Raw genomic sequence first — 72,089 nt, 5'->3', positions numbered from 1 at the left:
AAAGCTCTGTCTACTTTTTAGGAAATCATTGCATGTAATATCCATATGTAACCACAAAATATATGAACACTCAAGGGGTCATGCGACAAAGAAACTTTGACCTTAGCTGATTGTAATCCTTGTGTAAGGCACATTCTTAGCTTTGCTATCATCTTCTTGATGACCTAAAAAAATCACAAATATTTCTTAAAACAAATAATTTCAACAAGCACTTAGTATAACAGCTGTAAGAGCACAAAATGTCGTACTGACAGGTGGGGGGAATAGCGGAAATGTGATGACAGACGGAAATGTCTACTGGAGAATGTCATAACATCTTCTCCTCTGATCCAGTAAGGGAAATACCCGGGATCATGACATCATTTCTTAAAGGCACTGTACTGAGCTATCACTGCCATTCAGAACATTTATGTCAGAGTCTTAATTTACAAAAGACATCTCAATAATGTCCAATTAATAATATACATCATAGACACCCAATATTTTAGAAATCATTAAAATGCATTCCTGTTAGAGGGTTTTTCCAACTTAGAAAGTTCAGAAACTAATTGTGCTACTACCCCCTCCATTCTAATGGGGCACTCTAAAGCCCCATTCTTGGGACAAGTAAGGGACCCAATGGTCGGACGTCCAGTGGTCATAAAGCTAATTAGATAGATACATAGATAGATGTTTTAATCCCTCAGTAACCTGTGATGTACCTTTTTGCCATAAGGCCATGCGGAGTGTATAGAGTGGGCTGAAGAGCTGAGTCCACTTCATATGAGGCCGATGCCGGCTGTGTTATAACTTGCCCCCTGGGCCGTGGGGCACTCGGAACCGGGCAATAGGGAGACGATGGGGGTAGTAGTGGCGACCCGGTCCGTGGCTCAGGGTGGTCAGACCAGTGGTAGTCCCTTTATAAGTTTTAAGTGATGTCCGACTACGCCACCTGTGGATTGCGGTCAGTGCGGACCGCTGCTGCCAGGTAGACCGCTGGGGCTGATGATGTATGCAGCTGGGATAGTGTGACTCCGCACGGGAAGAGTGCGGCCCCAGGGCAGTATAATGGAAGATGGGGGTGATGGTGTAGGGCGTCCCAGTACCGTTAGTGCTGGAGGAGCAAGGAGCACACAGACAACAGATTGCAGTCCAGGGTCTTTACTAGAACAGGTGAACTGACCCACAAACAGTCCCGGCTAGGAGGGGACCTGGATGTCTGAGAGCAATTGGGAAATTGGCCCTGGTCAGGGTGAGGATTAGGCCTACCGTGCTCTCTGCACTCCTTCTGGCTATCTCCTCCTGATAGGGTAACAGCCCACGGTCCCAAGCTCACCGTGTATTCTCGCCTGTATGGCCTGCAACGTGGGTCCCTTTCTACTCCCGGCCTGGTACGGCTTTGCTGGTCCCTTCTGTTGTGGCAGAGCCTCCGGGCTTCTTAGGCCAAGGAACATACAGTCCCCTGCGGACTGGTTATCTGCTACAGGACGTGGAATCCTCACAGCCTCAGACACCAAAGTCTGGTAAAATGGAGTTCTTTGTCTGCCAAGACAGGCTCATTTCGCCTCTTGTCTCTGGCTTGTGGCTCTCCTACTGCCACACTTCCTCTTAGGGTGCAATACAACTGTCCCTCTCTGCTCTAGGACACCTCTCAGTCCTGAGACAGGTCGTCCAGTTCTCCCTAACCCTGCCCCCAGTTACAGCTTTTATAGGGGCAGCCTGCTCCCCCTACTGGCCTGTGACAGGAGGTATTGCATGCTAATGTTCCCCTGACTAGAGAACCTCCCCCTTGCTCTCAGACACAGCTTTATTATATTTGTGGCATCCAGGCCAGGGTGACACATTACATAACCAACATCTGTCTCTAACAACTGTGGCCAGAGCTAGCGCCGATCATTGCTGTTAACCATTTAGATGCTGCTTTCAATCACTGACAGCGATATTTAAATGGACTGTTTGCTGGTTTTCTTGCAGACCGGCTGCCATTATTCCCCACAATGCAATCACAAGAAGACAATGAGTTACCATTGCAGTCTGTTGAAGGACCACATGACTGCCACGTAGTCCTCCTGTGAATTTGAGCCAAAGGTTGGACTTCATAGAACTGGGATTCGCTATATACCACTATACTGTATTATTGCACTGTGCACAACAAGCAATCAAATGATTGCAGGTTCAAGTCCCCTTGGAGGACTAGAAAATAAAAAACAGAAATTTGAAAAAATATGAAAATAAAAAATACATAAAAGTTTACATCACACCATTTTGCTCAATTCAAAAATAAAGAAATTAAAGAATAAAAAAATATATATATTTGGTATCATGTCCGTAAAAGTCAATCTATCAAAATGTAAAATAACGTAAATTATATGTTAAACGCCAAAGTAGAGAATACATGGAAATACTGGTATTGGCTTTTTTTGGGCATTGCACTTCTGTAAAAAATGCATTCAGAGGGGATCAGAATGTCATATGGACTCTAAAATGGTATCAATTAAATGTCCTGCTCAGTATCCAAACGCCAAGTCCTCACACAGCTCCAAGGACGGAGAAGTAAAAAAGTCATGGGTCTCAGAAACACAATTTGAAAAATAATAAAGGTTCTATAAGTTTCATATTGCCGTAATAATACTGAGCTGGATAATTATAATGCCTTCTGATTTTTACCAAACAATGCTGTAAAAGCAAAACCCAAAAAACAATGGCAGAATTACTTTTGGTTTCACCATTTCACTCCACTTGGAATTTTTTGCCTGCTTTTTTACTACATTGTATGGTAAAATGAGTGTTGTCAGTCAAAACTACAACTGGGTCTGCAAAACACAAGCCCTCATACAACTATGTAGATGGAAAAATAAAATTATGGTTCTTGGGTAGGAAAAAACGCAAGCACAAAAAAGAAAAATAGCTAAAGTGTTAATGATGTCATTTACCATCCCGCAACTTGGAAGTTCAGACCTGATTCCTGCTGAAAAGTTGAGTCCTTTAGATGCTGCTTGGAGACAGTTTGATGAGTTTTTTATTCACTCATATTTAGTCTAAAGTTTAGTATACAGCTGCATACTGTTTTCTTAAATGAGATGGGCAGATACAGGCAGGTGATAGGTAGTCTATAAAGTGTGTCTGTCCCCCCAAAAATACTCAGATTGAATTATTTAGACATTCATGCATGGGCTATAGACCCTAAAAATGATACTTATAGAGATGATTTTATTAATTTAGTTTTATAGATAGCTTTATTAGATATATAAATGAGGGGGCATCGGTGCAGCTGTAGCATTGTTAAGTGCACCGCTCTGCCCCCTCAATTACAATCCTCCCATTATGTTGATTGACAGCACTCAGGTTTGAGCACTGCCTGATTTATATCCTCATCCCTGTGTGCACTGACACTTCTGGGGTGAAGAACACTCATATTAATGTATGCAGGTGCGTTCTCATCCCTCTCCTATGTGTATCGGCTGTTGCTGCACACGGGATCACACAGTCAATGCTAACAGGAGAGGGAGATGAGACCATGCACAATGTCAGTGCGCACTCTCATTCCTTTGCTTTCCTGTCTGTAGCGGCCGCCAGCGGCAATGTGATCCTACTGTATGTGCAGTGAGTGGCCCTACACATAGGAGAGGGAAATGAAGGCATGCACTCTGACACTGCAGGGGCTGAGCACATGCATACACAGTGTTAGTGTGTGCATGTTCATATCTCACTCTCATGGCAGCATCAGCTGTGTGATCCTGTGTGCAGCAAGCGGCCGCTACACACAGGAGCTGGGTGAGAACACTTCTGCATGCAGTGACATTTTGTGTGGTCTCGGCCCCTGAAGTGTCAGTGTGTGCTGTGCAGAAGATTTAGATCAGGTAGCCCTCTAGATCAAATGCTGCCAATCACCATAAGGGGCTGTGCAAAGAATGGTAAATAAGGGTGCGGAACAGTGCACTGAGCTCTTGGCCATGCCAAGGATGCACTGAGGCCCCTCATGTACATATGTAATAAAACAAAGTTTTGTAAAATCTACACTACAAGTATGGAAAAGATGGGAAAAGTGATAGGCTGTCACTGTGAGTCACTTTAAATATATCTGTACTGTAATCACTTTCTGAACTGGAATCTACCACTACATGGTAATCGTATGGTGGTAATATCAGTTTTGGTCATTGCATAGTGATTTGTATTCAATAACAGCATTGTTGTATCCTTCATTGTAAACACACATAATCTGTTGGGGGTCCCACTCAAATGTCTTTTGCCACTGTGCTATACCCCAATGTGCTCCACTACTGCAGAGACATGGCTGCCTCACATAGCAGCATGGAGCGCACGTAGCTCAGGCCAGCAGAGTGCCGAAACTGCTGGTCTACATTGTCCATCAGGCAGGAGAACCTTCTCCAAGCAATGAGGAAGATGGGAGGCTGAGGAGCAGTGCACTCCAGAAGCAAGAAAATGCAACAAACGCTTTATCTTTCTAGACAGAAGGAAGCAAAACGCAACAAGAACTGGAAAAATATTGAGCTCAAGTCCAGAACTTTCCTGTATATAAATTCATACATGTGCGGTCAGACATTCTCAAAAAAACATTATCCTTTTCCAGAATAGTGGTCTGATTTTTTTTTTCTTTTTTTCCAACATTGCGCTTGATATCGCCAATATACAAAACAACCCTTGTTGGGCTGAGGCAAAAAGTCCTATTGTAATTGCTTGTCTGAACAATTCTGGACCAGAAATTCTCTACACCAGAGTTCTCGTTAGCATTGGGTATATAAAATTTTCGGTCACAGATTTATTGCCGGGTGTCCCAGATCTCACGGAAAAACTACTTTCCTCAGGACAGGCATAAAGCTGAAAACTGCTGTTGAGAGCATTAGCTATTGACTTGATGCCTGTCTTAAGTGGCTTACGGGATAGGATGTGTCTCCAACAAGGGCAGATGCAAGAATATCATCATGCACACCTACACTTGTAAAGACTGCTAATACTACTAGGCAGAGGAGGACCTATAGATTACAACACTGGCTCAACATAAGAATGAGTTTAGGCAAGTACTTTTTTTGAAGAGTACATAGGGACACTATTATGTTGGGGGGGCATACTGATATGCATTATGGGGTACTCTAATATGCATCCTTACAAGAGTTGGGTTCCTGGGTTCAAATCCCACCAAGGACAACATCTGCAAGGAGTTTGTATGTTCTCCCCGAGTTTGCGTGGGTGTCCTTTGGGTTCTCTGGTTTCTTCCCACACTCCAAAGACATAATGGGGAATGTAGATTGTGAGCCCTAATTGGGACAGCGATGATGTCTGAAAAGATCGGAGGAATTAAAGACGCTATTTAAGCAAATAAATCATTTATTTTGGTGGGCACTCTGCTTGGCACAGTTATTTTAGGAGACTCTGTGGCCACTCTTACTGTTGAGAGCATATTGGGGGACACTGATTGACACACTTATTTAGTGGGCATTACTAACTGGGGTTGATTTACTGTCCGGGGGCACTGTCAGATCACAATTATTTTCTAGGGCGCTATGTGTGGCACTGTCCACTAACAATTATTTTATGGGGCACTTTGTAAATTTTGATTCACTATGTAAACACTATTACTGACGGAGAGCAATATCTGCTTAGCAGTTATTTTGGGGGGGTTCTGTTTGGCACTGATTGTTAGAGGCGCTTGGCAACACAGCAGGCACAACGTGAATGGCATAAGCAGGACGACACTGTTAGACCACCACTATGGGGAGTTTGTGTTGAGAAGGTGGAGAGGGCGAGTAAAACGTAAAAAGCAAATACAGCAAACACAGGACAAATAAGAGAAAACATCCACTGTGACTTCTTGGATGTAATTGTGCATTTTGCCTGTAACTGTTATCAGTGCTGCATTCTTCTATGTGGGGTGTAGCGCTAAATTAATTTTAGAAAGTATTATCCACTAGGAACAGTGTGCGGCGGAGCCAGCTTATGTAAAATTTGGGGCTTGTGGTCATGATACTTTAAAGAGGGTCTGTCAACCCCAAAACCTATTTAAACTACTTCAGACAGTTAGCCACGGCCCCACTATCAGTATTTGGTCAGTATTCGGTCAGTATTTTTTCTCAGGAGTGGGAGCCAAAACCAGGAGTAGGTGATAAATGCAGAATTGGTGACTTGTTTCTATTATACCTTTTCTCTGATTGTTCCTCACCTGGTTTTGGCTCCCACTCCTGAGAAAAAATACTGACCAAATACTGATAGTGGGGCCGAGGCCTTATACAGATGACCTAGTCCTTAAAAAAAATAAAGTCATACCAACAGTATACATTTTAGTGTTCCAGCTGTTGACAAAAGGAAAAATGAGGGGGTTCGGTGACCCATCACATAGCCAAGGGCTCAGTGCACCATTAAGCCCCTCAATTCACATTCTGAGCTCGTCCCGATCCTGATTGGCAGCGCTCGCTTGCCCAGAGCAAGCTCTACCTAAGCTCAATCAATGGCACACTAACACTGAAGGAGCTAAGCGGAACTCACACAATGTTAGTGCGCGCAAGCTGTCATCCTTAGCTTCTGTGTTCGGACGCTGCTTGGAGCTGGACAGGAGCCAGGGATGAAAGCACGGCCACACCGGATTGTGTGTGCGCCTGCACTGACACTGGTAGCACTGCAGGACTCATTAAGTGTCAGAGTGATTCGAATTTAGTTAAGGCAGTAACACAGTGTTCACATCAGACATGTCAATGTGAGGACCCAGATTAGAGGAAGAGCTAAAAATGCAAATTAAAGGGGGCATAAAGGTGCACTGAGCCCTTGGCCAAGCCAAATGTTAAGGAAGCTCCCTACTTTGCATATGAAATAAGTCGTCCTCTCAGACCTTGGAACATATGCTGTTGGTATGATTTGGGTGTGGCAGACTTTCTTTAAGACCCTCGTGCATTTAGCGTTAACCATACGTTTACATGACACAGTACATGCTTTACACTGTAGCACTTGTTTGAAGACTGCAGCAGTCTTTCTGTATAGGATCTCGCCATACTACAGATAAGAAGAATAAGGCAAGGTCCATTAAATGTGTATGTCAAAAGAGTAAACTAAACTGATGCAAATGAAGGAATGACCTTAGAACAAACAGAATTATAGTGGCACAAAGTATGCATTCAACTACCATAGCAGGTAAAAAGGGAAACATATATGGAATTGCTTTGCATAGTTAGCAGTTTATATGGATAAGGAATCTGGCTTTTTTTTCTAGTTATAATTTTATAAAAGTTGAAGCACGTTCTATAACCAGAGCACAATGATTTTCGCAAATTGGAAATTAAGTCAGATTGCTGCACTGTGTGAATACACCCTAAATGCTTAGCTGAGCTCTTGTAATGCAATGCTTTGTGGTAGGGAAGTATATCCCTGGCTGATTCCTTTTCCTGCGACGTCCCACCCTGCAGTGTAATATAAATCTGCAGTGAATAAACATAATTGTGTCATTGTTTTTTAGATTTTGCGTTTACGATATTCACTCTATGGTAAAAATAACGTGAACATGATTCCCCAGATCAATATGATTATGGTGATAACACACCTTCACACCTTCATAGATTTTTTAATACTGTGTTATTGTATATATAGGTTAAATCACAGTGCTCTGGTATGAACTTCACAGGAAAACCAAAATGACAGTGACGGAGGACTTGGAATATATATATTTTCTGCTCCTAACATAAATACAAATATAGCAATCCTTAACTTGTCAGATGGCACAGTACTATTTAATATATCCTTGTAGCATGTCATATGACAAGTTATGGATCCCTACATGTGTACAAGATCAAAACTATTAACAGTGCAAGAATACAGAACTAAAACCAACATGAATACAGGACATTAATATAGCACTACAACAACCATCAGTACAGGAATACATCACAAGAACCATCATAAGTACACGAACGAAACACCAAAACCGCCATCAGCAGGTCTCCCTTCTTCCGAATGTATGTGATTTATCTAAAGGCGGGGAGAGTGAATCGGCCATAGATTGGCCACAAGAAACATGTGGCATAACAATGTCATGCGATTGTTGGGATAACCAGTGCCGACACCACTGGAATGGTGCTGGCACCGGAGGTGAGTATATGTGTTATTATTTTACAGGGGGCAAACATACATGAACTATAACAACCACACTGTCCTCTCTTATCAACTATATCCCACCCCACTGTCCTCTCACATGTTTCTCTCTATGCTGCCCCCTCTTCACATCACCTTCATGCTGTACCCCCCCCTTGCTGCTCCTTTTTCTAATATCTCCCCCTCACATTGTCACCTTTACATACTGTCCTCCCAACACTACCCCCTCTCCATACTGTGCCCCTCTTCACACTGTCCCCCAGAATTGTCCTTATTTCAACATTATTCTCTCTTATAGTTTCCCCTGTCCATACTGGCCCTTCACACTGGACCCCAACCAGGCTGCCGCCACTTCACGCTGTACCCTCACACAGTCCCCTCAGGCTGCCCTCTCTGCTTACTGTACTTCCTCCTCATACTGCCCCCTCACATTGTGCTACCATCTTTATACTCCCTCTCTATTCTGTGCCTCGTTTTCCCTTTCCTACATACTGATCCCTCATACTATCTTCAACTCCTTCCCCTATAGTCTACAACAAAAGTCCTCTGTATCTTTGCCTCCATAGAGCACTTCTCTACCAGTCGTCATCACCTACTCTGCAGCACAGCAGTGACGTGCAGCAGCATGAGGAGGTGACGTCACCATGTCACTGCACATCCCCTCTGCCCCAGCAGTGCCGGTGCTCATTACCTCAATTGTATTTGCATCTATAATATGCAAATACAATTGAATGCAGACATCAGGGAACCAGGCTTCTACTCGGTTCGAAAAATTGTCCAAAGCCCACTCCCAGGGGCGGTACTGCAGCCATGGAGGACACCTCAGACCACCACCTCAAGTGAGATGCTTACCGATATTTTGAAAGCGCACGTATATGTTATAAATGTACGATAGGCGCATGTCACACCTCCTGCGGTTGAAATGGCCTAGTGTGATTCTTTTACAAAAGTACAAAAAAGTTCAGAAGACACTATTTTTGGTAGAAACCATATTCATGTAATCCTGTCAAACTCAGGATTAAGACTTTAATAATTAGGTCAGACCTTAGTGATGATAACAGTACCCAGTAGTCATTTCTCCATTGTATATAAGTGACAGGCGCGCTGTAAGACTTTTGCATCATAAGAAACTTTTCATCTGTTCTGAACTTTGACATAATTCAGCTTGTAGAGTCAGCTGTGTTCCAGATCACTTACTCACCGCATTTATTAATATCTGAAGGATTTTTCTAATGTCTGGAAAAAAAAATCGGGTTTGCAGACATTTAACATTATTTTCATAAAAAAATTACATTATTGTCATATAAATGATGGTTTCTATGAAAATAACACATATTCGAAGTGTTAAAAAATATGTTACAGACAGTGACCTGTAAATGATGTCATCTGTACAACCACATCAGACCTTTACTACTGCCAAAGCAGCACATGTTCAAAGGTCAAGTAACATCTCTTCATCCGTGCAAGTCAAAAGGAAAATAGTGAAAATCTTTGGCCGATAACTTAAAGGTGTATTCTCAACTATTATCCCCTATCACCTAGATAAGAGATAACTTACCGATGACAGAGGGTCCAACTGCTAGGACCCCCACCAATCCTGAGAATCGGGGCTCCATCTAACTCTTGTCACATGCACCAATTAGGATCAATAACTTGTTTTGTTCACGCATTCATAAAGGCAAAGCCCATCTCTGCATTTATGAGGGACACTTCAGTCTTCCAGCCATCCGAGCACTCTGTACAGGCATACTGACCCGGGCTACATTAACCAGACAGCACCTTTACCATTCTCCCACCTTTACTTGTCATAATATGCATAATAGTAACATAAGAGCCAGAGACTGCTCATCTGTCTCGTATACTATTATCTGTACTGTAGATGCGCAGTACCAGTCTGTGGCTCATATACAGAGGCTTGCAAAAGTATTCACCCCCTTGGCTTTTTACAGATTTTGTTACATTACAACCTGTGTTTAAATATTTTTGTAATCTGACGTGTGTGTGATGTATCAGCACTAAATAGTCTAAGTTGGTGAAGTGAGAAAAATATAGGCATAAACTAAATTTATGGAATCAAATGACTAAAAATTGTCATGTGCATTTGTATTCACTCCTTTTGCGATGAAGCCCCTAAAAATTTCTGGTGCAATAATTCCCTTTATAAGTCTCATGCTTAGTGACAGCTGTGTGCAATCTGTCACATGTCTGTTAGTATATACACTTTACCTTTTCTGAAAGGTCACAGAGGCTGCAACACCATTAACAAGAGGCACCACCAACAAAACACCATGAAGACCAAAGAGATCTCCAAACAAGTCAGGGGCAAAGTTGTTGAGAAGTACAAGTCAGGGTTGGGTTATGAAAAAATATCCCAATCTCTGATGATTTCTCGGAGCACCATCAAATCCATTATCATCAAATGGAAAGAACATGGTACCACAACAAACCTGTCAAGAGAGGGCGCCACCAAAACTCTCAGCCTGGGCAAGGAGGACATTAATCAGAGAGGCAGCACAGAGACCAAAGGTAACCCTGAAGGAGCTGCAGAGTTCCCAAGCAAAGACAGGGGTATCCGTCCATATGACCTCTATAAGCCATACACTCCATAGAGGTGGCCTTTATGGAAGAATGGGCAGAAAAAAAAAAACTTTACTTACACACAAAAATTGTAAGGCTCATATTGAGTTTGCCAAGACATGTGGGAGACTCCCCAAATGTATGGAAGAAGGTGCTGTGGTCAAATGAGACCAAAGTTGAACTTTTTGGCCACCAAGGTAGACGATATGTCTGACCCCAAACCAACACAGCTCATCATCCCAAAACACCATCCCCACAGTGAAACATGGTGGTGGTGGAATCATGTTGTGGGGATATTTTTCAGCAGCAGGGACAGGGAAAATGGTCCAAGTTGAGGGGGAAGATGGATGATGTGAAATACAGGGATATTCTTGAGCAAAACCTGATTCAGTCTGTCAGTGATTTGAGACTGGGACGGAGGTTCACCTTCCAACAAGACAATGACCCAAAGCATAACGCTAAAGCAACACTCAAGTGGTTTAAGAGGAAATATGTAAATGTTTTGGAGTGGCCTGGTCAGAGCACAGACCTTAATCCAGTTGAGAATCTGTGGTCAGACTTGAAGATTGCTGTTCACCAGAGGAAACCATCCAACTTGAAGGATCTGGAGCAGTTTTGCCTTGAGGAATGGGCAAAAATCCCAGTGGCAAGAAGTGGAAAGCTCATAAAGACTTATCCAAAGCGACTTACAGCTGTAATTGCCACAAAAGGAGGCTCTACAAAGTACTGAATTTAGGGGGGTGAATAGTTAGGACAAAAATTACTGAAAATTTCAGTGTGCATATTTGTTGTTTGCTTCACAATAAAAAGAAAACCAAAATGTTCACAGTTGTCGGCATCTTTTTTACATGAACTGACGCAAACACTCAAAAAAAAAGTGAAATTCCAGGTAGCAAAACACGAAAAATGCCGAGGGGGGTGAATACTTTCACAAGCCACTGTACTACTATTACCTCTGCTGTAGATAAGCAGTATCAGTCTCTGGGTCATGTACTCCTATTATATGCAACGTTGATTAATACTTAGTCCATCATTTAAATCCAACCCTGAATAATGACGCACCCTTTGCAAGCTAACAGTACTAAAATGTGTTGCAATGACTTGTCAGATAATGATTGATTCTTACTTTTAAAAAGGGGGTGTACTCATTTATGCTGAGCACTGTATATACAGTACAGACCAAAAGTTTGGACACACATTCTCATTTAAAGATTTTTCTGTATTTTCATGACTATGAAAATTGTACATTCACACTGAAGGCATCAAAACTATGAATTAACACATGTGGAAATATATACTTAACAAAAAGTGTGAAACAACTGAAAATATGTCTTATATTCTAGGTTCTTCAAAGTAGTCACCTTTTGCTTTGATGACTGCTTTGCACACTCTTGGCATTCTCTTGATGAGCTTCAAGAGGTAGTCACCGGAAATGGTCTTCCAACAATCTTGAAGGAGTTCCCAGAGATGCTTAGCACTTGGCCCTTTTGCCTTCACTCTGCGGTCCAGCTCACCCCAAACCATCTCGATTGGGTTCAGGTCTGGTGACTGGAGGCCAGGTCATCTGGCGTAGCACCCCATCACTCTCCTTCTTGGTCAAATAGCCCATACACAGCCTGGAGGTGTGTTTGGGGTCATTGTCCTGTTGAAAAATAAATGATGGTCTAACTAAACGCAAACCGGATGGAATAGCATGCCGCTGCAAGATGCTGTGGTAGCCATGCTGGTTCAGTATGCCTTCAATTTTGAATAAATCCCCAACAATGTCACCAGCAAAGCACCCCCACACCATCACACCTCCTCCTCCATGCTTCACGGTGGGAACCAGGCATGTAGAGTCCATCCGTTCACCTTTTCTGCGTCGCACAAAGACACGGTGGTTGGAACCAAAGATCTCACATTTGGACTCATCAGACCAAAGCAGATTTTCACTGGTCTAATGTCCATTCCTTGTGTTCTTTAGCCCAAACAAGTCTCTTCTGCTTGTTGCATGTCCCTAGCAGTGGTTTCCTAGCAGCTATTTTACCATGAAGGCCTGCTGCACAAAGTCTCCTCTTAACAGTTGTTGTAGAGATGTGTCTGCTGCTAGAACTCTGTGTGGCATTGACCTGGTCTCTAACCTGAGCTGCTGTTAACCTGCGATTTCTGAGGCTGGGGACTCGGATAAACTTATCCTCAGAAGCAGAGGTGACTCTTGGTCTTCCTTTCCTGGGGCGGTCCTCATGTGAGCCAGTTTCTTTGTAGCACTTGATGGTTTTTGCAACTGCACTTGGGGACACTTTCAAAGTTTTCCCAATTTTTCGGACTGACTGACCTTCATTTCTTAAAGTAATAATGGCCACTCGTTTTTCTTTACTTAGCTGCTTTTTTCTTGCCATAATACAAATTCTAACAGTCTATTCAGTAGGACTATCAGCTGTGTATCCACCTGACTTCTGCACAACACAACTGATGGTCCCAACCCCATTTATAAGGCAAGAAATCCCACTTATTACACCTGACAGGGCACACCTGTGAAGTGAAAACCATTTCCGGTGACTACCTCTTGAAGCTCATCAAGAGAATGCCAAGAGTGTGCAAAGCAGTCATCAAAGCAAAAGGTGGCTACTTTGAAGAACCTAGAATATAAGACATATTTTCAGTTGTTTCACACTTTTTTGTTAAGTATATAATTCCATATGTGTTAATTCATAGTTTTGATGCCTTCAGTGTGAATGTACAATTTTCATAGTCATGAAAATACAGAAAAAACTTTAAATGAGAAGGTGTGTCCAAACTTTTGGTCTGTACTGTACATCTGTGTATTGACAGCTGTGTATGTGCACCTACATATTAATTTCATATTATAGGAGTGCTGACCTGTTATTCTTCATTTTTCAATATAAATGCTGTTCAAAAGATCTTACAGATACCAGAGTTTAAAGGAAAAACACACAAGTGTTACCGATATAATATCTACATTTTTTATATCAGCACTAAATTCATCCTTGTTGTAGAGCACCAGAAACCTCGCATATTGCCGGACAGTGTCATAGGCCATGTTTTATCATTTACTTTCCAAGTGCTCCCTCTAGTGTTAGTTTGTGAGTATGCATGTAGAAAAGTTTGTGATTTTACTGATATGCAAAAAAAAAAAAAAGTCTGATTTTCATCAGTGTTTGGTCAGTGTGTTAGTTTTTATCATCAGTGATTTTTCTAACACGAAAAAAATAAATAAATTGCAAAATTTATACTCCGGACAACACAGTATGGCAATGTGCGAAGCCAGTGATTTTTCACAGACCCATAGACTTGTATTGGGTAATTTTTGTTCCTGACCTGAATCTCCTCAAAATGACGTCTCCTTAATTTTGGTTTCACACATGTGTTTACAGCTCCATACACTATAATGGGTATGTGTTCTATTTGTAAAAACTATTATTTATTTTTTATTTATTAAGAATAAAACATGGGTAAAAAACAGATGTCTGAATGAGGCCTTAGATAAAAAGAAAAGAGTCTAGACAGATGACACATTGAAAGTGACCTGCGCAGTTTAATAGCGGTGTGTAAATAAGACCGAGAAGACATCAGTTCCTTATCGTATTGCTGGGAGTCTTGTGCGAGGCAGCGTGGAGGAAGATCTGTTGAGGTTGTATTCCTGCAGCACTGTCCATGCCTGTAAACGACAGTACGTACAGTACAGAGAACAGAGCCGGCACCACAATCATCGTCTCTACTAATCTACAGTCACACCGCATTGTCTATAGCATCTAAAGATAATAATCTCATAATAAAATCTGATACATTAAAATACAAGAGGCCACGTGTCCATCATGTAGGAGGACCAGAAATCCGGCAATGCTGGAGGTAGACGCTCTTGTGTTACCGTTTCTTGATGAGCCCTATTTAAAAACACATAAATAAAATCCAAGAAGTTGACGACTGCGATGCTTTGGAATGGACAAGTGTCATTGATGTCTCATCTGCGTCACACGAGGAACATCCAGTCACTGGGAGTGCGGCCATACTGGAAGGAGACAGACTGTGATCAGCATGGTCGATCAGCGAGATTAAATTATTAGTCAGTTTTACATACAATTAAAAATGTTTTTCATTTATGGACAAGGCAATTTTGTTTTTGCAGTTTCATTCCCACCATCTGAGAGCCTTAAGCTTTTTATTTCTGTATTGACTTTTTGGCAAACATAGTGTAATTCCCCTTCATCTCTAAACTCTTGGAGTGCTTGGTCTACTCCTGCCTAACCTGTTACCTCTCCACTCACTCTCTTCTAGACCCATCACTGTCCGTCTTCTGCCCCCTACATTCTACAGAAAATGCACTCATCAAAGTGACCAATGACCTTCTGACAGCAAAACGTAATGGTGACTACTCTCTGCTCATTCTTCTTGACCTCTCTGCAGCTTTTGACACCGTTGACCACCATCTCTTACTCTCTATGCTCCACTCAATCGGCATAAAGGACACTGTTATCTCCTGGTTCTCCTCCTACCTATCTGACCGCTCTTTCAGTGTATCGTTCGCTGGCTCCATTTCTTCCCCTCTTCCTCTCGGTATTGGGGTTCCTCAGGGTTCAGTCCTTGGCCCTCTTCTCTTCTCTCTCTACACGGCCCCAATTGGACAGACCATCAGCAAATTTGGCTTTCAGTACCATCTTTATGCTGATGACACAACTATACACCTCATCCCATGACCTTTACCCCCACTGTACTACAGAATACCAGTGACTGTCTGGCCACAGTTTCCAACATCATGTCCGCTCTCTATCTGAAACTCAACCTTTTCAAAACTGAACTTCTTCTGCTTCAGCCGTCTACTCACCTCCCTAAATCTGACATCTCCCTCTCCGTGTGTGGCACACAATAACGTCGATCCAGGAGGTGCACTGTTTGGGTTTTATATTTAACACCAATCTTTCCTTCACCCTCCATATACAATCTCTTGCCCGCTCTTGTCGCTTGCACCTGAAGAACAACTCTAGAATCCGCCTCTTTCTCACCTTGGAAACAACAAAAACCCTCACTGGTGCCCTGATCCACTCCCGCCTTGACTACTGTAACTTTCAATTAATTGGCCTCTCCCTCATTCGACTTTCCCCTCTCCAGTCCATCCTTAACGCAGCAGCCAGGGTCATCTATCTGGCTAATCGTTACTCGGACGCTTCCGCTCTGTGCCAGTCATTGCACTGGTTACCCATACATTGTAGGATCCAATTTAAATTGCTTGTTCTCACCCACAAAGCTCTCCACAGCGGAGCAACCTCCTACATCTCCTCCCTGATTTCTGTTAATCGGCCTACCCGTTCTCTACGCTCCGCAAGCGACTTTCGACTAACATCCACACTAATCCGTACCTCCCACTCCCGACTTCAAGACTTCTCCCGAGCTGCACCTATTCTTTGGAATGCTCTACCCCAAGAAATTAGGTCGAACCACAACTTACACAGTTTTAGGCGCTCCCTAAAAACACACCTGTTTAGGGCGGCCTATCACGTTCCCTAATCGAAGTCCTTTTATATATATATATATATATATATATATATATATAGCCCATTCATTAGTTCTCCAAACATAATTCTCCATCAAACTCCACCGCACCCAAAAGCACTACAGATACTGGCTGGGGATGAGCTCATGCAGCCTTTATCTATCCCTCATCCCCTCAAGATGTCTGGACCATCATTGTAAATAAGCCCCTGTACTTTGTGTCACCCCCACCTCATTGTATATTGTAAGCTCTTACGAGCAGGGTCGTCATTATTTTTGCTTTAATTATTGTATTATCTTTAGCTATGTTACTTATGACTGTTGGATATGAACCTCTGAATTGTAAAACGCTGCGGAATAAGTTGGTGCTATATAAATAAAGATTATTATTATTATTATTATTATTAATGGGACCATGTTAGGGTATATATGATGAATTTAATTGTTATTAAAAAAATTTTGGAGGCTGGGGTTGAAATGAATAAATTAAAAACAGCAATTTTGATATTCTTTGGGGGTATTCATTTATGGTAGTGATAGGCATTAAACAAGTACAGCCAGGCTATAGCAGTGGTCCCACAGTCGCAGCCGTGCTCCGGCAGTCACCCCACAGTCGCAGCCGGGCTCCGGCAGTCACCCCACAGTCGCAGCCAGGCTCCGGCAGTCGCCCCACAGTCGCAGCCAGGCTCCGGCAGCCGCCCCACAGTCGCAGCCAGGCTCCAGCAGTCGCCCCACAGTCGCAGCCAGGCTCCAGCAGTCGCCCCACAGTCGCAGCCAGGCTCCAGCAGTCGCCCCACAGTCGCAGCCAGGCTCCAGCAGTCGTCACACAGTCGCAGCCAGGCTCCAACAGGTTGACGTCAATCATAACAGTAAAGATGCATTTACACTCACAGACTTGTTGCATCAAACAAATTCTAATCAGTTGTATGCTTGCTAATCAGGCCAACTGCACTTCCTATGTGCACAGCAAGATCGGTTATAGGCGGTTCTGTGTGGATAGGTTGCCATTGATCTTAACAGCACGTCTCCTTTTTTTTTTTTTTTTTTAACACAGGTCAATGTGCTGCCAAGCACAATGATTTTCAAGCAAGCTTAAAAATCATTTCACCCGACGAACGAGTGTTGCTCATTTGTTGAGTGATTGACAACCTGTCAACACCGCCCGATAATCGGTAAACATGTGTTCCTAGGAATGCTCAATTACGATAATAGGCCAGTGTGAATGCACTTTAAGTTACGGGATGGGAATTATTATTTTTTTGTGTCTATGGAGCTGGGAAAACCAGTCTTCTTCCATTTTCCTGTCTATAGATCAATGCGATATAAAATGGTCTGATTAGCATCGGGTCCTTAGTATGGTCTTTGGAAGGAATAAGTCATGTGACAAGTCCTTTGCACTGACCACACATGTGTTTATACATATAAATGTCCTGTGTGTATATGAGGAAGATCACCATCTCTGGCCTTTATATGATTTGTATCCTGCATTTTTACCAGTTTCCTCCTCAAATTGCAGTTGATTCTGAGTTGTTGAGAAGTCTAGCTGCTATGATATCTCCCATACACAAGCAGAGAAGGATTAATTTCCTAGTAAGTACTCAAACAGCAGCAGTGGAGGTATGGAGTAAATTATACAGCAGTACTGAGCAGTGTAGATGTGTTACTTCACTCCAAAACTGGTTTCACACTTGTTACAAAGGTCAGCATGATCTTTCTGTGTCTGCCCCTGCCTTTTTCCTTACTCCTGCAACCATAAGGTATGAAAGTAGGTGTAACCTGACACCTCACTGTTCAGCTTGGGTCAATGGAGTTCAGCTTAGGTTTGTTATTCAGAGTGGAAAGAGTTCAGGAGGCAAAGACAAAAGTGGAGAACGGCCTCAAACAAGCAGATTTTTCTAATAAGATATATTACAAAGTTTTTTTTATTCGCCTGTACAATTGATTTATGCATAATGTGTTCAGTTAACAGCTATATAGATTGACCCCCAGATATTTCAGATTATTGTAACTTCCCCTAGTTATATTTTAGCCTAATTTACCAACTTTTTACTGTGGAAAATAATTAGAAAGTACTCATGAAAATTGCATAATTGGGTAATAGTGCCCCCTACTGATCACAGCAGAACGCTTTCAACTTTCTACAAACTTTTAAAAACTATCAAAATAATCAGACCAGATGGAAGAGAGAGAAAATGAGTAGAAAACCTCTAAAGTGCTATTATATGCTGTGAAAGATCTTACCTGATTATTGTCAAGAAACGGGTATAAAGAGACATACCTGAATGTCTGTGAGCTCTTTCAAGAAGCGTTTTGCCATGTCGGGTCCATTTTCCATGGTGGGAATGAGGTAATTCTGAAAAATGACAGGTATAACTATATAAACAAGATGCATTAATGGGACACTAATATAAAATATTCATGATTACTGGATAATCAAAAAAAGTATATAAAGCTCAGAAGAGAATATATAATAAATCCAGGCAGCGCTCACTTCTCCATCATAAAATATCCGATTCACAGGACAAACCACACAGGCCGTCCCCGCTCCAAAGATCTCCTTTACTCGGTTGTCCTTCAGCCCTTTTAGCACATCAGCCATTGTAAATGAACGTTCGGAAACCTTGAATTCGCCCTGCAGGAGGCACAACGCAGGAGAAGGGTATAAGTTAGTGTGTACAATGCACAGTAACAGGCCCATTAATATTTTACCCCTTCTAACATCCGCTGTACTCGTATGATAGAATCTGCAGGCAGTTGTATAGATTGGACACCAGGTGGCGCCATAACACGTAAGATAATGTAATTATTCTTCATTGCGGAGAGAGGGGGGCACGGTCCTAGTATCAGTGGGGGTCTCCGACCAGACTGCCAACTAGTGTATCTAACAAGGCTTCTAGTATACACGTACCCCACCGTATCTAACAAGGCATCTAGTGTACACGTATCTAATAAGGTATCTACTGTACACGTACTCCACCGTATCTAATAAGGTATGTAGTGTACACATACCCCACCGTATCTAATAAGGTATCTAGTGTACACGTACCCCACCGTATCTAATAATGCATCTAGTGTACACGTACCCCACCGTATCTAATAAGGTATCTAGTGTACACGTACCCCGCCGTATCTAATAATGCATCTAGTGTACACGTACTCCACCGTATCTAATAAGGTATCTAGTGTACCCGTACCCCACCGTATCTAATAAGGTATCTAGTGTACACGTACCCAACCGTATCTAATAATGCATCTAGTGTACACGTACCCCACCGTATCTAATAAGGTATCTAGTGTACCAGTACCCCATCATATCTAATAAGGTATCTAGTGTACACCTACCCCACCGTATCTAATAAGGTATCTAGTGTACACATACCCCACCGTATCTAATAATGCATCTAGTGTACACGTACCCCACCGAATCTAATAAGGTATCTAGTGTACACATACCCCACCGTATCTAATAAGGCATCTAGTGTACACGTACCCCACCGTATCTAATAAGGTATCTAGTGTAACAGTACCCCACCATATCTAATAAGGTATCTAGTGTACCCGTACCCCACCGTATCTAATAAGGCATCTAGTGTACATGTACCCCACTGTATCTAATAAGGCATCTAGTGTACACGTACCCCACCGTATCTAATAAGGCATCTAGTGTACATGTACCCCAATGTATCTAATAAGGTATCTAGTGTACCCGTACCTCACCATATCTAATAAGGTATCTAGTGTACACGTACCCCACCGTATCTAATAAGGTATCTAGTGTACACGTACCCCACCGTATCTAATAAGGCATCTAGTGTACATGTACCCCACTGTATCTAATAAGGCATCTAGTGTACACGTACCCCACCGTATCTAATAAGGCATCTAGTGTACATGTACCCCAATGTATCTAATAAGGCATCTAGTGTACACGTACCCCACCGTATCTAATAAGGCATCTAGTGTACATGTACCGTATATTCCGGCGTATAAGACGACCTGGTGTATAAGACGACCCCCCTACTTTCCTGTTAAAATATAGAGTTTAGGATATATTCACGGTATAAGACTACCCCTTTTCCAACGCATACCAAACACCGGTAAAAATTAAAAAAAAACAGATTTGAATTTAACATGGTCCTTTTTTTAATTTAAATTCTTATGACATGCAGGTATATAGCAGGAAAACTGTCACTCATAAACATATTAAAATAGGGGGGACCCCACGTCATTTTTTGGGGGGGTCCCCCATTCTAATAGCTAGTAAAGGCTAGGCATTCAGCTGGGGGCTGATATTAGTAGCCTGGGAAGCTCCGTGGGTATTACCCCCTTCCCAGGCTTCAAACATCTGCCCCAGCCGTCTGCTTAACCTCCGCTAGAGACTAAAATGATGGTGGATCCCACGCCAATTTTCTTTTTAAAAAATCCTTTATTTTAACACTAAATGACAATTGAGGGGTTAATAAAGATGCAGTCCCTAAATTATTATTAATTTTGTAATTAATTTTTCCCAAAAATGTTGACGTGGGCTTCGCCATATTTTTGTGTCCAGCCAGGTACAGCAGGCAGGAACGGGCTGCCCCCAACCACCAGCTGCCTATTTGTACCTGGCCGGACACAACAATATAGGGAAGCCCTTTTTTTTTTAATTATTTCATGAAATAATTAAAAAAAAAAAGACGTGGGGCTTCGCCCTATTTTTGTGTCCAGCCAGGTACAACTAGGCAGCTGGGGGCTGGAATCCGCAGCGCAGGGAGGCCCAAGCTTTCTGCCCCCCCCCCCCCCCCCGCTGCAAATTGCAGTCCGCAGCCAACCCGGAAAATGGCGCGTTCATAGAAGCGCCATCTTCTGGCGCTGTACCCAACTCATCCAGGGCCCTGGTGCGGTGGCTCACTGGGTAATAAAGGGGTTAAGGCCAGCTTGGCATTATCAGCTGGCCCTAAGCCCGAAATTCATGGGGTCACGCCAATATTAGACATGACCGCCATGAATTTCTAGTAAAGTAATTAAAAAAAACACAAACACCCAGAATAAAGTCCTTTAATTGAAATAAAGACACAATTTTTTAATGTTCTAAATTAAACCATACTTACCATCACCCCCATTCCAGCTGAAGCCAACGATCTCCTGCAATAAAAGTAAAATAATAAAGCAACCTCATCCTTACCTCTCCATGGTTCCCAGGACCGGTCCAGCTCTGCTACATTCACATGACAGGCTGCACCGCAGCAGAACGCTGCCGTTCAGCTTGCCATGCGGCAGACACTGAGAAGCGCAGGCATGCTTGTGCTCCTCAGTGTCTGACTGTGACGGCATCCAGATGAGCCGAGATCATGTCCAATGAACTCGGCTCACCTCATGCACGTCACTGACAGCGTGGGAAAATTCTCCTGCTCCCCGCATGCGCAGTAGAAGTTTCCCACGCTGTCAGTGACGGACGTCCAGGAGGTGAGCTGAGTTCATTGTCGGCTCATCTGGATGCCGTCACAGCCAGACACTGCAGAGCGCAAGCATGCCTGCGCTTCTCAGTGTCTGCGGGATGACAGGCTGGATGGCAGCGTTCTGCTGCGGTCCAGCCTGTCATCTCGATGTAGCAGAGCTGAAGCTGTCCTGGGAACCATGGAAAGGTAAGGATGAGGTTGCTTTATTATTTTACTTTTATTGCAGGAGATCGTTGGCTTCAGCTGGAATGGGCGTGATGGTAAGTATGGTTTAATTTAGAACAATAAAGGATTGTGTCTTTATATCAATTAAAGGACTTTATTCTGGGTGTTTGTGTTTTTTTTAACTTTTACTATGGGGTTAGTAATGGGGGTGTCTTATAGACGCCTCTCCATTACTAACCTGGGCTTGATGTCAGCTGGCATTATAAGCTGACATCAACCCCAGCCCTATTACCCCACTGCCACCGCACCAGGGCAGCGTGGAAGAGCGAGGCTAAGTGCCAGAATTGGCGCATCCTATGAATGCGCCATTTCTGGGGCGGCTGACGGCTGGTGTTTCTAGCCTGGGAGGGGGCCAATATTCATGGCTCCCTTCCTGGGCTATTAATATCAGCCCCCAGCTGTCTGCCTAGCCTTTGCTAGCTATTAAATTAGGGGGGACCCCACGTCATTTTTTTGGGGGGGTCCCCCATTTTAATAGCTAGTAAAGGCTATGTATTCAGCTGGGGGCTGATATTAGTAGCCTGGGAAGCTCCGTGGGTATTACCCCCTTCCCAGGCTTCAAACATCTGCCCCAGCCGTCTGCTTAACCTCCGCTAGAGACTAAAATTAAGGGGAACCCCACGCCAATTTTTTTTTAAATAAATCTGTTATTTTAACACTAGATGACAAGTACAGTAACCAGCACTGTCACTGTACTTCATATATATGTGACTGACATGTTTCTATCTATCTAATCTATGTGTGAAGCTCTATTCTGTCTGTTATAAATTGTCGGGTACAGATGCTGAATTGCCGGCCGGCTTTTTTAAAGAGACGGTGCATGAAAACACTATTATTTTTTTAAATAAATCCTTTACACTAAATGACAAGTACAGTAAGCAACACTGTCACTGTACTTCATATATATGTGACTGACACGTTTCTATCTATCTAATCTATGTGTGAAGCTCTATTCTTTCTATTCTAAATTGTCGGGTGCCGGCTTATGCCGCTGCTGAATTGCCGGCTTTTCATATATTGTCACAGAAGCGATGCGAACTTCCCTGCTCCGGACACAGCGCAGCCCTTCTGTGACAAGTGAAAGCTGTCGGCACAGAAGCCCTGCGCTGTGTCCGGAGCTGGGAATACGCAGCGATGTGTCAGTTTCAGCACAGAAGCGCTGACTGTCTGGACCTACCGCCGCCGTATTTTAACTCCCTCCACCTTATATTAACTCCGACATGGCAGGGATACGGCCACGGCAGCTTATTAACACCCCCAGAGTATCCCCGCATGTCAATTTCTGAAAGTTCAAAAGCATTACCGGCGTATAAGACGACCCCAGACTAGACAGAAGATTTTTCAGTCTTCAAAAGTCGTCTTATACGCCGGAATATACGGTACCCCAATGTATCTAATAAGGTATCTAGTGTACCCGTACCCCACCGTATCTAATAAGGCATCTAGTGTACACGTACCCCACCGTATCTAATAAGGCATCTAGTGTACATGTACCCCAATGTATCTAATAAGGCATCTAAAATACCAAAGTCTGAAAAAGCGACCTGTAAAAGTAACACTCACCCACTTCCGTGCCAGGTCCAGCAGACTTTGTCTCGTCACTCCAGGGAGGATCAAACCACTTAATGGTGGAGTCACAAGTTCTTTCTCTATAGACAGACAAAATAATCATCATTCAAAATCAGTGAAACGATCATTTATCTTTACTTCTCCAAATCCATCTGCTTCACAGAGTTTGTGCCTTCCCCTGCATCTCCTTCGACCACATCTCCTTCCCCTACATCTCCTTCCCCTGGATCTCTTCCTCAGGAGCCGGCTCTGCCACCAACATTGTAGGATCTTCCACCTGGTGCCTTCTACAATTGAGGTCACCAGACACTCCACGATGCTCATCTCCCATAGAGCTGCTGCTGCCGCCTAAGTCCTTCCTCTTCTGTATAGTTTCTAACTTTATTCTAGCACTCTACTTTATCCAAAGCAGTTCTCTAAAAAGGCTATATATTTTGTGAAATAATGATAGAAGCTGCCAAAATGGTGCAACAGACTTCAGGTTCTCATGGTAAAGAAAATTGCCTCCAATGGAGATTGTACTTTTTTGACCAGATGGAGGGAGTGCCTCTTGACTTGTATTTTGAGGCCATTTTCATTAAATAGCTTTTGATCATAATTTTTGTATGGACAAGTTAATCAAATCCCCTCTTAGTTGTCTTTTCTCAAAACTAAATAAATGTAATTATTTTATTTTTTCCTCATAACTATGATCATCCATGCCCATTATCAGCTTTGTGAGTTCTTGCCTCTTAATACAAGACAATATCCTGCTGGCCTTAAAAGCCGCTGATTTACCTGCACGCTGTTATTTAGTCTGTGATCTATAAGTACATCCAGATCCTTCTATACAAGTGACTCTCGTAGCTTTACTCTCCCTGATTGACATTGCATGCTGTTATTTAGTCTGTGATCTACAATTACACCCAGATCCTTCTATACAAGTGACTCTCCTAGTTTTACTCTCCCTGATTGACATTACACGCTGTTATTTAGTCTGTGATTTACAAGTACATTCAGATCCTTCTATACAAGTGACTCTCCTAGTTTTACTCTCCCTGATTGACATTACACGTTGTTATTTAGTCTGTGATTTACAAGTACATTCAGATCCTTCTATACAAGTGACTCTCCTAGCTTTACTCTCCCTGATTGACATTGCATACTGTTATTTAGTCTGTGATCTACAATTACACCCAGATCCTTCTGTACAAGTTATTCTCCTAGTTGTACTCTCCCTGATTGACATTCCATGCTGTTATTTAGTCTGTGATCTACAAGTACATTCAGATCCTTCTATACAAGTGACTCTCATAGCTTTACGCTCCCTGATTGACATTGCATGTTGTTATTTAGTCTGTGATCTACAAGCACACCCAGATCCTTCTGTACAAGCGACTCTCCTAGTTTTACTCTCCCTGAATGACATTACATATTATGCCCTCATATTATTAAGGCCCGAGTGCATAACTTTACATTTCTCACGTAGATGCCCAAACACTCAATTTGTCCAAATCGGCCTGTAACTTATGAACATCTTTCAAACACTGAACTATACTCCATTGCTTGGTGTCACCTACCAAAATAGAAACAAGACTATTAACCCTGGGGTGGGGGTCACCACTTATAACCGGAGACCACTCAGAGGTGCAGTCATTCACCACAACTCTCTGGGTGCGATCTTTGATTAAGTTTTCAGTCTAATTACAAACCTTACTTTCCAAAATGTTATTTAGCTTCGTTTGGACTATATATACGTTTAACCAACGGCATATATTAGTTGATGCATTAAAAGTAGTGGGATTGACTATATCCGCTGCTTGCTCTTGTTTGGCATATACAGAGCTGAAGAACCCATTTAGGAATTCTGAATTCTCTTGATCCTTAGAGACCAATTGAGCTTTGCAAAAATACTAAGATAGTAGCAACCACCGTGGTAATCCATCAGTTGGTAACCCATCTCTCGCAAACCGGCAATGAAGTCTTCTAAATGCTGTTGTCGGAGATTGACAGTGTCATGTAAATAACAATTTGCTATGTTACTTACCCCATGTGCAAGGCATTGCAGTAGCTTAGGTATCCATGGTTACAACCCCTAACAGCTAACTGTCACTATATGAATGGTCATAACCAGGGATACCTAAGTTACTGCAATGACCTGCACATGGGGTAAGCAACATTGCTAATCAGAAGAACTATACTACATTTGTAACTGGAGGTATTTGCTAATATTATTACTATTATACCTATTACATATTGGGATAGGATCTTGGAGATAGGAATAACCCTTTAAGCAACAGCTTTTCTGAATGTGAACTTGCAGCTATGGTGAAGTAGTCTCCTGTATGAAGACGCATGTATGGACCTCCAGAACTTGGGGAGATCAGCTAAGCATATCTTTAGGTGGGGGGGCGTCTTCAGGAACAAGCTGTATTTTAAGCTTATTGCCCAGAGGTTGACTAAGAGCTCATGATAAAACCACCAGTTGCTCTTTATCAGAAGATCATAGTTGTACTGTCCACAAAGATAAACCCAAATACAGGACTCGCCTCCATTCTCGTTGACCCAGAACATGAAGAAGTTCATGGTGCCAGCTTCAGTCACTTGGTGGTCATCACCGTATAGCCAGAGAACCTGCTGACATCCTTCCTTTGCTGCTGCGTGTTGCACATATATTGTGGGCCCATAGTTTCTATGTGGAGGAGATATGAAAATATTGCAGAGAAAAATGAAAAAAACGTAACAATGGTTGCAAACATGAAAACTTTGGTGGAAACTTTCACTTACCCCCCCAGTTTATAGTTCCCTACTCCCCCTGTCCAGGCACGCACATATTTTGGATCTGCCAAAAGTGAAACTGGAGTAAATCCCCCAGTTGGAAAGTAAGGTCCTACAGGTCCAAGAATGATGTACAGCAATGCATGGTTGGACTTTGTGACTCCAAGAGAAGGCTGTAAAAAGAGAGCAGATTCAGAAATTCGGTTTTGACGGTCATTTCATACCTATGACTTCTAATGACTTAAAGCGGTATCTGGGACTATTGTGCCAATCTCAGCAGGCACAGATCGCTCCTGCCGGAGATTCAGCGGCTTCCACTAACGTCACGTCAACAGAGCAACTGCATGTCTTCCGCTCTGCTTTGTTGACGGGACGTGACTGCCAACGTCATGCTGATTGACAACCGGACTCCCCGCTGCCTAACTGCGGGGAGCCAGCTGTCAATCAGGATGACGTCAGCAGAGCAGCCCGGAAAAAGAACTTCTCTGTTGACGTTGGGTGGCTGAATGGTAAGCATGAGCGATCAATGAAACACCAGCTGGAGCGGTTAGTAACTACCTGCCTGTTTTTTGTTTTTTTTACTATGGTCCTAAAAACGAAGTAATGGATAAATCCTTTAATAGACATGAATGTGACCATCCATTAACCCCTTATGAGTTTTACAACATCCATGAACATAAATAATAGGGGAGTTGCTGCATATATAACAAAATATTTTCAACTCTCCGAACAGACATGTAATCATAATGAAAGATAGAAAAATATAACAAAAAGTGAAATAAATAAAAATACTCGATTGCATGACATTCACAAATCAGTATCCATACAACCCACATTGTAGGGAATAAAAAGGTGATGTCAACCGCACGACTACAAAGTGCTCTTACTTGTCACTGCAATCATGCGATGTGACGTCCGAAATATAAAAAACAATAGAATAGTAAAAGCCAGAAGATACCTCTGTGCCAATAAAGGTGGGGCGAATATACAGACTAGCAGAGGTAGATTTAGGAACCCATTCTCTGTCGATGTCAATAAGTCTTCTCAGGCACTCCAAGAGCTCTGCCCTGTCAAAAGCCTGAAAAAAAAGAAAGACAGAATGATTGTCAATCAGAAAATATAATAATAATAATAATATAAACACATTAAAATAATAATACTAAAACAATACTAAAATAATAAATATTAAAATAATAAAATACTAAAAAAATATATATATTATTAAAATAAATACATATTAAAATAATAATATTGCAATAATATTATTAAAATAATACAACACTAAAATAATAATATTAAAATAATATAATACTAAAATAATAATAATATTAAATTAAACACATTAACATAATAATATTGCAATAATAATAATATTAAAATAATACAATACTAAAATAATAATATAATACTAAAAAAATTCTAATAGTAATAATAATACCCCATGAACAAAATGAACCTTACCCTTTAAAAAATATATAAAAAAAATGTTCTAAATAGAATAAAAAATAAAAATACATAAAGTGATCTGCCTAACTTTGTGATGTCCACGTGTATACTATACAAATTGCTGACTTTCTTGGGAAAGTCACTGCCAGGTAGCGGTGAACTGGAAGTGAGGAACATACTGTATTCCTTGTCTCCTAAACAGTGAGAGCTCTCAAGTTTTGGCGAGATCTCGCTACTTAGGGCAAGGAAATCATCTTCAGTGCTGGGGAAAAAAGGCTGGAGGGTCCTGTGCTTCAGCTAAGGAGCAGGAGGAGGAGAGGTAGCAGGAGCTGCTCTCCATGGATGATTAACACATGGGATCAGCTCTGCACATGTATCATCCATCTACATACAGCCCCGGGCAAAAATTATGGAATCTCCGGGCTCGGAGGATGTTCATTCAGTTGTTTAATGTTGTTGAAAAAAAGCAGATCACAGACATGGCACAAAACTAAAGTCATTTCAAATGGCAACTTTAGGGCTTTAAGAAACACTAAAAGAAATCAAGATAAAAAATGTGGTACTCAGTAAGGGTAATTTTTTTCAGACCAAGCAGAGGGAAAAAAACTATGGAATCACCCTGTAAATTTTCATTTCCAAAACTAACACCTGCATCAAATTAGATCTGCTCGTTAGTCTGCATCTAAAAAGGAGAGCTGTTGCACCAAGTGGACTGACATGAATCATGGCTCCAACATGAGAGATGTCAATTGAAACAAAGGAGAGGATTATCAAACTCTTAAAAGAAGGTAAATCATCACGCAATGTTGCAAAAGATGTTGGTTGTTCACAGTCAGCGATGTCTAAAATCTGGACCAAATACAAACAACATGGGAAGGTTGTTAAAGGCAAACATACTGGTAGACCAAGGAAGACATCAAAGCGTAAAGACTAGTGTTGAGCGAGTATGTTCTGTTCTGAGTATGCTCGCGCCGTTGTCCGAGTATTTACAGCTGCTCGGTGATTTGTTTAAATCGCTCCCATGTGCATGATTTGCAACTGTTTGACAGCTTTATTACATGTGAGGAATGTGTAAGAAATAGACATTCCTCACATGTAGTAAAACTGTCAAACAGTCGCAAATCATGCACACGGGAGCGATTTAAACACATCACCGAGCAGCTGTAAATACTCGGAGCTCGGCCCGAGCATACTCGGCGAAAAGGTTAATAGAACATACTCGCTCAACACTAGTCAAGACCGGAAACTTAAAGCAATAGGTCTCCAAAACAGGAAATGCACAACAAAAGAAATGAGGAACGAATGGGAGGAAACTGGAGTCAATGTCTGTGACCGAACTGTAAGAAACCGCCTAAAGGAAATGGGATTTACATACAGAAAAGCTAAACATAAGCCATCATTAACATCTAAACAGAAAAAAACAAGGTTACAATGAGCTAAGGAAAAGCAATCGTGGACTGTGGATGACTGGATGAAGGTCATATTCAGTGATGAATCGCGAATCTGCATTGGGCAAGGTGATGATGCTGGAACTTTTCTTTGGTGCCGTTCCAATGAGATTTATAAAGATGACGGCATGAAGACAACATGCAAATTTCCACAGTCATTGATGATATGGGGCTGCATGTCAGGTAAAGGCACTGGGGAGATGGCTGTCATTACATCTTCCATAAATGCCCAAGTTTACATTGATATTTTGGACAGTTTTCTTATCCCATCAATTGAAAGGATGTTTGGGGATGATGACATGATTTTTCAAGATGATAATGCATCCTGCCATAGAGCAAAAACTGTGAAAACATTCCTTGAAAGAAGACACATAAGGTCAATTTCATGGCCTGCAAATAGTCCGGATCTCAATCCAATTGAAAATCTTTGGTGGAAGTTGAAGAAAATGGTCCATGACAAGGCTCCAACCTGCAAAGCTGATCAGAGAAAGTTGGCACCAGATTGATGAAGAATACTGTTTGTCACTCATTAAGTCCATGCCTCAGAGACTGCAAGCTGTTATTAAAGCCAGAGGTGGTGCAACAAAATACTAGTGATGTATTGGAGCGTTCTTTTGTGTGTTTGTTTTTCATGATTCCATAATTTTTTCCTCAGAATTGAGTGATTCCATAATTTTTTCCCTCTGCTTGGTCTGAAAAAAAATTACCCTTACCGAGTACCACATTTTTTATCTTGATTTCTTTTGGTGTTTCTTAAAGCCCTAAAGTTGCCATTTGAAATGACTTTAGTTTTGTGCCACGTCTGTGATCTGCTTTTTTTTCAACAACATTAAACAACTGAATGAACATCCTCCGAGCCCGGTGATTCCATAATATTTGCCAGGAGTTGTAGCAGCCTCCATGGAGAGCAGCTCCTGCTACCTCTCCTCCTCTGCGGATGACTTATACTGTCACCCAGCCCCATGTGAATCCTGCGCTTTGAGCAGCAGCACTGTATCCCTGCCTCCTCCATGGATCCACTCTATGCTGTTAAACCCGTGTTCCCCAAGCACACAGCTCCCCTACATCTCCTCCCCACCCAGCAACCAGCAGCTCTTTGTAAACCCTCCACTACTCCCAGGTAGATATATCTAACATATACAGTATACATATTTGGAAAGAAGAGTAGATCTTCACTTTTAATGAAGCAAAAAAAAGGCAAACTGTCTATAAAAGTAAACATAAAACTCCAACGTTCATCATGGATGAATGTATGTACAGTGGGGAAAATAAGTATTTGATACTCTGCCGATTTTGCAAAGCTTTCCCACCTACAAAGAATGGAGAGGACTGTAATTTTTATCGTAGGAGGTACACTTCACCTATGAGAGACAGAATCTAAAAATAAAATCCAGAAAATCACATTGTATGATTTCTACATAATTAAATTGTAATTTATTGCATGAAATAAGTATTTGATCACCCACCAACCAGCAAGAATTCTGGCTCTCACAGATCTGTTAGTTTTTCTTTAAGAAGCCCTCCTACGCTGCACTCATTACCTGTATTAATTGCACCGATTTAAACTCGTTACCTGTATAAATGACACCGGTCCACACACTCAGTCAATCAAACTCCAACCGCTCCACCATGGCCAAGACCAAAGAGCTGTCTAAGGACACCAGGGACAAAATTGTAGAACTACACAAGGCTGGGATGGGCTACAGGACAATAGGAAGCAGCTTGTTGAGAAGACTGTTGGCACAATTATTAGAAAATGGATAAAGAGACCTGAAGAGAGCTGGGACCACAGTCTCAAACATTACTGTTAGTAACACACTACGCCATCATGGATTAAAATCCTGCAGGGCACACAAGGCCCCCCTGCTCATGCCAGCACATTTCCAGACCCATTTGAAGTTCACCAATGACCATCTGGATGATCCAGAGGAGGCATAGGTTAAGGTCATGTGGTCAGATAAGACCAAAATAGAACTTTTTGGTATCAACTCCATTCGCCATGTTTGGAGGAAGAAGGATGAGTACAACCCCAAGAACACCGTCCAACCGTGAAGCATGGTGGGGTAAACATCATACTTTGGGGTGCTTTTCTGCGAAGGGGAAAGGATGACTGCACCGTATTAAAGGGGTCATGTTTTGTGAGACTTTGTCCAACAACCGCCTTCCCTCAGTAAGAGCATAGAAGATGGGCCGTGGCTGGGTCTTCCAGCATGACAATGATCCGAAACACACAGCCAGGGCAACAAAGGAGTGGCTCTGTAAGAAGCATTTCAAGGTCCTGGAGTGGCCTAGCCAGTCTCAAGACCTGAACCCAATAGAAAATCTTTGGAAGGAGCTGAAACTCAATGTTACCCAGCGACAGCTCCGAAATCTGAAAGATCTGGAGAAGATCTGTATGGAGGAGTGGGCCAAAATCCCTTATGCAGTGTGTGCAAGCCTGGTCAAGAACTACAGGAAACGTCTGACCTCTGTAATTGCAAACAAAGGTTTCTGTACCAAATATTAAGTTCTGTTTTTCTATTGTATCAAATACTTATTTTATGCAATAAAATGCAATATAATTATGTAAAAATCATACAATGTGATTTTTCTGGTTTTTATTTTTAGATCCTGTCTCTCACAGGTGAAGTGTCCCTGCGATAAAAATTACTGACCTCTCTATTCTTTGTAGGTGGGAAAACTTGCAAAATTGTCAGTGTATCAAATACTTATTTTCCCCACTCTAGACAGACCTACCATACGTGATGGATAGAGTACTGTAATACTTGCTAAACATTATTTCCCTCTATAATCATTTGACATGTATAAAGAGTGCAATGTGTTTCGCCAATGTTAAATGTGCCTTAATACTATGTAACATTGTATGACGGTACTATTGTAATGCCCCATGAGCATTGTACACAGCACCTACTGCTTAAAAAACATTTCATCCATTATATTATAAACACAATTTGTCATTAGTCTTGGTGCTTTAGGTCTTTGTTCATACCGAGGGCGTTTTCTTGGTTTCGTTATGAACCTGTGCTGAAGTGGGAGAAACACATTAGAACCCTTTATTCTTTATAAATATTATTCCCCTTTGCAATCATTTGACAAATGTTCCATATGATATTTTGGTACTCCATCCATCATGTACGGTATGTCAGTGTGCATACATTCATCCACGCGGCACGTTGCTGTTTTATGTATACTTACTTCTATGTCTTGTAATGATGGATTAGCACCTTATGAGATTGTGCCAGGCACATTATTCTGGTTATCAGCGCTGTGGCACAGCATCTGCCCTACTGCTGACTGCACGGGCACACTAGCTTTATGCTGGTCACGATGCAGCTACTGTCCGCTGATTATCATTTAGTAAGTACTTGAAGCTTTCTAACGCAACACTTTTCTCTGCCCGAGGAAACACAGGAGGGAGTGTTTCTGTCACATCTAGAGCCTTTGTACTCATCATAAATCAAACCAGTCACTTAGGTGCTCCAGTGGCTGCTGAGCTTATACGTCACTGAATTGATTTTACCAGGACTGGTGACACAGCAGAAACACTCACTCCTGTGATTAAACAGGCAGGGAAATGTGCTACCTCAGAAAGTAGCAGCTGTGAGCCTTTGCGGTCTTGTCTGTATACTTACGTATCATAAGTGACTTATGCTTCATGATTATTACATAGCAGACAATGCCAAACTTGTGCAGATTTTCCTGCATCTAAATTAAACCCAATGCAAAACTTCCTAAAAAAAAAAGCAAATCCCTTTAAATAGCTTGTGCAGCATGAGACGACTTGTGAGCATGGTATATTCCCAACCCATCGGAGAATGCACCGTCATTAATACTTACAGGTAGACAAGCTCGGTGTGCCGTCCGATGCATCCTCTCCATGTTCATCATGGGTCGGAAAAGACGAACCTGATTGTCCTCTCCTCTGTAGGCCTTCATGCCCTCAAAGAGCTGTAAAAAGACAGGGTCAGCTCTCTTGTCCATTTTTATAACAACCTTTTAAATAAAAAAATGTGCGACTTTTCTGGAAGGAGTTATTAACGCGATTACCTCCATGATCCCCACACCTTACCTCAACTGAATAATGCAACGCAGAAGACGCAGGGTGAAGGGAAAGGTTTTGGAAGGGCTTGATGAGCGGCTTTCCCCAGCCGTGCTCATTGGTCCACTCTATTGCCAGCATATGGTCGGTGAACGTTTTCCCAAACACAAGCTCGGACACAGCCGGCTTCTTCTTAGGCTGTTTGTTCAATTCCACCTGCAGGTCTTTTGACTGAAGTACAAAGGAGACGATAAAATACATTTAATAGGTTGTACTAAAAAAAAAGTATAACAGTACGGAAACGAAGAAGACTCATTAAAAATGGAAGTTCATCACCAAATGCACAATTTCTTCACTCAATCTGCCAGAAACGGGTGCCATTTATGTCCGTGCATTTTTCCTTACCTTAAACGTTGTGCTTGCGGCTCTCCATGAGATAACAGGCCAACGGCGCTGAGCCGATATTAGCAGTTTGCCAAAAGCCTAAGAAATAAAACAAAAAATAAGATGTAAGGAAAGGCACAAGTAAGGACTAATTCAGGCACCCACTTTTCATCAATATTTCACCTGAGTTTGGTCCAACTTTCATTTTTCTCGAATAAGAAACAAAGAAAAAAAAAAAAGGTTTCTCTGCCTTCTCCTATACCTGACCTGTGTGAGCAAACCCTAAGGCTTCATTCAGATGTTAGAATTTTTCACGGACGAGAGAATGGGACAGATTATTCTGATCGGTATTTGATGATAGTGTGGTATGAGCGTCATCCAATTTTCACGTACGTGGAGAAATTTAAAAAAAAGAAAGAAAATTCTCCTTCTCAATTCAGGGAGTTTGTGAAAATCGATGTAGTCCCAGAGTGGTCCGATTTTTTCACGAAGCCATTAACTTGCATTGCCGATTTTGATCCGACCTTCGGATCGAAATCGGACAGGTCTTCGATATTTCTTGCAGATCACTTGGTCCAAAGAGAAAAAAGTTAGGACATGTGAATTGTCCCATAGAATATCATGGGTATGAGCGCTATTTGTAACAAACACGAATAGCACTCATACGCAATAATCGGACATTTGAATAACAGTTTATTCTAAAGATAGAATACACTCCATGCTTCTGTGCATGCTCTGCTCCTGTACAGTACCCTGCCTGACCAATTTTATTCTTCTGCTATTTACATCACTATAGCAGCTGTGTGGTTTTACATAATTGTTGGTTGGTTTGTAGCACAGCTCAACTCTACTGCACTCCTACACAATGGAGTTTGTAATTACTAGGCAGTGCATAGCTGAGCAGTGTTTGTTGCTTGAAAATGCTGCTTTGTTGATGCATACAGCAAATGATAATCTTCTGCCATATGCATCAACAGAGCAGCATTTGCAGTTTCACATCACAGGAATTGACACTGAGGATAGCGCAAAAATCCAACCGATGACCAAAAGAAGCTGTGATGATGAAGTATGTTTTGTTTATTGGTATTGCCTCCTTTTGCACACCTGGATTGAAGACCAAGGACACTGGCAGCAGCTTGTTCCAGGCATATTCTACCCATGTCTGTGCTGTTGTTGTGCCCTCTGAAAGTGAGCACGTTTCTTTTTTTCCTGTTTATATTTAGCTCTTATGTACATATCTTATGTGCACCATTTTATACTTTCTTTTTGACATCACAGATCTGTCAGCAGCAATGGAGAGCTGGACTGCCTAATAAGTACAAGATCCATTGTGAAGGAGTGCAGGAGAGTCGAGTTCTGCTAGAAACTAGCTAGCAATGATGTAAAACCACACAGGCAGCTATACTGATGTAAATGGCAAAAGATAACGTTGGTCAGGCAGAGTGAACAGAAACATAAGGTAAATTTTACACTTAAATTAGCTTGAGGATAGCTCAAGAAAAGTGGGGCTTGTCAGGAGCATACAAGATAGGGAGGGAGGGGGATGCAGGACTAAGGAGAAGCAAGTGCTGCTGGGAAATGTAGTTTCAGCTGATAAGAATTGGCCCACCCTTTCGGCTAGGTGAATTTGGATGCACAGAGGGACACATGGAGATGAAACAATGACATAAAGTAACAAGAAACAAAATTTTATGTTGGACTTGAGTATGTATTTTCTGGGCTTCGTGAAAAATAATGTGTTTGTGGAAATAACCTTGTAAATCCAGATTTTTAGGGCACCATAAGACTTAGGAGGCTACAAGGGAACATTTTACTTTTTAAATAAAGTCTGAAGGAAATGCATTTTTGTTAAACTGGCTATAAAGTTCTACAATGTCAATGTCACAATAAAAATGCTCGATGTCACCTGGGCCTTTGCAGGAGAATTACAGCTAAAACTTGCAGTCTCTCACCTCTGTAGCTGACTTAATTATGGAAGGAAGGATTTGGCCTGATTTTCCACAGAGGGATTAACAACAAAGCATTAATTATCATTCTGGCAGTACATTGAGGTAATGTCCCACTGGCAGACAGGGTACAAAAGGCAAATGGCTGATTTGCATTCTGTACAGCTCAGCAAGTTTAGTGGCGTGAGAAGCAACCCCCTGACAAGTAGTCTCCTCCTTTAAGGTGGGCTATGGAGGGACTCTCCTCAACCCAAGCCAATCAGCCCAAGGACTGTCCTCAGAGTGTACTGTGTGTTCTGGACTCTGGACCCTAGGAGGTGACAGATGAACACTCCCCTACACCGTGATCAGTGCAGTCACCAGACAAGCTGGGGAGAAGTGATGGAGAGCAGAAAGATGATCCCGCATATAGGGAAAGATGTCAGGCAGAAAATGGTGAGTACCCCATTACATAACGTCAGAAAGGACTTTCCAGGACGTTTCCCGGCAGCTCACAGGTTCCATAGGGCACGGAGAAGATAGTGTTACGGGGCAACAAATGAAGGCGAAAACTGACCCAGTAATAAATAGGAAAAAAAATATATAGATGCATATAAAAATGGTCTCCAATCTGAGCAGAACTACCACTCCCTGCAAGTTGTAATGGGACCATCTTGTCCATAGGAGTGAATACAGATCAGACAGGAAAAGTTATAGCTCAGGTGAACTGAGAACTCAATGAAAAATGTAAAAATGTACCAAAACTTTCCATGGAGTTGGCGACTTTCATTGCACATATGGTGCATTCTGCACGACACAAGTCAGTGTTTCCTTCATAGAGTTGTTAATATGGACACTATCCAGTCTTTTACATTTCTCTGTGGCAGGGTCCCCGTCATAGTCCCTATGAAGCTGGCAGCTGGGGTCCTTAGACCTGCGTTTGGGTCGGGACACGTTCCCAATGGACTTTTTGGGTGAAAAAAAAGTTGCACAAATGAAAAAAAAAAAAGATTACAAGATATGTAGGCTATACGACGAATGGACAGCAAACCAGAAGAAAAAGGTGCAGCCCCAGTCTTGATCATCATACCTAGCAGCACAATTTTTAACATTTGTATATTGTTGTGGGAGCTAAAGCATTGCTCATCCTGATCTACCTGGTGCATGGAAAGAATGCCCAAGTCAGCTCTTAAAGTGAAAGTCCACAGTGTAAATGGCTCATATGATTCAGCAGGTTCAGATCTTTGGGGCTCACGGAAAAAAAAATTGTTTTTTTCCAGTAAAATAACAGATTCCGTATGACGAAACCCAAAAGGACCCTATTAGAAATCAATGGGGACCATCAGTCGCCGTTGTTGTCAGTCATATAATGAACTAGGAAAACCGTCATTTTTGGCTTTTTACTCCTAGGAGACCAGAAAGGTTTTGCGCAGATGTGAACGACAGAGTTAATGTTCTCCAAAACTGGAGTTTAAAGAGTAATTGTCTTTTTTCTCCCATATAAATCAATATTACATGCAAAAATAAGAACCTTTGTAGTATCAGAAATAAACTTATTTTTCCTGGATTGATCTCTCATTCTCAAAATTCTTAATTCCTGTAAATTCAGATGTTCTCATTGCGGATATAGGAGATGGCAGTTGGTGCTTATAAAGTTCTATGGGGAACTGTAACTGTGGTTTCAGGTGATCTTGCTGCAAAATGTCTGTGTGTTCCACTAGCTCCTCCCCCACCATAGAATCTTATACGCACCAACTGTCATCTCCTATCTCAGTAATGGGAAAGTCTGTTTTGACTAAATACAGATTTTACCCACAAATTGAGAGCGAAAGATCAGTCCAGGAGGATAAATCTCTGATAACATATATTATAAAGTTGCTTATTTTCATGTGTACTTTTGGTTAGTGAAATAAAAATGCATTACTCGTTAAGTGTATATGTTACAATCCAGGTCAGAGAACAGACTTGAGGAAAAAATAAACCCGTTATCAGGCCGTGTAACCTTGGAAAACATTTCCAGGTGTCTGCACATATTGGTCCGTTCACAGAATTGTTTGCTGAGCGAGTGGCATGCTCCCTGCTCTGCACAATTTGTAAGGCTCCGTCATGGGGTTTCTACAATGCTTTTCCCTTGTCATATCGAGCTCATCTTTTTTTTTTTTTTTCGTTATAAATGTATAAATATTCATTTACGTTGTAGAACGTCTTTAACCCTTTGTCTGATAGTCTGGAAAAGTGTAGAAAGATTTCCAGGTTAGAATAAATTTGTAATCCGAGCTATTCAGAGAGTCTTCTTACAGATGATCACAAGTGAGAGTGATAGTAGTCTTTACCTGGAGAGCCTGTATTGTTACTAGTAAAGTCGATACTTTCCTTGTAAGGCTAAGTTCACACGTTGCATATTTGGTGCAGATTTTTCATGCAAATTTACACTGAAGAAAATATCGGCAATGTGTAGATGAAACTACTTAGCTGGTGCTGACTTCACAAATCCAAAATACACAACTTGTGAACATCAGCTCCTTCAGAAAACATTTGACTTGTCATCATATAATCAGAAGTTTTGATCGGTGGGGGTCAGACTGCCGAGACCTCCCTCTACCGATCGCTAAAACCTGAAAACGCACTTTAGAGACTTCTAAAGAGCCAATCTTCACTCTCCTCTAACACGGGGGGCAGAAGGCTTTTGTTGACCAGTTGGGTCTCAACAACAAGGCCACCATAGATCAAAATTTCTGACATGCTTCTTGACATGTTAAACATTTTCTGAAAATGGGGAGTCACACACTTTTACTAATTAGACTTAGAATCCAAAACAACTAAAAGTTTAAGGCTCCGATTCATCATGCTCCTCGTCTTGAGGAAGGGTGCGCCCAATTCATTAATCAATTGTCGTCATTTCATTCATCTTTCAGCTGCCGAGAGTCCCTGCAAGGATGTACTCCAGTTATGTACCGGAGTACAGTCTGTCATAATTGGCACTCCATCATGCTTCGTCCCATCTAAGCAGTTCCCATTTTTCAAACAGTTGAAGGAGCTGGCCAGGACTGACGTAAAAATCTCAAGACGCTAAACTTTTGCGCTTGCAACTTTTGAAATAGTTTTACGACACAGGTCTGGTGAAAACTCTATCATGTATCAGGGCCTTAGGCCCTTCATACCCTTTAAAGGGAACTTTACACCAGCAAAAACGCTATTAACCTGCAGATGCATTATCTGCAGGTTAATAGCATTTTTGCTGGTGACAGGTTCCCTTTAAACTGATGTCGGTTGAACCCACCAATATCGATGGGCTCAACCGGGTATAAGGAAGAACTGGCCTACTGATGATGAGGACAGATCGCACATATCTGATTGCATTGTTCTCCCTGAAATAAGTCACTGCCCAACGTGTTTTGTCGGCGGCTTTTTCATAGAGAACACAGGAGCGCTCGGCCGAACGATGCATATGGGAGTCGGCTGAGATGGCTGTAGGTTGAACGATCGGACGAAGCATTGTTTGGTTGACAGCCATCTAATGGGTACATGTAAAGTCTGCTGATCCCTTTAGGCAAATCAGCAAGAGTTTTAAAGTCCACATGCACATTAGACTAATATCCAAGGAAAAAAAACAATGTCCCTCACCACCTATTTTTTTAAAACAGCAACAGTAAAGCAGACAGCTGTGATATTATCAGGCTGGGAAGGTCCATGGTTATTGGGCCCTTCCCAACTAACACAGCTGATATCAAGCCCAGCGTTAGTAATGGAGAAGTGTTTATCAGACAGCCCCATTACTAACCCAGTAATCAAAATAAAAAGCACACACACACAAAAAATACTCCCCGACCCTCATTCACCACTTTATTCAAAAAGGGAAAAAAAAAAAAAAAACACTGAATCTGACGTAGCCCAGCGATTCAGATTTCGCTGTGCAGCGGGACCCAGCAACTTTGAACAGCGGTGACGTCAGTAACATCACTGCTCTTGAGACATTCCGGGTCTCTGCGTGACCCGGCAACTGTGAAGAGCGGTAATGTTATTGACGTCACCACTGTTCAGAATCGCCGTGTCTCGCACTGCGCAGCGGGACCCAAAATCAGAATCACTGGACTATGTTAGATTCGGAGGACTAAGGTGGACATGCGTGGGATTTTTCTCCTTTTTGAATAAAGTGATCAACGAGGGAAAGTGTCAGGAGTTTTTATTTCCTTAAAGTATTTTTTGAGTGTGTGTTTTTATTTTGATTACTGGTTTAGTAATAGGGGTGTCTGATAAACACCTCCCCATTACTAAACCCTGGGCTTGATGGCAGATGTTTTAGGACAATTCATAGCTGACATCAACACCAAACCCATTACCCTGATTGCCACCGCACGAGGACAATCGGGAAGAGCCAAGGCGTAGTTTTAGAACTGGAGTATCTCATGTGATGCTCCAATTCTGGGGCAGCTGCGGGCTGGTATTTTTAGGCTGGGAAGGGCCTATTATCCATGGACCTTCCCAGCCTGATAATATCAGCCCACAACTGTCTGCTTTATCTTTGCTGGTTATCAAAAATAGGGAGGACCCCATGTCATTTTTTTTTCATTTAATTATTTATATGGCGTAATAGAAAGCACTATAAGCTATCTATCTATTATCGATCTATCGTCTATTATCTTTGCACATCCCTTAAAAATCTGTCATTTTATTCTGCATTCTATTCTGGTACGTGTCACACAAATGGCACACAGATGTCATCCAAGTGCAGTACGTGTTTTACACAGACCCATAGACTTGAATGGGTCTGTGTGATGCGTGCTGCCAGTAAAAAACGGACATGTCTATGTGTGGTTCACACGGACACGTGCGCAATTCCATAGATTATACTGGGTGTGTGGGTGTACGTGTTTCTGGTACGTGTAAGAATGGAAATGTGAAAGGGGCCTAATATGTATGGGGCCTCCCGATGTTGGGGGATAGCGATCCAGCATGCCCAATTTCAGGTTTCCAATTCTTTTGTTCTCCGCCTGACGTGTGGGTCTTTCGTAGACAATATAGGAACACTCGGCAAAGCAAGCGCTAATATGTATAGGGTAATAGGGAGGGATCCAGTATTTAAGAAAAAAAAAAGGATTCTTTATCAGTTGATCTGATCCCACAGACTTCAATGTTAACAGCAAAAAAAAAAAAGCACGAAAAGAAATGATCCAGCTGCTGTTTTTTATTTTTTGACTGGACAAAAAGGGAAAAAAAAAAAACACAATTTGTACAGAAATCTTTTTTGATCCAGCTACAAAAAAAACAGAAGCTGATCTTTTTTTTAAATAAAATATCCAGATTTTAATTGTTTTCTTATACATATTTTGACCTGGGGAATATATTTTTAGACTTTTAAAAAATGTAAGCAGCTGGAAAGGAGGTAAACATGACATTTTTTGAACACTTCCTTTCCCATTGAAATGAAAGGATCCTGTACTGGATGATCAATTTATTTCAGCCTTTTTTTTTTAATCCCTAATCAGAAATAACTACTGGGCATGTGAACATAGCTCTGATAATTTTATTTTTGTTGGATTTTATTACAGCTTTTTTTTTAGTGCAGGGATGCTCGAATTCTGCACTTAAAAATGCATTTTTTTCAGGCCATTGACGTCTATAAGAAAAATAACAAGTAAAAAAATACGCAATGCTTCAGCGTCTCTGAATGCAGAACGGGGATGAATTTTCATGAATTCACATCAATTTCTTGGTTAAATGCAGCAGATTTACTTTGCAGAAAAATGCAGAGGGAAAAAAACGTAACATTTACACAAGGTGGGAACCCTCAAGACACTATTGAACCTTGCATTTTTGGTCATTTTTTCCCTATGGGCTTCTATTTAAAAAAAAAAATTACAGCCATTTTTTTTTTAAGTGCAGAATCCCAGTGTTTCCGCACGAAAAAAATCCATGTAATACGTGCACCAAAAACACGCAAAAAAAAGGAGATAATGCATGCAAAAGCCGAAAAAAATCAAAGAGCGTATTTTAGGGGAGATACCCGAGGGAAAAAAAAAACATAGGAGAACATGGGCAGAAAAAGGCCAGTAACTGGAAGAGAAATCAAGGCCTCGAGCTGGTGTTCGGCTCTGTAGTTACATGTGCAGAACACTAGAGAGCGCTCTGCCCAATCTGATAGGCACAGAAATGAAAGCTTCTGTTTTGTTAGGCCCGAGGGGGGGGGGGGGCAGACTTGCATATGGGGGAGATCATTAAGTTGCCCATAGCAAATAATCGCCATTGAAAACTTAAAGCTGTAATTAGTTGCTATGGGCAACAAAGGCAGATTTTCTTTCATACAATCTTTATAAATGTCTTATTACTGCTGTACACGAGAGCTTATGTAGAATTTATTAGGCTAATTCAGGTGTTGTTACTTAATACAAGCAAATTTACCACAGAATTTGTTTCTGGGTTTTTGCTACAGAAAAAATAAATCAGTCCCCAAGGCTTCGTTCACACAGTCCACTTTCAGGACTGTTTTTGTCCGGGTATTGTTACCCCATTTAAGATATTTTGGCTTAGAATAGCAGCAAGAAATCATCCTGTGTGAACAAGGCCCTAGATTTACTTCTGACTGGAATCTGACAGACACTTTAAATAGCATCCTACCAATTCTGACCGCTGGGAACCCTGGAAATCCTGAGAAAGTAGCTCTGAAATGCTCCATGGGAAAACAGGATGGTCTAATCATGTGCAGCCACTGATTCACCCCTGCAGGGCATTTTAAAGCCACGTTATTGTGAAAAAGTAGTGATATTTATCGCATTGTCAAAATCCCCCCCCCCCCCCCCCCAGCTACACAGCCATGTTGGCACAAAACTAATGAGATGTATGAATAGGTAAGCCAGCCTATGCATCAGCCATGACAGAGGAGCTTGGCTTAGCTATTGAAATGAGTCGATCATTCAGCCCCCATTATATAAAGATATGGGGTGGAAAGCCCTCAGTTTCCTGGGACTACAGCACAAACTGTAAAATTGGGACATCTGGGGATCAGGGCCGGCTCCAGGTTTTTGTGGGCCCCGGGCGAAAGAGTCTCAGTGGGCCCCTTCAACACATACCACAATTCATGATGCACAGATACCGCAGATATATATATATATATATATATATATATATATATATATATATATAGTACAAGGCCAAAGATTTCACTTCTTACATTACATGAGCGATATCTATTGTAAATTCTACAATAGCTCAGAAACCGGCAAATCGTTCCATACAGAATACTGGCCCCATAAAATGCTCCATACGGGATACTGGCCCCCATATAACACTCCATACAGGATACTGGCTCCCACATAATGCTCTATGCAGGCTGTCACCCCCCCACCCCTTCCTTATAATGCCAAATGCAGGATGTCACTTTTTCCCCCATATACTGCCCCATGCAGGATGTCACACACACCCCCTCCCTTATAATGCCCCATGCATGATGTCACACACACACCCCCCCTTATAATGCCCCATGCAGGATGTCACACACCCATTCCCTTATAATGCCCCATTCAGTATGTCACTTCCCCCCGATATAATGCCCCATGCAGGATGTCATTCCCCCCATATAATTTCCCATACAGTATGTCACCCCCCCTTTTGATGCCCCATACAGTATGTCACCCCCCCCACACACACACACACACACACCTTTTTAATGCCCCATGCCTCCATACATTATAAAAAAAAAAAAAAAAAAAATCAAATACTCACCTCACTTCTCACCTGCTGCCGCTGCTCAGGTCCAGTCTCCAGTGTCGCCGGCGTCTTCCCGCTCTGCGCTCCCCGTGAAGGCTCAGGGGAGGGCACGGTGGAAAGACATCACCGCACCCTCTGACCTGAGACGTCACAGGGAGCGCAGACCAGGAAGACAGTGGATCTGCAGAGGCACGGGGAGAGGTAAGTATCGGGCAAGTGCCGGGGCCCTGAGCAAGCGGGGGGGGGGGGTGTGTGGCACAGCTGTCCTCCGCTCACGGGTCCCATAGCGCGCCGGGATGCCTGACAGCGAGTGGGCCCCCCCGCTTGCTCAGGGCCCCGGCACTTGCCCGGGTGCTGACGCCGGCCTTGCTGGGGATTATTCAGAAGGAAAACATATTGGGCTGTGTTAACATTTACATTTTCACACTGCATTTCATTTTATTTTTTATAAGAAAATATTAACACAAGGTCACATAATAATGTCAGAAATTGATGCAAACAGCAGAGGGGCCCCATTGATTATTATGGGGTCTGTCTGGATTCTGCTACGTGCCAGTTTTTAGAACGGAAAAAAATATGTTTGGCATGATGCACTTTTTCACCTGTTCCTAAAAATGGAAGGTCAATTCAACGGCTCACAGTTTTCAACGGCTTTCACATTGCATTCGTTGGTTACGTCGGGGCTTACGTAAAAATCCCCCGTAAAACGGGATTCGGGCATATGAGTAGACGGGGCTATACACTATAATGGTGCCGTCAGAGTCAACGTATGATCTGTCGTACTGTTGCCCGGCGCTGGGTGCTGAAGGAAGCTCTCATCGTTGCCATCTACTTGCGCTGAGATCAACTAGAGCAGGAGACAATGCTGATGGGAGTTGTATTCATCACCCACTATCTACATCCAGTGTAAAATGAAAAATTAAATTAAAAAAATGGCATGGGCTCCCGCGTCATTTTCATAATCAGCAGAGGGAAAGCCAAGGGCTGATATTACTAGACAAGGAAGGGGCCATGGATACTGGCCCACTCTAAGGCTAATAACATCAGCCCTCAACGGCCCCAGAAATGGCGCATCAATAAGATGCAACAATTCTGGCGCTTAGCCTCCACTCTTCCCACTTGCCCTGTTGTGATGGCAAGTGGGGTAATAGAGTTGGGGTTCATGTCAGCCTTGAATTGGCAGCTGACGAGAAGCCCAGAGGTTAGTAATGGAGAGGAGTCTATAAGATGCCCCCATTACCTTCCCCATAGTCATATTGTAAATAAACATACAGCCTGAATAAAATCCTTTATTAGAAATAAATGTCCACGCATTTATTTAAACATAGCTATACTCACCTTGATACCTAATCCATTAAAGCCAATGTCCCCAGCAAAAAAATAAAAAAGCTAATTTATACTCCCCTTACACCCAATCACCGAAGCCATTGTCCACTGCAAAATAATAAAAATAAAAAGACAACAATATCCCTCACCTGTCCGAAGTGGAAAGAATGCATAGTGTCCCACGCCGTAATCCATCTGTGTGACATGTGTGGTGAACTCACTGAGCTCAGAGCAGGACAGTGAGAAGCGGTGATCTCACTGAGATCATCGCAGTTCATGGGCCCTGTTTCGCTGCAACTCATTCTCCTGAGCTCTTGAACATGAACGGTCGCATCAGGCCATTGTTCATGCTGAAGAGCACATGTCGCACAGACGGGTTATGGCGTGGGACCCTATGGATTCTTTCCACTTTGGACAGGTGAGGGATGTTTTTTTCTTTTTTTTTACAGAGGACATTGGCTTCAATGGATTAGGTGTTGTTACGGATCCAGGTGGTGGAACCTCTGTGCTGCGGTGCAAGGAGGGACCAGAGGGGCGTAACTAGGTATCAACTCGGACTGACCAAGGTCGCAAGGCGGCTCAATCGACTCCGTGAACCAGGGAAGGACCGAGCAGAGAGACCAGGTGCTACTCTGGACCAGTCCTGGTATGAGAGCAGGTGACTCCCATGGGTCAGAAGGCAGGGACTGACCGGTACAGCAGATGAGCACGGCAGGCAAGCTGACGGGTGATCCGGGTAGACGGACTGGCAGACACCACGGGTAACTGGCAGGAGCCTCCAGGTAGGCTGGCTGGTAGGCATGGCAGGTAACATGCAGGAGCCTTCCGGTAGGCTGGCTGGTAGGCACGGCAGGTAACTGGTACGTCCTCCGGGCAGGCAAGCCTGGCCCATAGACAGACTGGCGGGTTTGGACTGTACGCAGACTGTCGGGCAGGACTGGTAGTCAGGCTGGCGGACTGGACTGGTAGTCAGGCTGGCGGACTGGACTGGTAGTCAGGCTGGCGGACTGGACTGGTAGTCAGGCTGGCGGAATGGACTGGACTGGAAGTCAGACTAGCAGCGGGACCTGAGGGCTGAAGCAGAGTTTAGAACACAGAGCTACAACCTTGCACGGGCACCTCCATTTTGGAGGAGGTGCCTTTTATATGAGAAGTCCTACGGCCATTGGCCGGGGACTCCTTAGGACGGCGCGCGCGGCCCCTTTAAGAGGGAGGGAGCGGCGCCCTAAGCACAGTGCCCGGGAGGCTGCACGCGCCGGCAGCAGCAGGAGAGCAGGAAGACGCTGGGACAGGAGCGCGGCGGTAAGAGGGACGGCGTCTCTGCCTGTCAGGGGGCAGAGACTCTGATGCTACAGGTGTTATACTCACCTGTTTATTTTTAAATAAATTTTAAATAAATGTGTAAAACAGGGTGTGGACTTTTATTTCAAATAAAGGATTTTTTTCAGTCTTATTTACAAACTAACTATGGCGATAGTAATGGGAGCATCTTATAGACGCCTCTCCATTACTAACCCCTGGGCTTCATGTCAGCTGCCAATTCAAGGTTGACATGAACCCCAACCCTATTACACCACTCGCCACCACATCAAGGTAAGTGGGAAGAGCGGAGGCTAAGCGCCAGAATTGGCGCATCTTATTGATGCGCCATTTCTGGGGCCGCAGAGGGCTGATGTTATTAGCCTTAGAGGAGGCTAATATCCATGGCCCCTTCCTGGCTAGTAATATCAGCCCCCAGTGGTCTGCTTTTCCTCTGCTGGTTATAAAAATGACGCTAGAAGCCCATCGCGAACTGTGGCGGCTTCTCTCGGGCGCCGGCAGGCTCGGACTGGCCTGGCGGGGTGCCGGGAAATTTCCCGGTGGGCCCTGGGTCCCTTGCAGAGGGGACAGGAGAATTTAAAAAGAAAAAAGTGGTCGTGGGCCCTTTAAGGGCGCGCGCACGCACTTTCACCGACGCGATGACAGTAGCGGGAGGGGCCTGGGAGGAGAGCAGGGGCTGCACTGCAGCGTCACACTCAGCAGACAGGGCCGCATGTCTGCTAAAAGTGACGTCACAGCGCGCCCTGCAGTGCAGTCTCCCGCATTAGGAGCGCGTCTGTACACTGTATGGGCTGGAGACAAGCCAAGGTACTGTAATATTTGTGTGTGTTTGTATGAATTTTTATGTATATGCTGCCTGCGTGTGTGTGTGTGTGTGTGTGTGTGTGTGTGTACAGTGTGTGTGTATATATGCCTGTGTGTACAGTGTGTGTATATGCCTGTGTGTGCCTGTGTGTGTGTATATGCCTGTGTGTGTACAGTATATGCCTGTGTGTGTGTATTGGCCTGTGTGTACTGTGTGTATATGCCTGTGACGCACCCCCCCTGGGCCTGTGTCGCGCAGCGTTGCGCACGCGGGAGCTTACCCGGAGCCGGATCTGTTGAGGGTTGTAGTCTCGTGGCGGTGACCCGGTCCGTGCCCAGGGAGTCAGACTAAGTGGCGCTGTATTAGCGGTAGATGTTGGACGACTACGCCACCCGTTGAATGCAGCGAAGGAGCTGCCGCTGCAGGGCAGACCGCTGAGGCCGGTGGTAGGATTGTGCGGCGTGATAGTATCACCCCCAACGGGAGGGGTATGGCCTCAGGGCAGCCGACGTGGATGATGGGGTAGCAGGAATCACTCAGAGACGATGCGGTGTAATTCAGGGTCTTTACTGGTGATAAAGATAGACCCTCCCGGAGTACTGGCTAGCGATCGGGGCCTGGTCAGTCCTTGAGCAGATGGGATCTCCCCTGGCCAGGCGGAGTTGTAGGCCTCCCAAACTAACTGTACTCTTCTGGCTACCTTGCTAGAGGCGGGTATAAGTAGCCCACGTCCCTGAGTGTACCGTGTGGTGCTCACCCGTATGGCCGGTGACTCGGGGCCTTCTAGTAGCTTCCGCTCCACGACGGCGGTGCTGGTCCCACGCGTGTGACCGTGCCTTCGGGTTTCTTGGCCAGAGGACCTGAAATCCCCTGCCGGGCGGTTTCTGCTGCTGGGTAAAGATTAGTCCCCACAGCCTCGGACTCCGGGTCCGGTGATAGCTTCTCAGTCAGGGCGAGCTCTGCAGCTGCCAGCCCCTGACTCTTTGTAGTACTGCTCCCACAGAGCTCCTGTTGTTTCTTCCTATGCTGCTTCTCTTCTCTACTTCTGGCATGGCCCAGGAGCTGGGCCCAGCTGGAGCCACAGCTCCCTGTCAGCCCTCCTGGCTGAACTCTCCCTCTCAACTCTCTAACCCTGCCTCAGCCCCAGGTTTATATAGGGGAAGTCCTTCCCCTCCCAGGACTGGGCAGGAGGTGTGGCATGCATAGGATTCCTGACCAAGAGACCTCCCACCTGCTCTCAGACATAACATTGCATTACTGTGGAAACCAGACCCCTGGGGTGCCACACCTGTGTCTATATGCCTGTGTGTATATGTGTCTTCATACGTGTGTGTGTGTGTCTGTGCGTGCTTCCCTGCGTGTCTGCATTTTTGTGTGTGTGATTGTCTGAGTGTGTCTGTGCATTTCTGTGTGTGCTTGCCTGCGTGTGTACGTGTCCCCATTTCTGTATGTGTATCTGCGTGTGTATATTAGGGCTCTTTCACATGTTCTGATATTTACGGGACTGGAGATATCCGTGTTCACCTGTGTGTCATCCATGTGACACATACTGGCGCTTGGGAATCAGTGTACAGTTAGCGCTGTTCCCAAGAGCGGGGTGCTGAACGCTGTCCTCATCATAGATCCCTGCAGGCGATGTGATCAGCAGCAGCAGGGTCAATGATGAGAGTAGTAGTCTACTCCCGCCGTGTCCAACTGTAAAAATAGGAATAAAATAAAAAAATCCTTATACTCACCTCTGCTAAGTGTCACCCGCTGTAATCCGTGCGAGTGCTCACGCCGAGGAGAATGACTCCTGCAGCGAGCTTGCTCCAGAGCTGCGCTTAGTGAATGACAGGGCACCGCTTGTTGAGCGCAGCTCCGGGGCCCACTCGCTGCAGGAGTCATTCTCCTCGGTGTGAGCGCTCGCACAGATTACAGCGGGTGACACTTAGTAGAGGTTAGTATAAAGATTTTTTTATTTTATTCTTTTTACAGTTGGACACGGCGGGAATAGACTATTACTCTCATCATTGACCCTGCTGGTGCTGATACCAGCGCCTGCAGGGATCTATGATGAGGGCAGCGCTCAGCGCTCTTCCCAAGCACCGGGTGCTAACTGTCATCAGTGTGCGGGACATTTTGCGGTCTGGACAGCAGGTAAAAAACAGACATGTCAGCGTGTTTTGCCCACAGACACCGCATGGTCTGTGGAAAGTGGAAACACACTGACATGTGCATATATGCATTCATGTGAATGGGTCTACGTGTGTCAGTGTCTCTGGTACGTGTAGAAACTGTCACCGCACATACTGACGTGTGAAAGAGCCCTTAGTATGCGTCTGTGTGCACTTGTTTTCGTGTGTCTTTGTGCATGCCTGTGTGCTCTTCCGAAGATTTATTATATTTGGAGAGAGATGGGAGAGAAATTTTAGGAGACAGAATGGGGAGATGTGTGAAGAAACAGTATGGTGAACTAGGGGAGGGGTGGGAATGGCTGCCGGAAAAGAATGGGGAAGGGATGTATGAGACAGTATGGAGAGTGGGGGAATAGTGTGAGGAGACAGTATGGAGGGAGAAAAGTGTGAGGTGACACAGCACAGAGACTAGGTAGTGTGGGGGAAGGTATAGAGATGCGGCAGTATGGGGGGAACAGTGTGAGGGCACAGCAAGGAGGGGGAGTGTGATGACTGGGCTGTATAGCGGGGACACCATATTAGAGGACAGTGTGAAGAGGGGGCCCAGTATGGAAAGGAGAGGACAGTGTGGAGAGCAGGTACATAAGAGTGGTAGAGTGTATGTCATATTTTGTGCAGGGAGCATTGTAAGAGTTAGGTTTATTCAGGGGCTCAGTGTAGATATTTGTATTCAGGAGAATTATAATGACACTGTATCTTTAAGGGCATTGTGTGGGGATGTGCTGCAGAAGACCAGAGAAGATGGAAGTCTGCAGAGACAAGCTGTGGATGAGAAAAGTCATCAAGGGGTCTGAACAAGATGGAGACGAAAAGAGGGAGAACGACTCTAATCAGAGAAGACGTCTCAGGTAAGATACCTGGATGTAAATGTTCATTTGTGATCCTGCCTGTGTCTCATCAGTACTGTGGTTCCTGCATGGTCCGCAGTCTGATGATGACTGATAACAACTCCCAGTATCTCTATTGTTAATTACATACTGGGAGTTGTAGGTTTATGTGATACAAAGATATATGGGGCTGACCTGACATTACAAATGATGGTGGTTCAGATGATGTATTCAGATACTGATGTGTTTGTGCGCGTCTGCGTGTTTGTGCGCGTCTGCGTATCTGGAATAATATATATTTTTGTAAGATGCGTGTATGTAACAGTGCATTGTGGTGTGTAATAACATTCATATGCTTGGGGCTCCTTTACTAAATCTATTAGGACTTGCTCACATGTATTAGGGAATTCCATTTGTCTTTCCACATTTAGAAACAGACAAGTGAAGTTTGCTAACCTTGTCATAACCATAGGGTTGTACTTGTATGGAGCGGGTTCAGGAGCTGAGCCTGCTCCATACCAGGCAGATGTCGGCTGTGTTACATAGCCGGCGTCTGCCTGTAACAGCAGTGATCAGAGCTCGCCTTGATTGCTGCTGTTTGAGTATTTAAGTGCCCTTGTCAATCACTGACAGCCGCATTTAGATAGCACGATGGCCGGTGCATGCAGTCACCTGCTCCCTTCAGCCCCCTGTGATGCAGTTGCAGGTTGCTGATGGGTTGCCAGTAGTGTCGAGTGAGCGTGGTCTGATAAGGTGTTATCCCAGCATGCTCGGGTGTTATCCAGGTATCATGTAGTGCTCTGCTAATATGCTCGAGTCCCTGCGGTAACATATTTTGTGGCGGTAGACAGAAGTAACACATGCAGTGATTACCTAACAAACAGGCAATCCTGCATGTGTTGCGTCTGCCTACCGCCGCAAAACATGTTACCGCAGGGACTCGAGCATATTAGCAGAGCACTACAAGATACCTGGATAACACCTTATCCGACCACGCTCGCTCAGCACTAGTTGCCAGGTGCTGCTTCAATGTTAGTCGTTCAATGAAGCTCAGCCTGAGGTTGGCCTCCATTGAAGATGTCACAATCAAGGTGCCAGACGTTATTGCAGCACGCTCACTTTGTAGTTAGTGTTGACTGCAATGTCTCCCTCCTTGCACCGACCCAATAACAGGAAGCGAGTGGCGGCAGGGAGAATAAAACGTAATTTTCTCCGTGTAGCCAACGCTTTTCCATTAAGCCGTCTAACCAGGTTTTAAACCTTATTTACCGGTAGATTACCCCTATATCTGCAGATAAATAGCGTTTTTCAAGGTGACAAGTTACCATTAAAGGGACTCTGTCAGTACAGAATGACTGTTCGAACAAAGTCCTGCTGCTCAGTGCTTCACAGCGCGGCCAATCATGTAACTATAGTGCATTATAGAAAAACATAACAAGTAATAAAACCGTTTATGGTGGGCTGTAGTGTGGGCCCCTAGAGTCAGTTCCCCTGGTGGGCCCCTAGAGTCAGTTCCCCTGGTGGGCCCTAGGCACCCCAGTCCGACCCTGGGCGCCGGTACCTGTGATACTGATGCTGCACACAGTTGCCACACGTATAAAACATGCGGACATCTCCGGTACTAGTTTTTCCAGTACGGGAAATATTAGGAAACCTGAAAGATCCATTAGAAGAAGCAGATCTGCAACAATCAGCTTCCTTTTAACAAAGGGTTGCCTTGGTGAGATTGTTTAATACCCCCAGCTTTCCACAGGTATGTCCACCGCCATCAAATACTCCACTGCAGGGGTTCCTATTGTAGAAAGAAACTGGTATAACAGGTACAGCAGAACCCAAACCTAGGAGCCTCCTGGCTGCCTGTCCTCAGGGCAACATTCAGAAATGAATCTTTTCCTACATAAAAAGTGAATTGAATCACGTTCCATGTTCAGCGGCAAACTTTTATTGGACTACGAGTTTCGGTGACGGTCCGTCTCCTACATCAGGTCTCAGTGCTTGCCCAGCACAACCTTAAAAGGTTGATCAGGTCTGATGAAAGAGACGGACGGTGTCCGAAACATGTAGTCCAATAAAATATTTTCCTTTTCTCTGACTCTGGTTATCTACATCAACGGCAGTGCAAAGACTAAACTGCAGCTCTTTTTCTTTTCTAGTATATCCAGGCAGTCCCATGACATGAACATAGCGCGTAACTACTGCAGCCCATCAACGGCAGAAGCCTTGTGATGGCTCCAGCCAATCAGCAGTCAATAAATATCATGTGACTACCGTGAGACACAGAGCCAACATCGCTGGAGCCACACTGGCCCCAAAGTGGATCGTGTTTTTTTTTATTTTATCTTTTGTATTTAAAAAAAAAAAACAGGTTTTCCAGAAGTCGCCTTTTAAAAAAAAAAAAAAAAGTTTTTATTGTGGGTTGCACAGGTTTAAAATAATAGAGCTGTTAGGGTATGTTCACACAGCATCTTTTTCCGGCTGCAAAAAAAAAAGTTTTTCAAACAGAAGACACTTCGAGTATCACTCCTTTTCTCTGGAGTTGTTAAGCTTTTTTTAAGCATTTTGGTTGTTTACGGAGCACTTTTTCACTATTTAGCAACTTTTAACCAACGTTTTCGAGATTTGTTTTTTTAACTTATTAAACAATGAAGAAAATACAGGGGCTTTTTTGAAGCAAAAACACTGACAAAACACTAAAAACAAAAAAAAACAACACCTGAGCAACTTCAAAGCGTCTTTCTAGCCTTCCCATTGAATTCTAAAAGTATTGACCATCTTTCTAGCAGAAAACACCCGAAGAATGAACTTGTGCTTACAGCATTGTTAACCACTGCTGCCAATCACTTGGTTCACAGCAGCTCTGCCGATGTAGAGGACATGAACCGCTGATCCCAGTGATTTGCTGCAGCGGTCACAGGTGTTGTAGACCTTATGGACCCGGGGAGGATGAGTAACGGCTCCATTGCTATTTTTGAGTTCTGCAGTAAAAGGGACAACCCTTTAATAACTTAAAATCTGTTGATTACATTTCAATGTGTTTGTATTTATTTTTATTATTCTTTTTTTTCAGAAATAGAAATGATGAAGCCTCTGAAGAACATTGTTCATATAAAAGGATAAATGCCAAAAAGTGAATAAAGAAGAGTAAATAAGGGTCTGCATCAGAAGATGAAAATGACTGCTTTATCTAATGTTTGATAATCATCAATACAGCAGCTGCTAGAGGAGCTGGCAGTCAGGTAGGCTGCAGGTCGCTGCCATCACTCCTGAGATATGACAAGCTCTCATACATGAACAGGAACCTTATAGTTTATGGCCCCGTTGGCGCATATGTCCAAATCCCGATTTACAGGTGGGGGCGGAAATCGAACGCAAGCCCCAACGGGACATACGAACGTGCAGAAAAGTGCAATGTGAAAACACCCTAACTTGTATTTTATGCATTGAAATCCCTGGTGTTTTGTATGCACGAGTCTAGTGGGCGGTCCTACTAGAGATTGACAGCTATCTCTGCATGTACAATTATACAGGGAAAACTGTCAATCACAGAGTAGGATCGCCCACTGGACTCCTACATATAAACTCCAGGGACTCCAGTGAAGGATTTACTGAAATTTTTCTCATTAAATTGTATAGCAATCTGATCGGATCTTCCTGCTCTATAACATCCGGCCTGCAGGTCAGACACCATTTCCAACATGACAGGTTACCTTTAACAATTAAAATGAATGGGAGATGAACTGCAGTAATCAGCAGCGGCCAATAAGACTATATGCACACAGTGTCTTCACCATGCAGGCAAATCGGTAGGGTTTTCCAAGAGCATGACGCTTGAGGATAGGCTGGGTTTTTTTTGCCGTCTTCTTGGTTGATACTTTGTGGACGTGTTTTTCCACTGTATTATAGTTTTAGTAAGTAACCTAAATAAATGGTAATCAGATATTAAATACCAATGGGAAAAGAGATCACCCCTGGGAAAGAAATCACCACTGAAGGAGAGATCATCCCTGGGAAAGATATCACTGGGGAGATCATCATTGGGGGAGAAATCACCAGTTGGAGGGGATGGGATCACTGGAGAGATGATCACTGGAGAAGATGTCACCAATGAGGGGAGAGACCATATACCAATGGATGCTCTCTCCCCCATTTGCGCTCTATGCTCCATCGATGCACTCTCCCCCATTTGTGCTCTATGCTCCATCGATGCGCTCTCCCCCATTGGCATTTGAGATCTGGATGCATTTTATTTTCCTTGCTCACTAACCATTACCAATTTTTATGGTTACTTTTTGGACACGTTTTTCCATTGTATGAAAATATTTATGCACTGGTTTGCATGTTGTTATTTATTACTTTTTATCAGCACTTTGTATATATTTGCTGGGTTTTTCCTTCTCTTTATACATTTTGTCTCTGCTGGTTCTGAGGTTTCAGTGGTTTGGTGGTGGTTTTTTACCATACGGCTGCTTCTAATTGTTTTTAGACATTTAGCATTAGTTGGTCTCATAAATATTTTCTGTTTTTAGAAGTGCAGCCTTTCATGTGTATTTATCTTTTTCTTCTTTTGTGTGTATTATATGTACACACTGGCTAGCACTGTAGATTTATTGTTCATTCATCAGTGATTAAAGTGCATGTTCACATGTAACTTATTTGCTGTTGATTTTTCTGCCGCATATTTGCAGTAAAATACACGTGCGTTACAGGTGGATTTGTTGCAGTTGTATCCCAGGTTTCAACCCTGAATTGCAATAATTTCCACGCAAAGAATTGACACGACGCAGGTTTTAAAATCTGCATCGCAAGTAAAATTTCTGCACAGAAAGTTTCAGCAATGTGTAAATAAAATGTTAAACTCTCATCTGTGTTCCTAGTCCTGTATTATGTCTCATTCAAACATCAGTGATTTTTCTCGCACGCACAATACGGACCGATTTCCATCAGTGTTTTGGATCAGATTTTAAATCAGCGTTTGGTGGTGATCTGGACTGCTCAAAAAAAACTACGCAGATATGAGATCAGCCCCATGGGTTCAATTTCTATCTGAAAAATACAGATAATTTTTCACATACGAGTTCTGTGTTTTTCAGAAAGAACTAGTTCCCATTATAGTCTATGGGGCTGATCACATGTCCGTGTGTTTTGGCAGAGCGGTCCACACCAAAATATGGAGACATGTCTCAGTTTGATCTGAGTCTCAGAGCAAACTCGCCAACGCACGTCTATGGGTCATACTGTGATCTTTGCTCATGAAGAAAAAAAAAATTACTGATTTTCACTGCCCCGTAGAACATTAGGCCCAGTGCTATCCGATAAAACACCGGGTAGTCCTCCTCTGATGAATACGCCCTAAAAGTGACACATGGACAAATCACTTTTTAAAATCTGATCCAAAACACTAATGGAAATCGGTCCGTTTTTTTGCGTATGAGAAAAAACACTGACATCGGAATGAGCCCTCATGCTGCAGCTTTTCCGCACACAAATCCACAAAGTGGGAACAGACCTTAGAAGTCCCATATATTAGACAACCCAAGCTGGAAGGCAGTATTATGAGTATACAGGCCTCCAGGACCGTACCCGATGGATAATGTCGGGGGAGAGGAGGACCTGAGTGTTTTTTCATTGACAAGATGTGGTCCGGTAGATGAGGGTGTCAGGACAGAGAGCAGCCATCTAATGTCTATGGGGCTTCAGAGCTGACTATATAGGATATATTTCTGTAATCTGGATTCTTCTCTTCTTCAATTGGTTGATCTTGGGATTATGTTCTTGCTTTTTTTCTCCTGCTCTATTGTATTTCAAGGGATTGTCTGGAATTTATGAATTGATGACCTAGTCTTCTATAAGCTCAGTGGGGGGTCCGGCACCTGCCATTCTCTGCTGAAATCAGGATATATTAGGTTTATGGCCCTTGTCTATGTTAAGCACAATGGGGGGGTGGTCTACCATCAGTGTGATAAGGAGACTGCAGCCCATCTAGAGTAGGCAGCAATGGAGCCCCCTCCTTCCCCATTCAGCTCAGCATAGATGGGGGAGATACATCTCTCAATGAGTAGTCAGACCTTTGTCTGCTTAAATAATTTGAGTTAATTCAAGTGTAAAATTGCTAAATCCCATTGCAGATTACAGCAGATATTTGTTTTCACAGCGTCATTAGCACAGAATGAATGAAAGCTATTCCGGAGCCGTCACTACAAAGGAAATCACATTTGGGATCTGTAAATTATCTTGGCCTTTATTTTACTAAAAGGGGATTGACAATGTGTAAATCTAGTGTACAGGCTGCTGTGTTATGGATTTCAGGAGTTGTATATATCCGTCTTTAATACACAAGATGTGCAATGTCCAGGAAACGCTGTACATACAGCAGAGCAAGGCTCGCTAGGAATATATGGTGAATGCTGTCGCATGATATGGGGGGCTATGTACTGAAACATCACATTAACCCTGCGATTTTCCGTTTTTGCATTTTCGTTTTTTGCTCCCCTTGTTCCCAGAGCCATAGCGTTTTTATTTTTTGGTCAATATGGCCGTGTGAGGGCTTATTTTTTGCAGGACGAGTTGTACTTTTCAACGCCATTACTAGTTTTACCATATCATGTACTGGAAAACGGGAAAAAAATTCCAAGTGCGGTGAAATTGCAAAAAAAGTGCAATACCACAGATGTTTTTTTGTTTTTGTTTTTTTTTACCACGTTCACGGAATGCCAAAACTGACCTCCCATTATTATTCTCCAGGTCATTATGAGTTCGTAGACACCAAACATGTATAGGTTCTTTTTTAGTTAAGTGGTGAAAAAAAATTCCAAAGTATGGTAAAAATAAAAAATAGCGCCATTTTCCAAGACCCATAATGTCTCCATTTTTCAGGATCTGAGGCTGGGTGAGGGTTTATTTTTTGCGCACCGAGCTGAAGTTTTTACTGATAACATTTTGGGGTAGATCGGATGTTTTGATCGCCCATTATTGCATTTTATTGCAATGTTGCATCAACCAAAAAACGTAATTCTGGCGTTTAGAATTTTTTTTTACGCCGTTTACCAATCGGATTAATTTTTTTTATATTGATAGATCAGGCGATTCTGAACGCGGCGTTACCAAATATGTGTACGTAGGTTTTTTTTTTTATTATTTTATTTTGAATGAGGCGAAAGGGGGGTGATTTAAACTTATATTTTTTTATATTTTTAAAAACTTTTTTTTTCACTTTTTGCTTGCTTCTATAGTCTCCATAGGAGACTAGAAGCAGCAACTGTCCGATCGCCTCTGCTACATACAGATGATCAGCAGATAACCTGTATGTAGCAGAAATGGTCCTGTGCTATGAGCGCCGACCACTAGGTGACCCGCGATCACGTGACGGGGTCACCGATGGGCGTGGTAAGTGACGCTCTTCCGGCGCGGCGATGTTAAATGCCGCTGTCAGAGATTGACAGCGGCATTTAACATGTTAACAGCCGCGGGTGGATTGCGACTCCACCCGCGGCTGTTGCGGGCACATGTCAGCAGTAATAATCAGCTGACATGTGCTCGATTCAGTGCGGGCTCAGCGCCGGAGCCCGCGCTGAACAGGGGGTGACAGCCTGGTGCATACTAATACGCCACAGGCTGTAAAGGGTTTTAACGATCGTTCACGCAGTCATGTGGCGGTATGTGGCGCAACATAACACCACTGTCACCAAGGCTGCTGGCTTAATATTTGCAGGTGGCACACAACTTTGCCATCACAGACCCCCCTGCATCTTGCTTGCGACCTCTATCTGAACCAAAGAAAGATAACCCAAGTGTGGGATGGATCTTACCAACCATCGAAAATATTAAACAGCCAGAATATGGGTCGGTGTTACGACAGCGGTATCTGGACCCTGTTTTTCTACTCAACCACATTTAGAAGCCTCTGGTGGGCACAATAATTGGAGACGCCATGTTACCTTTTACGATCATCTGTCCCCCATCTGTACATAGATGGGGCATGTTGTGCTTGGCCGAGCTGGCTGTCGGCAGAACGAGCACCTGAAGCATCGTTCATCTGACAGCCTTCTAAACTGGACATTTGGCTGAAGGGAGAAAAGGAAATGATATTCTCCCTGCAGCCGCTCGCTTCCAGCTATCGAGGCGGTGCCGGGGGGCTGTGAGCAGTCAGCACCTACTATACAACGAGCAACCTGCAATCACTTCCCCTGCTCTTTGACTGACTGCCTGCCACACGCACACACGCTGCCCACGTATGCCTTCTTCCTCATGCAAAATAAAGAAACCTTATACTCACTTCCCGCACTGACACCGTGCAGGTAATGTCAGTGCTGGGTGTGATGTAGTTATGCCACGTGAGTGCGGCATTCAATCAGTGGCCACCGCTGCGCTCACACTTTCCTTGTATAAAGCTCCTATGTCTTATTGACATGTGAGCGCAGTATCCCATCAGGTTTCCACAAAATAGTGAATTTACCCATTACTCCTGTGCTGCAGAAATCAATGAAACACATTTGTGAGGAGCAAGGTCACCTGCACAATTTACGCGACTCCAAAACATTTACACGTTTCCCCTTAAACCACTCGAGTGTTGCTTTAGCAGTATGCTTTGGGTCATTGTCTTGTTGGAAGGTGAACCTCCATCCCAGTCTCAAATCACTGACAGACAAACAGGTTTTGCTCAAGAATATACCTGTATTTGGGGTATCCATCTTCTTATCTCATAGACTGTAAGCTTGCGAGCAGGGCCCTCATAGAATGTAGAGTTGGAAGGGACCTCCTGGGTCATCTGGTCCAACCCCCTGCTCCTTTCGATATGAGCTATGTTTATTCTGTATTGTTTGTATAAGTCCCCCCTAAAATTTGCTGCGGAATATGTTGGCGCTATAAAAATAAAAATTATTATTATTATTATTATTGGCTCTGACCATTTTCCCTGTCCCTGCTGCCGAAAGAAAAACATCCGCACAGCTTAATGCTGCCACCATCATGTTTCACTGTGGGGATGGTGTTCTTGGGGTGATGAGCTGTGTTGGTTTGGTACCAGACATAGCATTTACCTTGGTAGCCAAAAAGTTCAATTTTGATCTCACCTGGCTATTTAATGGTGATGCATCACACACAAATCAGATTACAAAAATATTTAAACAGGTTGTAATGTAACAAAATAGGTAAAAAGCCAAATGGGGTGTATACGTTTGTAAGCCACTGTAACTGCAGCCAGACACCGCTGGTGGTGGCTTACCTATCAAAAGGATTGGACAATGAAATTCAACATACTCAATCGTTCTCTCCTCAATTACTCGCCAGTGGAGAGTTGGAGGCCTCCACATACAGGAAATAGTTTGCAGGTGGAATTTTCCAGGTTTGGCTGACTTTATGTGAACGTGAAATAAATAATTACGGTTGGATCCATATCACACAGGTGAGGTCACCTCCGGCTACGAGTGTGCTCATATATATGGAGTATATGGCTGGGTGTGCAGGATACAACTTGTAGCTCAGAACACAGAGCATACAATGTAACCTCCACAGCTCTCATATGTGCTATATATGTGTCACTGTATACACACTGCAGCTGAGAGGTGACCTTCATGAAGTCTTCTTAGACAGCAGTGTTCAGTCTGACAGCCGGTGATCTATGACATCCTCAGGTAGGGCAGTCATGAGACTTACACTGGAATGTCATCAAAGACTGCGAATGTCATGGAATTCACCTCTAGTAACCAAGTGTTTGCCTAAAGACAATCTGTTACTACGTGTTCACATGTTGCAGATATTTTTTTTCACGGTTTCATTCTTCTAAATGAGGTTCACAGAAATCCATTGAGAAGATGCAGAAACCACCAAGTTCAGATGAAGAGCACTGATCCCTACACTTTGGATAGATCGCTTGGCCGAGCAAGTTCTTCCTCCCGCCTCCTCCATACACATTAGACCTATTCTCCACGGTATGAGCACACGAGGGTGAACCCACAGAGTTTATTTTTAAACAGAACCCGCTTCAGAAAACACAGAATATACCAAGTTTGGTCTGTCTGTTTCTTGGGCTTCTTTATCTAGTTTGCGGCATCTTCGAAGGAGAAGTTGAAAGAAGAATAGACCGTTCACTTTTGGCATTTGCAGTGGTTAAAACTTTCTTTTGAGTGTTTTAAGACACTTTTTCAGGTGGATGTCAGAGTGGACTTGTCTAAAAATGGTGTTTGCACATGCCCCATCTGATACTATGTGAGAGGAATGAATCCATCTTTCCTAAGCGGTCAATCTAGTTGCTTCCTTTTTTTTTTCCTTCTCAATTGACTCAATGTATCAGTTAACAGTGGATGAAACTAGGATTGAATTTTGAAGTACCAATGTACTTGTTTCATCAGTGTCTCCCAGATCCCCAAAGACTTTAATGATTGCAGAACGAATCATAGGACGCGCGTCGAGTCTCCCGGACCAGAGCCACGGATTCATTTTTAAAACTGATGTGTGTATGGATCAATGAAATGTTACAGGAACTTTGACCATGGTACTTGTCACATAGAAAAAAGAGCAACTGCTACAGTGCACAGTAATACAGATGAATGGGGCAGAGTTGCAACCCACAAGTTTGTGAAAATGGGACAAGCAAGTTGCAGAAATTAGAACAGACTTTTTTTTTTTGCAGGTTGCAATATGACCTGCAGTGTAATTCATCTGCATTACCCTGCGATGTAGCAGCTCCATGACCTGTAATGCCTCCTAACCAATAAGCAGCTGCACATACTTATATCAAATGTATAGGGCTGAAGTTGGTTTCTTATTTGTCAATTTTTAATTATTTATTTTTTACGGGTTTAAACAACAGAAATCACAATAATAAAATACAATGAAGTGAGGAGCCCTGATGTGAATACACTTAAAAAGCAGCTACAAAATGTATAAAACTGGCATGAAATGGGCACCGATGGAGGTTATTGAAAGGGTTAAATGACTTTGGGCCACTGATCTTACACTGCCGGCACACAGACAGTGATGCCCCACATCTAATTCAGGTCACTCCAGCCTGGCCCAAAGGGTTCTGGCCATCAGAACTGGGATTTATTTATTTAACGTTAAACCTGTAAAAAAAACAAACACAAAAATAAGAAACCAACTAAAGAATCGCAGCCTGGCCAGATATTCAAAAGGTGCAGGCGTGATGTTTGGGGTTTTTTTTTTCAATCAGGGCTTCAAAGAGACATTACAGGGGTCTTCCTCCACAAGATATTACTGTGCAATCAGTCAGCAGAGTACAGGCTGCCAGCGGAGGGCAATATGCCATGTACAGTACTATAGGGACGATGGCACAAGGCTACACGCTTCAGCTTCAATAATAATAATACTATTATATATAGATATATCAGCCTCACCACTAAAATATATATATATATATACATATACACACACACAAACACACTATACAGCCATAGTGATCTGTGCGTATATATATATATATATATATATATATATATATATATATATATATATATATATATATATATATATATATATATATATATATAATTACACTGATCACTGACCGGAGCGGTGCGGGGCCTGTATACACAGATCACTATGGCTGTATAGTGTATACCGGTGTACACAGCCCCTACCACATAGGATCACACAGGGCAATCAGTGAGCAGACCTGTGCCCCCCTGTGCAGCCATGTTCCCCCATAGTTCCCCTGTGGAGGAGCAACACTGGGGCATTAGTGTGATTATAGCAGATTACACCATGGAGAGAGGAGAATACCCCGACATAACGCAGGAGCAGCGGTCACATGAGAAGGGGTCTACAGTTGCATGTGACCCTCCATGTACGTGTATAACACCAGATCATCCTCACACCCCGGCAGCCGGCACTCACCTTCCCCCCAGATACCGCTGCCCCGGCTGCCATGGTCAGTGCTGATCTCTCCTTGTTCCTCCGCTCTGAAGGTTTCTACCGCCCGCCCGAGTCACAGGAGACTGGAAATAAAGAGGCGGGCGGAGCCAGGGAGAGCCCAACCAGACAAGTGTACACAGTGCTGCACTAAACCCCCCTCATCTGTATAATACACAGCGCTGCACTAAACCCCCCTCATCTGTATAATACACAGCGCTGCACTAAATCCCCCTCATCTGTATAATACACAGCGCTGCACTAAACCCCCCTCATCTGTATAATACACAGTGCTGCACTAAACCCCCCTCATCTGTATAATACACAGCGCTGCACTAAACCCCCCTCATCTGTATAATACACAGCGCTGCACTAAACCCCCCTCATCTGTATAATACACAGCGCTGCACTAAACCCCCCTCATCTGTATAATACACAGCGCTGCACTAAACCCCCCTCATCTGTATAATACACAGCGCTGCACTAAACCCCCCTCATCTGTATAATACACAGCGCTGCACTAAACCCCCCTCATCTGTATAATACACAGCGCTGCACTAAACCCCCCTCATCTGTATAATACACAGCGCTGCACTAAACCCCCTCATCTGTATAATACACAGCGCTGCACTAAACCCCCCTCATCTGTATAATACACAGCGCTGCAATAAAGCCCCCTCATCTGTATAATACACAGCGCTGCACTAAACCCCCCTCATCTGTATAATACACAGCGCTGCACTAAACCCCCCTCATCTGTATAATACACAGCGCTGCACTAAACCCCCTCATCTGTATAATACACAGCGCTGCACTAAACCCCCCTCATCTGTATAATACACAGCGCTGCACTAAACCCCCCTCATCTGTATAATACACAGCGCTGCACTAAACCCCCCTCATCTGTATAATACACAGGGCTGCACTAAACCCCCTCATCTGTATAATACACAGCGCTGCAGTAAACCCCCCTCATCTGTATAATACACAGCGCTGCACTAAACCCCCCTCATCTGTATAATACACAGCGCTGCACTAAACCCCCCTCATCTGTATAATACACAGCGCTGCACTAAACCCCCCTCATCTGTATAACACACAGGGCTGCACTAAACCCCCCTCATCTGTATAATACACAGGGCTGCACTAAACCCCCCTCATCTGTATAATACACAGCGCTGCACTAAACCCCCTCATCTGTATAATACACAGCGCTGCACTAAACCCCCCTCATCTGTATAATACACAGCGCTGCACTAAACCCCCCTCATCTGTATAATACACAGCGCTGCACTAAACCCCCTCATCTGTATAATACACAGCGCTGCACTAAACCCCCCTCATCTGTATAATACACAGTGCTGCACTAAACCCCCCTCATCTGTATAATACACAGGGCTGCACTAAACCCCCCTCATCTGTATAATACACAGTGCTGCACTAAACCCCCCTCATCTGTATAATACACAGCGCTGCACTAAACCCCCCTCATCTGTATAATACACAGCGCTGCACTAAACCCCCCTCATCTGTATAATACACAGCGCTGCACTAAACCCCCCTCATCTGTATAATACACAGCGCTGCACTAAACCCCCCTCATCTGTATAATACACAGCGCTGCACTAAACCCCCCTCATCTGTATAATACACAGCGCTGCACTAAACCCCCCTCATCTGTATAATACACAGCGCTGCACTAAACCCCCTCATCTGTATAATACACAGGGCTGCACTAAACCCCCCTCATCTGTATAATACACAGCGCTGCACTAAACCCCCCTCATCTGTATAATACACAGCGCTGCACTAAACCCCCCTCATCTGTATAATACACAGGGCTGCACTAAACCCCCCTCATCTGTATAATACACAGGGCTGCACTAAAACCCCCTCATCTGTATAATACACAGTGCTGCACTAAACCCCCCTCATCTGTATAATACACAGGGCTGCACTAAACCCCCCTCATCTGTATAATACACAGCGCTGCACTAAACCCCCCTCATCTGTATAATACACAGGGCTGCACTAAACCCCCCTCATCTGTATAATACACAGGGCTGCACTAAACCCCCCTCATCTGTATAATACACAGCGCTGCACTAAACCCCCCTCATCTGTATAATACACAGTGCTGCACTAAACCCCCCTCATCTGTATAATACACAGCGCTGCACTAAACCCCCCTCATCTGTATAATACACAGCGCTGCACTAAACCCCCCTCATCTGTATAATACACAGCGCTGCACTAAACCCCCCTCATCTGTATAATACACAGGGCTGCACTAAACCCCCCTCATCTGTATAATACACAGCGCTGCACTAAACCCCCCTCATCTGTATAATACACAGGGCTGCACTAAACCCCCCTCATCTGTATAATACACAGCGCTGCACTAAACCCCCCTCATCTGTATAATACACAGCGCTGCACTAAACCCCCCTCATCTGTATAATACACAGCGCTGCACTAAACCCCCTCATCTGTATAATACACAGGGCTGCACTAAACCCCCCTCATCTGTATAATACACAGCGCTGCACTAAACCCCCCTCATCTGTATAATACACAGCGCTGCACTAAACCCCCCTCATCTGTATAATACACAGCGCTGCACTAAACCCCCCTCATCTGTATAATACACAGGGCTGCACTAAACCCCCCTCATCTGTATAATACACAGGGCTGCACTAAACCCCCCTCATCTGTATAATACACAGTGCTGCACTAAACCCCCCTCATCTGTATAATACACAGGGCTGCACTAAACCCCCCTCATCTGTATAATACACAGCGCTGCACTAAACCCCCCTCATCTGTATAATACACAGGGCTGCACTAAACCCCCCTCATCTGTATAATACACAGCGCTGCACTAAACCCCCCTCATCTGTATAATACACAGCGCTGCACTAAACCCCCCTCATCTGTATAATACACAGCGCTGCACTAAACCCCCCTCATCTGTATAATACACAGCGCTGCACTAAACCCCCCTCATCTGTATAATACACAGCGCTGCACTAAACCCCCCTCATCTGTATAATACACAGGGCTGCACTAAACCCCCCTCATCTGTATAATACACAGCGCTGCACTAAACCCCCCTCATCTGTATAATACACAGGGCTGCACTAAACCCCCCTCATCTGTATAATACACAGGGCTGCACTAAACCCCCCTCATCTGTATAATACACAGCGCTGCACTAAACCCCCCTCCACTGCTGATATCACACACATTAGTAGCGCACTGCACTGAGACTCCCGACCACCTTGCACGTCTGTTTGCATTGACTCTCTATCAGCGCGCCCCCTGCAGGTAGCCCGGAGTACCGCACTGTGCCCTTGGACACATACGGATAAATACTGATCCTGGACACGTGCTGCGCTGTCCAATCCGAGCTGTCCTCCCGTCATCCAATCAGACAGTCGCTTTGCACCCACCTCCATCTCAGGTCCATACAAAAACAAGGGCGCCCAATCCGACCAATCACAGGCCACCTATCATCCACGCCCCCGTGCTGGTGATCAGCTGATAAATTACGTCATAGTAAACAGAGGCGGTGAGCCACGTGACGGGAGGTGATGTGATAAGTCACGACATTGCCGCAAACCACCCCATCCCCGGGGATTTCTCACCGTCACTGCTCTTATTTACTGTATGTGTGTTACTTGGTGTCAGGCTGACAACCAATAAAGCGGCCCTTATATATGCCCGAGGTTGATAGGCCACATCACCAGACTCCAGCAAGGCAGCTCTCAGGAGAGCCACTGTCACAGAGGCAGAATGACTGGTGTGTGGGAGCGTGCACATAGCGTGCTCTGGTGTGTGGGAGTGTGCACATAGCGTGCTCTGGTGTGGGAGCGTGCACATAGCGTGCTCTGGTGTGTGGGAGCGTGCACATAGCGTGCTCTGGTGTGTGGGAGCGTGCACATAGCGCGCCCTGGTGTGTGGGAGCCTGCACATAGCGTGCCCTGGTGTGTGCGAGCGTGCACATATGCACATATCGCGCTCTGGTGTGTGAGAACGTGCACATAGCGTGCTCTGGTGTGTGAGAACGTGCACATAGCGCGGTCTGCTGTGTGAGAACGTGCACATAGCGCGCTCTGGTGTGTGAGAACGTGCACATAGCGCGCTCTGGTGTGTGAGAACGTGCACATAGCGTGCTCTGGTGTGTGGGAACATGCACATATGCACATAGCGTGCTCTGGTGTGTGAGAACGTGCACATAGCGCGGTCTGCTGTGTGTGAACGTGCACATAGCGCGCTCTGGTGTGTGCGAGCGCGCACATAGCGCGCTCTGGTGTGTGGGAGTGCACATAGCGCGCTCTGGTGTGTGGGAGCGTGCACATAGCGCGCTCTGGTGTGTGGGAGCGTGCACATAGCGCGCTCTGGTGTGTGGGAGCGTGCACATAGCGCGCTCTGGTGTGTGGGAGCGTGCACATAGCGAGCCCTGGTGTGTGCGAGCGTGCACATATGCACATAGCGTGCTCTGCTGTGTGAGAACGTGTACATAGCGCGGTCTGCTGTGTGAGAACGAGCACATAGCGCGGTCTGCTGTGTGAGAACGTGCACATAGCGCGCTCTGGTGTGTGGGAGCGTGCACATAGCGCGCTCTGGTGTGTGGGAGCGTGCACATAGCGCGCTCTGGTGTGTGGGAGCATGCACATAGCGCGCTCTGGTGTGTGGGATCGTGTACATAGCGCGCTCTGGTGAGTGGGAGCGTGCACATAGCGCTCTGGTGTGTGGGAGCGTGCACATATGCACATAGCGTGCTCTGCTGTGTGAGAACGTGCACATAGCGCGCTCTGGTGTGTGCGAGCGCGCACATAGCGCGCTCTGGTGTGTGGGAACGTGCACGTAGCGCGCTCTGGTGTGTGGGAGCGTGCACATAGCTTGCTCTAGTGTGTGGGAGCGTGCACATAGCGCGCCCTGGTGTGTGCGAGCGTGCACATATGCACATAGCGCGCTCTGCTGTGTGAGAACGTGCACATAGCGTACCCTGGTGTGTGGGAGCGTGCACATAGCGTGCTCTGGTGTGTGGGAACGTGCACATATGCACATAGCGCGCTCTGGTGTGTGGGAGCGTGCGCATAGCGCGCTCTGGTGTGTGGGAGCGTGCACATAGCGCGCTCTGGTGTGTGGGAGCGTGCACATAGCGCGCTCTGGTGTGTGGGAGCGTGCACATAGCGCGCTCTGGTGTGTGGGAGCGTGCACATAGCGCGCTCTGGTGTGTGGAAGCGTGCACCTAGCGTGCCCTGGTGTGTGCGAGCGTGCACATATGCACATAGCGTGGTCTGCTGTGTGAGAACGTGCACATAGCGTGCTCTGCTGTGTGAGAACGTGCACATAGCGTACTCTGGTGTGTGGGAGCGTGCACATAGCGCGCTCTGGTGTGTGGGAGCGTGCACATAGCGCCCTCTGGTGTGTGGGAGCGTGCACATAGCGTGCTCTGGTGTGTGGGAGCGTGCACATAGCGTGCTCTGGTGTGTGGGAGCGTGCACATAGCGTGCTCTGGTGTGTGGGAGCGTGCACATAGCGCGCCCTGGTGTGTGGGAGCCTGCACATAGCGTGCCCTGGTGTGTGCGAGCGTGCACATATGCACATATCGCGCTCTGGTGTGTGAGAACGTGCACATAGTGCAGTCTGGTGTGTGGGAGCGTGCACATAGCGTGCTCTGGTGTGTGGGAACATGCACATATGCACATAGCGTGCTCTGGTGTGTGAGAACGTGCACATAGCGCGCTCTGGTGTGTGGGAGCGTGCACATAGCGCGCTCTGGTGTGTGCGAGCTTGCACATAGCGCGCTCTGGTGTGTGCGAGCTTGCACATAGCACGCTCTGGTGTGTGCGAGCTTGCACATAGCACGCTCTGGTGTGTGCGAGCGTGCACGTAGCGCGCTCTGGTGTGTGCGAGCGTGCACGTAGCGCGCTCTGGTGTGTGCGAGCGTGCACGTAGCGCGCTCTGGTGTGTGCAAGCGTGCACATAGCGCGCTCTGGTGTGTGGGAGCGTGCACATAGCGAGCCCTGGTGTGTGCGAGCGTGCACATATGCACATAGCGTGCTCTGCTGTGTGAGAACGTGCACATAGCTTGCTCTGGTGTGTGCGAGCGTGCACATATGCACATAGCGTGCTCTGCTGTGTGAGAACGTGCACATAGCGCGGTCTGCTGTGTGAGAACGTGCACATAGCGCGCCCTGGTGTGTGGGAACGTGCACATATGCACATAGCGTGCTCTGGTGTGTGAGAACGTGCACATAGCGCTGTCTGCTGTGTGAGAACGTGCACATAGCACGCTCTGGTGTGTGCGAGCGCGCACATAGCGCGCTCTGGTGTGTGGGAGCGTGCACGTAGCGCGCTCTGGTATGTGGGAGCGTGCACATAGCTTGCTCTAGTGTGTGGGAGCGTGCACATATGCACATAGCGTGCTCTGCTGTGTGAGAACGTGCACATAGCTTGCTCTGGTGTGTGCGAGCGTGCACATATGCACATAGCGTGCTCTGCTGTGTGAGAACGTGCACATAGCGCGGTCTGCTGTGTGAGAACGTGCACATAGCGCGCCCTGGTGTGTGGGAACGTGCACATATGCACATAGCGTGCTCTGGTGTGTGAGAACGTGCACATAGCGCTGTCTGCTGTGTGAGAACGTGCACATAGCACGCTCTGGTGTGTGCGAGCGCGCACATAGCGCGCTCTGGTGTGTGGGAGCGTGCACGTAGCGCGCTCTGGTGTGTGGGAGCGTGCACATAGCTTGCTCTAGTGTGTGAGAGCGTGCACATAGCGCGCCCTGGTGTGTTGGAGCCTGCACATAGCGTGCCCTGGTGTGTGCGAGCGTGCACATATGCACATAGCGCGCTCTGCTGTGTGAGAACGTGCACATAGCGTGCCCTGGTGTGTGGGAGCGTGCACATAGCGTGCTCTGGTGTGTGGGAACGTGCACATATGCACATAGCGCGCTCTGGTGTGTGGGAGCGCGCACATAGCGCGCTCTGGTGTGTGGGAGCGCGCGCATAGCGCGCTCTGGTGTGTGGGAGCGTGCACATAGCGCGCTCTGGTGTGTGGGAGCGTGCACATAGCGCGCTCTGGTGTGTGGGAGCGTGCACATAGCGCGCTCTGGTGTGTGGGAGCGTGCACATAGCGCGCTCTGGTGTGTGGGAGCGTGCACATAGCGCGCTCTGGTGTGTGGGAGCGTGCACATAGCGCGCTCTGGTGTGTGGGAGCGTGCACATAGCGCGCTCTGGTGTGTGGGAGCGTGCACATAGCGAGCCCTGGTGTGTGCGAGCGTGCACATAGCGTGCTCTGCTGTGTGAGAACGTGCACATAGCTTGCTCTGGTGTGTGCGAGCGTGCACATATGCACATAGCGTGCTCTGCTGTGTGAGAACGTGCACATAGCGCGCTCTGGTGTGTGGGAGCGTGCACATAGCGCGCTCTGGTGCGTGCGAGCGTGCACATATGCACATAGCGTGCTCTGCTCTGTGAGAACGTGCACATAGCGTGGTCTGCTGTGTGAGAAAGTGCACATAGCGCGGTCGGCTGTGTGAGAACGTGCACATAGCGCGCTCTGGTGTGTGCGAGCGCGCACATAGCACGCTCTGGTGTGTGGGAGCGTGCACATAGCGCACTCTGGTGTGTGGGAGCGTGCACATAGCGCGCTCTGGTGTGTGGGAGCGTGCACATAGCGCGCTCTGGTGTGTGGGAGCGTGCACATAGCGAGCCCTGGTGTGTGCGAGCGTGCACATATGCACATAGCGCGGTCTGCTGTGTGAGAACGTGCACATAGCGTGCCCTGGTGTGTGGGAGCGTGCACATATGCACATAGCGTGCTCTGCTGTGTGAGAACGTGCACATAGCGCGGTCTGCTGTGTGAGAACGTGCACATAGCGCGGTCTGGTGTGTGGGAGCGTGCACATAGCGCGCTCTGGTGTGTGGGAGCGTACACATAGCGCGCTCTGGTGTGTGGGAGCGTGCACATAGCGCGCTCTGGTGTGTGAGAGCGTGCATATAGCGAGCCCTGGTGTGTGCGAGCGTGCACATATGCCCATAGCGCGGTCTGCTGTGTGAGAACGTGCACATAGCGTGCCCTGGTGTGTGGGAGCGTGCACATATGCACATAGCGTGCTCTGGTGTGTGAGAACGTGCACATAGCGCGGTCTGCTGTGTGAGAACGTGCACATAGCGCGCTCTGGTGTGTGCGAGCGCGCACATAGCGCGCTCTGGTGTGTGGGAGCATGCACATAGCGCGCTCTGGTGTGTGGGAGCGTGCACATAGCGAGCCCTGGTGTGTGCGAGCGTGCACATATGCACATAGCGCGGTCTGCTGTGTGAGAAGGTGCACATATCGTGCCCTGGTGTGTGGGAATGTGCACATATGCACATAGCGTGCTCTGGTGTGTGAGAACATGCACATAGCGCGGTCTGCTGTGTGAGAACGTGCACATAGCGCGCTCTGGTGTGTGCGAGCGCGCACATAGCGCGCCCTGGTGTGTGGGAGCGTGCACATAGCGCGCTCTGGTGTGTGGGAGCGTGCACATAGTGCGCTCTGGTGTGTGGGAGCGTGCACATAGCGCGCCCTGATGTGTGGGAGCCTGCACATAGCGTGCCCTGGTGTGTGCGAGCGTGCACATATGCACATAGCGCGCTCTGGTGTGTGAGAACGTGCACATAGCGCGGTCTGCTGTGTGAGAACGTGCACATAGCGTGCTCTGGTGTGTGGGAACGTGCACATATGCACATAGCGTGCTCTGTTGTGTGAGAACGTACACATAGCGCGGTCTGCTGTGTGAGAACGTGCACATAGCGTGCCCTGGTGTGTGGGAGCGTGCACATAGCGCGGTCTGCTGTGTGAGAACGTGCACATAGCGCGCTCTGGTGTGTGGGAACGTGCACATATGCACATAGCGTGCTCTGGTGTGTGAGAACGTGCACATAGTGCGGTCTGCTGTGTGAGAACGTGCACATAGCGCGCTCTGGTGTGTGCGAGCGCGCACATAGCGCGCTCTGGTGTGTGGGAGCGTGCACACAGGGCGCTCTGGTGTGTGGGAGCGTGCACTTAGCGAGCCCTGGTGTGTGCGAGCGTGCACATATGCACATAGCGTGCTCTGCTGTGTGAGAACGTGCACATAGCTTGCTCTGGTGTGTGCGAGCGTGCACATATGCACATAGCGTGCTCTGCTGTGTGGGAGCGTGCACATAGCGCGCTCTGGTGTGTGGGAGCGTGCACATAGCGCGCTCTGGTGTGTGCGAGCGTGCACATATGCACATAGCGCGGTCTGCTGTGTGAGAACGTGCACATAGCGTGCCCTGGTGTGTGGGAGCGTGCACATATGCACATAGCATGCTCTGGTGTGTGAGAACGTCCACATAGCGCGGTCTGCTGTGTGAGAACGTGCACATAGCGCGCTCTGGTGTGTGGGAACGTGCACATATGCACATAGCGTGCTCTGGTGTGTGAGAACGTGCACATAGCGCGCTCTGGTGTGTGCGAGCGTGCACATAGCGCGCTCTGGTGTGTGGGAGCGTGCACATATCGCGCTCTGGGGTGTGGGAGCGTGCACATAGCGCGCTCTGGTGTGTGGGAGCGTGCACATAGCGCGCCCTGGTGTGTGGGAGCCTGCACATAGCGTGCCCTGGTTTGTGCGAGCGTGCACATATGCACATAGCGCGCTCTGGTGTGTGAGAACGTGCACATAGCGCGGTCTGCTGTGTGAGAACGTGCACATAGCGTGCCCTGGTGTGTGGGAGCGTGCACATAGCGTGCTCTGGTGTGTGGGAACGTGCACATATGCACATAGCGTGCTCTGGTGTGTGAGAACGTACACATAGCGCGGTCTGCTGTGTGAGAACGTGCACATAGCGTGCCCTGGTGTGTGGGAGCGTGCACATAGCGCGGTCTGCTGTGTGAGAATGTGCACATAGCGCGCTCTGGTGTGTGGGAACGTGCACATATGCACATAGCGTGCTCTGGTGTGTGAGAACATGCACATAGTGCGGTCTGCTGTGTGAGAACGTGCACATAGCGCGCTCTGGTGTGTGCGAGCGCGCACATAGCGCGCTCTGGTGTGTGGGAGCGTGCACATAGGGCGCTCTGGTGTGTGGGAGCGTGCACATAGCGCGCTCTGGTGTGTGGGAGCGTGCACATAGCGAGCCCTGGTGTGTGCGAGCGTGCACATATGCACATAGCGTGCTCTGCTGTGTGAGAACGTGCACATAGCTTGCTCTGGTGTGTGCGAGCGTGCACATATGCAAATAGCGTGCTCTGCTGTGTGGGAGCGTGCACATAGCGCGCTCTGGTGTGTGGGAGCGTGCACATAGCGCGCTCTGGTGTGTGCGAGCGTGCACATATGCACATAGCGCGGTCTGCTGTGTGAGAACGTGCACATAGCGTGCCCTGGTGTGTGGGAGCGTGCACATAGCGCGGTCTGCTGTGTGAGAACGTGCACATAGCGCACTCTGGTGTGTGGGAACGTGCACATATGCACATAGCGTGCTCTGGTGTGTGAGAACGTGCACATAGCGCGGTCTGCTGTGTGAAAACGTGCACATAGCGCGCTCTGGTGTGTGCGAGCGTGCACATAGCGCGCTCTGGTGTGTGGGAGCGTGCACATAGCGCGCTCTGGTGTGTGGGAGCGTGCACATAGCGCGCTCTGGTGTGTGGGAGCGTGCACATAGCGCGCTCTGGTGTGTTGG

The 72,089-nt window shown here is 45.1% G+C and overlaps 1 protein-coding gene across 1 annotated transcript; it reads right to left on the bottom strand.

The window, feature by feature from the left end:
• Nucleotides 1-14,049: 14,049 nt before the first annotated feature.
• On the bottom strand, nt 14,050-61,528 carry LOC141172295 (branched-chain-amino-acid aminotransferase, cytosolic-like). The gene is made up of 11 exons (XM_073656331.1): nt 61,378-61,528; nt 33,465-33,542; nt 33,090-33,290; nt 32,858-32,968; nt 27,085-27,204; nt 26,136-26,299; nt 25,898-26,040; nt 23,364-23,449; nt 18,629-18,769; nt 18,416-18,490; nt 14,050-14,659 (listed from the first exon to the last, which is right to left on the bottom strand). Exons 1-11 carry the CDS (start codon nt 61,408-61,410, stop codon nt 14,621-14,623), a joined length of 1,191 nt encoding a protein of 396 aa, XP_073512432.1. The 5' UTR covers nt 61,411-61,528; the 3' UTR covers nt 14,050-14,620.
• Between the last annotated feature and the right edge of the window lie 10,561 nt (nt 61,529-72,089).

Source organism: Phyllobates terribilis, unplaced genomic scaffold, assembly GCF_046119375.1.
Source record: "Phyllobates terribilis strain yellow unplaced genomic scaffold, ASM4611937v1 Scaffold_12__6_contigs__length_324123572, whole genome shotgun sequence".
Taxonomy (NCBI): Eukaryota; Metazoa; Chordata; class Amphibia; order Anura; family Dendrobatidae; genus Phyllobates; species Phyllobates terribilis.
Note: the sequence above shows the minus strand (reverse complement) of the source record. Positions and strands in the feature narration are given on the sequence as shown.

Bases quoted from the DNA above. Each gene is read 5' to 3' on its own strand.
- LOC141172295 (XM_073656331.1), bottom strand. From the start codon at position 61,410: ATGGCAGCCGGGGCAGCGGTATCTGGGGGGAAG. The intron at 33,291-33,464 runs GTAAGGAAAAAT...TTTGTACTTCAG, and splicing joins CCGCAAGCACAACGTTTAAG to TCAAAAGACCTGCAGGTGGA. The intron at 27,205-32,857 runs GTAAGTATTAAT...CTTTTTTTTCAG, and splicing joins CACACCGAGCTTGTCTACCT to GCTTTTGACAGGGCAGAGCT.